This window comes from Henckelia pumila, chromosome 2 (assembly GCF_033568475.1).
Source record: "Henckelia pumila isolate YLH828 chromosome 2, ASM3356847v2, whole genome shotgun sequence".
In the NCBI taxonomy this organism is placed as follows: Eukaryota; Viridiplantae; Streptophyta; class Magnoliopsida; order Lamiales; family Gesneriaceae; genus Henckelia; species Henckelia pumila.
This window is the reverse complement of record NC_133121.1, coordinates 110271743-110343831: the sequence shown is the minus strand read 5'-3', so window position 1 is coordinate 110343831 and position 72089 is coordinate 110271743. Positions and strand designations below refer to the sequence as shown.

General features: G+C 37.4%; 3 protein-coding genes across 10 annotated transcripts; 2 read left to right on the top strand and 1 right to left on the bottom strand.

The window, feature by feature from the left end:
• The first annotated feature begins 898 nt into the window (after positions 1 to 898).
• LOC140878150 (serine/threonine-protein kinase RIPK-like) lies at positions 899 to 4261 on the top strand. The gene is made up of 4 exons (XM_073281761.1): positions 899 to 914; positions 3144 to 3289; positions 3693 to 3816; positions 3921 to 4261. The coding sequence occupies exons 1-4, from the start codon at positions 899 to 901 to the stop codon at positions 4259 to 4261; spliced, it is 627 nt and encodes a 208-aa protein (XP_073137862.1).
• A 30309-nt stretch (positions 4262 to 34570) lies between these two features.
• Positions 34571 to 42314, top strand: LOC140878319 (uncharacterized). Of its 8 annotated transcripts, none has more exons than XR_012149326.1 (6): positions 34571 to 39396; positions 39496 to 39679; positions 40240 to 40394; positions 40992 to 41137; positions 41373 to 41462; positions 41861 to 42314. XR_012149326.1 is itself a non-coding variant. In XM_073281922.1 (5 exons), the coding sequence occupies exons 2-5, from the start codon at positions 39521 to 39523 to the stop codon at positions 41917 to 41919; spliced, it is 519 nt and encodes a 172-aa protein (XP_073138023.1). In that variant the 5' UTR covers positions 34571 to 39396; positions 39496 to 39520; the 3' UTR covers positions 41920 to 42314. The 8 variants fall into 8 exon arrangements, 2 of the variants coding, with proteins under 2 accessions (XP_073138023.1, XP_073138024.1); XR_012149325.1 differs by having other exon boundaries at positions 41848 to 42314; XM_073281922.1 differs by lacking the exon at positions 41373 to 41462.
• An 11546-nt stretch (positions 42315 to 53860) lies between these two features.
• On the bottom strand, positions 53861 to 54819 carry LOC140878233 (uncharacterized). Its single transcript, XM_073281839.1, has 2 exons — positions 54262 to 54819; positions 53861 to 54169 (listed from the first exon to the last, which is right to left on the bottom strand). The coding sequence occupies exons 1-2, from the start codon at positions 54740 to 54742 to the stop codon at positions 54144 to 54146; spliced, it is 507 nt and encodes a 168-aa protein (XP_073137940.1). The 5' UTR covers positions 54743 to 54819; the 3' UTR covers positions 53861 to 54143.
• Positions 54820 to 72089: the final 17270 nt, after the last annotated feature.

Genomic DNA, 72089 nt, shown 5'->3' with positions numbered 1-72089 from the left:
CCAATCAATTGCTTAGTAATAGCAATAGGTCAGGAAAGGATCATGTTGTTGTTTCATGTGAGAGTTTTCCATTGAACAACAATAGTGAAGATTGTTGATCGGACCTTTTGGTTAAGTGAGGGCATCTATGTATACCGTTGTGGTTGGATCCGACGAGTAGTTAGAAATGCTAATGGACATTAGCAAGGAACGTTAGTTGTCTAATCGTGAGGTATGACATTAGCTGGGGTCTAATTCTCGAGATCTAGCAGGATGTGTCACTAATCATCCAGCGAGTGATGTGCGATATGTGACTGAGATAGTCAAGGATCGACTTAGTAGCCAACGAGGTTTGCCTTTGGGGTCGAAGATTTCGCAAGATCGTGACGGATCGAGTTTGTTCTATCGAGTCAGTGAGTCACATCTATGCAGACTGTTTGTCAAAGAATATTGCGTTGTAGCAATAAACAACAATCAGAGACGCATTGTGTGGCAAGTTACTTTGAGCACAAGTATTTCCCAGGATCGACTAGGGAATCGACGAATTAGATCGTTCAGTGCTGAGACTGATGCCTTCGGCAAGGGAGCGAATTGACTATTGAGAATCCGTTGGGATTTAGTTTCAGGATCAGTATGTTCAAACTTGGGAGATTGGTATGAGCTGATGGTATTATCAGAGACTCTGAGTTGAGTTATGCCAGGTGCAATGACTGTCGAGTTTCGAGACGGAATAGGAAGCGTTTCCATATGTCTGTGCAATGTGGAATGTCCCAGTCGAGCATATTGGTGGGAGCTTGCCTTAGTCTTGATGAGCGTACAGTGATTGCGAGTATGTATAACTATCAAGAGGATGTCCAACGATTGGAATTCATGAGGTGAAGAACCTATGATCGAGATGATGTAGATCATCAGAGGCGTAATGACTTCTATTACAAGTATGCGTGATTTCGCAGGCCAATGGCTAAGATATGACTTAGTGTCATTATTAGTGATCGATGATAGTTTTCATCAGAGCACAGTGTTGAGTTATACTAAGAAACGTGGACAGCAGAATGTACTAGACATGATGGTTTAAGTTTCCAGTATTCCTTGGGAAGCCGGTTATGCTTCAGGGAGAGTGGGGAGGGTAACCAGTCTAGGGAACATTGTGAGCAGTTACGTTGAAGTATAGACTTGAGTCCACTGGATTATCTTAAAGCGAGATTCAAGTTAGAATGTGTCAACACAATGTTGGGATTATTGTTTTCCTGACTAGAGGTGTTGAGCACCGAGAACTTTTGGAACCATTAGATGGTTAATTTGATTAGTGATTCGACGATTGTCGTAAGCCAGTCAAGTTATGACTTGGTCTTCGTCAGTATAAGATTTCTTTTGGGATGATGATATTGATCAAGCGGGTATTGTATCCTTCGTGGTCAGGAAGATCGTGGTCCGAGTGAAAGATGTATCATTGTTACGATACGCTAGCGCTAAGGAAGTTAGATTGTCGACCAGTAGCGCAGTAATTTTCAGCTGGGAAAATGTTAATGCGGTTCAGCATTAATGAAGCTTGCAAAGAATTCGACGGGAGTCTGAGTATGTCGGAGAATATTTCGACCAGACACTCGAACAAGAGTTTCTTGTACGTTCTCGAGGTTTTACCCTAGATTTCGAGGACGAAATCTTTTAAGGGGGGGAGAATGTAGTAACCCGTATCCAGAATTGATGATTAATGAGTAATTAATCGTGTAATCATGTTTAGATCAAGTAAAACATGATTAAGGAAATTCCAAATGGGTTTATGGAGTCCAGAAATGGATTCAGGACACTCGAAAATGATCGGGAAGGTTCCGAGGGTTCGGATGGATCGGAGGATCCGAACTCGGACGGGAGGCTCCGATCGAGATCGGAAGCTCCGTCGGTGAGATCGGACGTTCCGATCGGGACCAGGGCACGTGTCATCGCTGACGTCAGCAAAGTGACATCATGGCTGACGTAATATTGGGCGATCGGATGCTCCGAAGATGGGATCGGAGGTTCCGATCGTGTTCGGACGTTCCGAACCGGGTTCGGAGGCTCCGAACTCCGTCTATAAATAGGGGGCCGAGATTTCATTTTCAAGTGCACCTTTCCCTCTCTTCTCTCTGATTCCTAAGCCTTCTAACTCAGATCTAGGGAGTTCTAGGCATCCTATTGGGAATTCGGAAGTGGCATAGCGATCCCAACGTCGAGGCGAAGATGTGCCTAAGTTTTGAGGCAATTGTCATAAGCGAGCTGACGACGGACGCAGGTATAGCTATGGTCTCCTTAAATTATTTAGGAGTATGCAATAGCTTAGTTAAGGCTTTTAGAGCTTAAATATTGATGCATGGGTATTTGAATTATAGAGCTGATATAGGCTTGGAACCTAGAGTGGGACTGCTAGGACTGCCTGTAGTAAGGTACGTAAGTACAGACTGAGATAGCCAGCGGGTTTTGCATGCTTATATGTTGCATTTATGTGTCATATTATTATGCAGCATGTGCATATCATATTGTGCATGTCCATATTTTGAGATGAGCCATGTAGGGCCGCTCAGCCCTGTCTGGACGGGTGATGTCTAGTGCCCAGTGACTGACGGGTCATGGGTGATTAGCATCTAGGGACACAGTCCACGTCCTATAGAAATGAGCAGTTTACACAGGGTTTGCTCCCCGGGTTGTACCACTCATGTCCTAGGCGCCATTACTGAGCAGTTGTATACAGTTATCCTAGATATGGATACCCTATCATTTGCATGCATCATATTTGTATGTTTTACCCAGTGCTTTCGTATTGAGCTTAGAGCTCACGTCCAGTCTTTTCTGTGTATCTGGACACCCCATTCGACGGGGAAGGTGTAGGTGCAGGATTGAGCACCAGGAGCTTGGAGTAGCCAATGACCAGTGAAGACAACAGGATCAGTTGTAGGTTTTTCCTTTAGGCTATTTATTCGATTTGGTTGTATAAATCAAATTGGTTTAACCGGTTGTATTCTGCCGGTCTGTTTTTATTTAAGTCTTTCGCAGCGATTTATTTAATGCATATTTAATTATGCTCTTAACTCTGATTAGCTAGTGGATTCGGGTAGGGTCACTACATTAAATGTCTCAATGCATGTAATAATGTACCCTCGAACCTAATTAATTTTGAGGTCGATGTGCAGGTTATCATAAATATAAGTGGCCTGAGCTAGTGGGCACAGACAAGAGTCGTGCAAAGGCTGTAATAGAAAAAGAATATCCTAGGGTGACGGTTATAGCTTGCACCGATTGTGTAACAACTATGGATTTTTGCTGCAATAGGGTGATGGTATATTTTGAACATCAAAATCGAGTTGTTAACTTACGAATGATCGGCTAAAATTTGGGTAATGCTACATGTACACAGATGGTTACACGTTAGGTTACACAATTCACTTGAAATTACATGATTATTCCTGCACTTTATTTGGAAAAATATTTCAAAAATGCATGTAAGATAATCATGTAATTTCAAGTGCATTGTGTAAACCCAACGTGTAACCCTTCGTATACATGTAGCATTACCCCTAAAATAATATATATTGATTGTAATGGGCTTTATATAGCTTTAATTTATATAGACTCGGTATGTCGATTTCCTGCTTTATATATATTTCTACGTCAAAAATACGATGCTCGTTATAATATATATGTATATAGAATGTCTATTAATGTTCCAAACTTTGTTCCAGGATCACACTGCAAAGCTCTCGGATTTCGGGCTTGCGACCGATGGTCCGGAAGGCGATCACTCGCACGTTTCCACCCGTGTTATGGGCACACAAGGTTACGCTGCACCCGAATACATCATGACTGGTAATTTACACTTGATGACTTGAAATATCCAAGAAAAATATATATACTCGTTTTGTAGCATGGACAAATAATAATTAAGTTGATATGGTGTTTTGTACGTGTAGGTCATTTGACATCAGCAAATGACGTGTACAGCTTGGTAGTAGTGTTGTTGGAGCTTCTCCTGGGTCGAAAATCACTCGACAAAATTCGCCCTTCTAGAGAACAGAACCTGGCGGACTGGGCACGACCGATGCTCAAGAACCCTCGAAGGCTAAGCTGCATAATGGATCCGAGACTCAAAGGGAAGTACTCCAAAATCGGAGCACAAAAGGCCGCGGCATTGGCTTACGAATGCCTGAGACATCGGCCTAAACTCAGGCACACCATGAGCGAGGTGATCAAGGTATTGGAGCCATTGAGGATGTCGATGACTGTAGAGACCCGCACCGTGATCACCTATTAATCAGAACTTAAGCATGCAATTTATTAATAAAATAATCTTAATCTGAGTAACTGCAGAATTAAAATAAGTCAAATACCAGGTAAGCAAAACCTAGTGGTCAACTCCGCTATCCAGCCTTGGTTACCACCTAACCTCCCTGTTTCCGGGAGAACTACCTGCATCTGCCCCATGGAATAGGGCATCCAGCCAACAGAAAATAACCGGAAGTGAGTCTAACATGCTCAGTACTAGAGTATGAATATACACTATTATATGTGCATGAATGCAAATGTAGTGGGTATCAAGACACAAGGTCAAGAATATCTGATAGAGAATAACTTGGGCCTTGGTATGTACCTCGCTGAGTCATCGCTACAGGAGGTGACAGACATACCTGGATGCCCTGATGGTGACCTAACACAAGTATACGTGCCCAACCAAATATTAGTGACATGACACGAGCTCATGTGTCCAACTAATATTGGTGACCTGACATGTGCCTATGTGTCCAACCATCTACTGACAAGGTAAATATCCCAATACCGGATATCACAAGGATACATGCTCAATATGCTCATGTATGCAACATACAGTCATGACATGCTGTATATAAAGGCATATAAAACATGCAATCACATAATCCATGCAAACACATAATACATGCATACTCAATCTGGATATCTCGAATAATACTTTCGTACCTTTCTAAGGCAGATCCTAGAAGCTTCCATCTAGGTCCAAGCCTACCATGCAACACTACAACATAAATAACCATGCATTACCTAGCATGCCAAACATCACCTACTAGGCTCTAAAAGCCTTAATTAAACTATAGCCTACTCCCTATTTACTATAGGGAACCAAAGTCATACCTTCGTCCGTCGTCAGCCCGCTGATGTCGCATGCCCCAGAGCCTGGGCATAGCCTAGCTACGACCCCTGGACACCTCGCCAGAGCTCCGTCGCCTGGCTGCTACTGCGGACACTGTCGCTATAAAAATATTATTTCCTACTCAAACTCTTAAAGAAAGAGTCCCGAAGCCCTTAAAATAGAGCCATTACCGGGAGAGGAGAGGAAAATTGCACTTAAAAATGAGGGATTCGGACCCCTATTTATAGGCCACGATCGGAAGCTCCGATCGGTGCATGTTTGCCACGTTTTGGACGGCCGAGATCGGAAGCTCCGATCGCAGGATCGGAAGCTCCGATCTCCTGCATCTGGCCATGTGTTTCAATCTCCTTGACACCTATTTCTGGTTGAGATCGGAAGCTCCGATCTCGGATCGGAAGCTCCGATCTGCCCGAAAGCTCCGAACTATTTCTCATGCTTCCGAACTGGTTTTGGTCCTCCAGGACCCCCGGGACCTACCCCACCAATTTCGGACGTTTCAGATCTGATTTTCCACTTATTTTAACCAAATAAGGACTCCTTAAACATGTTTTGACACTTTTAAAATTATATATCATTTTCTAACATGTTTAAAAATCACTTAATCTTTTAAAATGGAACCGGGCTACTACATTCTCCCCCTACTTAAGATATTTCGTCCTTGAACAATCTTAAGTACTGAATGCAGTAAAACACTGAATAAAAATCTTTTATTCAAACTGATTCATTTTACAAGTTACAATCTGAGAATACAACAATTCAAAATAGCTCTGGATAATCTGTACGCATTCAACTCTCAAGTTCCCAAGTGGCCTCCTCAGTGCCTCGACGCTGCCACTGAATTAGAACTAGAGGAATGGTCTTATTGCATAACACCTTATCCCTATGACCTATGATACGTAAAGGTCTCTCCACGTATGTCAAATCCGAGTCCAACTGTACCTCAGACGACTGTAAGATATGAGACTCATTTGCCACATACCATCGTAACAGTGAAACATGGAACACGTCGTGGATACTAGACAAATACGGTGGTAAGGCCAACCTGTAAGCCAGATCTCCAACACTTTCCAGTATTTCAAATGGACCAATGAACCTAGGAGATAGCTTACCTTTGAGACCGAATCTCAAAATCCTGCGAAATGGGGAGATTTTCAGGAACACTTTCTCCCCCACTTCTTCCCAAAACAGTGGAGTACGACATCGTCGCCCGTACAACGCCTTAAACGGAGCCATCCCAATACTGCGATGGTAACTGTTGTTGTACGCGAATTCATTCAATGGCAACTGATCTTGCCATGCTGGACCAAAATCCATAGAGCATGCTCACAACATGTCTTCAAGAGTACGAATCGTGCGCTCTGACTGCTCGTCAGTCTCTGGGTGATATGCTGTACTCAAACCAAGAGTAGTACCCATAGCGCGCTGAAAACTCCCCCAAAATTTGGAAGTAAACCTGAGATCTCGATTGCTGACTATGCTCACAAGCACTCCGTGCAATCGAACAATCTCCTGGATGTACAATCATGTCATCCTATCAAAACTGTAGTCCTGATTATAAGGAATGAAATGTGCTGACTTGGTGAGTCGGTCCACCACAACCCAGATAGCATCACAATTCATCGAGCTCACCGGTAAATGGGTCACGAAGTCCATCATGATCAACCCCCATTTCCACTCAGGAATGGATAAACTGTGAAGCAATCCTCCAAGTTGTCGGTGTTTTGCCTTGACCTACTGATACACCAAACATATAGAAGCATAATAATACACATTTTTCTTCATTTCTTTCCACCAGAAAGAACCTCAGACGCAAATCTTTCTATACCGAAAGGATTCACATACTTTATGACTAACACTTGTCATAACACCTGTGACAACGTCGTTGTCCACAATTCTTGATTTCTTGAACCTCTCATATTATCTTCTTGGAAAACATCAATACAATTATTCTGTTGATTAATAAATCGATTAGTACAATCTTTAGTGCCAATTTATATTGACATCCATCTCATAACTTCATATAACACCTGAAAATGAGAATATTGCTTATCCTCTCACGGATAATCATTTCTTGTTGAATCCTGACTTGCACTACTGGATGAACAAAACCGTTTCATCCCTCTTAGGCAAAGTCCTAAAAACAATACAACCTAGAAAAAACCCCTGAATCGATCTCATCGAATCAGACTTTTCAATGCATCCATTAGACATCCTGAAAAATCAGTGACAACAATCTCGTTGGATCTGATAACCTTAGATCTCAGCTGCTGTCCTTTTTCCATGTCTAAACACTTGATGTTATCCTGTTAGTATTTATTAAAATTCAAACACTTCCTAGATAAATTTCTGACATTGAAGTCCCAGAATTACTGTAAATCTGTAGTAACCCAGATTCCATTTTAAGATAATAATATGATAATCATGATTTAGGGTCCAGTCTAAACTGCTGAACTATTGAGCTGCTGAACTGCAGCTAGGGAATATGAACAGCTAGGGAAACATGAGCAGCTAGAGAATCTGCTATTAAGGAATCCCGACCTGCTGCTAGGGAATCCCGACCTGTTGCTAGGGAATCCCGAACTACTAATAGGGAAGCCCAAACCCTCCAGGACAGGCAGGCAGGTGTGTGGACGCTTGCATGAATGACAGTTGGCGCCTAAGCATGAGCTGTCAATAATGGTAGTGACTCAGCTCAAGCATCTAATACGTGGCATGCTTATAGGAGCTCGGACATCTCGACGTCAGCTCAAGAATCCCGATCACCCCAAATATTTGTCTATAAATAGGAGCTGGGGATTCAGTTATTTTTCACATCACTTTCATCTCACTTCATATCTTTACCCGGAAAAGAGTAGCTCGGGAGCTCGGGAAAGAGTAGCTCGGGAATTCGGGAAGGAATAGCTCGGGAAGGAAGAGCTCGGGGTCGGACCAAGAGGCCAGGACGGGTCGGGTCGGGCTTGAGACCAGGTCGGGTCAGGAGTTGACCTAGCACAGCTAAGGGTTGTCTTTTTCCAGCTTAGTTCAGACTTCGGTGTTAGGTACATACACATTGACTGAGATTGCCAACGAGTATACATGTTTATATGTTGCATTTATTTGGCATTATTATGTGGCATGATGTATGTTTTAACGTTTTCTATAATCATATATCATGTGCACATACACGTTGAGCCTATACCTTGTTATACCTGATTATAGAGCCGCTCAGCTCTATACTCGATAGTCTGTCACTGAGAGTACCGCAACGGCAGGGACATGTATGTCTGACTACTCTGGTGTATTAGACGAGTGTGGTTGCACCCAGAGGTTGATCCGTGCGGTGGCAGCACTCATGTGGCGCCGGTACTGAGCATGATTTTTCAGATGACCATTTACCAGTCATCATGTTGCATGCATCATATACATATTTTTACTCATGTCTATGTACTGGGCGTTAGCGCTCACGTTCTAGTTGTTATCTTGGACACCCTATTCCACGGGCAGGTCGTAGGATGGACGAAGCCGGTAGTTCGAGGCAGGACTAGGAAGCCGGAGCTTTTCAGGGGATTTTATACAGCAGGATTTGCCTAGCTGTATAATGGTTACTTTTAAGTTCTTCGATATGGTTGTATCACTACAGATTTAAGCATGGATATGTTTTACTAAGCTATTATGTAAAGTATGAATTATATTTCCGCACGTTTTTACTCTGTTTAAGAATTTTGCTGTATTAAGTTTAATGCATGCTATTAGTTGCCAGTTAGTAGGTGATTCCATGTAGGGTCAATACATTTTTGGTATCAGAGCATGCATGGATTTTGGGATTAGTATTTGGGATTTACTCTCATCTTAAGTAATTATTGCGCATTTGGAATTTTAATGTGCAATTATTTTCAGGATATGGCTGACGAGAGTCACGGTAGTGTTGGCCAGGAAGGTGGTCATCATCATCGTCACCATCGCCATCAGGATGATCGACATCGTCCTCATGAGGGTAGAAGTTGTTACTCTATTAATAATTTCATGCAAGTAGGACCGAAACCCTTGTTGGGAGGTGAGAATCCTGAACAGGCAAGAGGTTGGATGTCTAAACTCGAGAGTGCGTTTCGAGCTTTCGATTGCACTGAGGAGCAGAAACTGAAAGTTCTAGAATTCGTTCTAGAGGATCGAGCACGTTTATGGTGGGATGCCAAAGCTACTCAGGCATGTACTGAGAGAGGACAGGTGACTTGGGAGGATTTCTGTCACAGTTTCAGAAACTGTATTTTTCTCCAGCTGTTCGACAGGCATGATCTATGGAGTTACTGACTCTGAGGCAAGGATCAATGACTATTGATCAATATCAGCAACGATTTCTTGATCTGCTACCTTTTAGTCCTCATATCAATGACAGTGATGCGTCCAAGTATGATATCTTTCTGCAAGGCCTGAATCAAGATATCTACTCACAAGTTGTCGTATGTGATAATCCGACATCTTATGAGACTTTGGTGAACCGTTGCCGTCAAGTGGAGAACAGCAATAGGCGGGCACTATTGATGATGCCAGGACAACCTAGTGGATCTCTTGGGCCTAGGGCTCAATCTGTTGTGCAATCTGTACCTATGTCTTCTTTTACTACTACTACTACTACTACTTCGTCTGGTTCTCGTGGTTCATGAGGTACTTTCCGTTTCGGGAAGAAGAAGAAGAAGAAGAAGGAGGAATTTTGCAGCCACTGTGGTGGGAAGCATCCTGCGGCTTTGTGTCGGAAGGCTACTAGTGCTTGTTATATTTGTGGTGAGCAGGGACATCTGCGGAGAGATTGTCCTCAGCGTATGGGTTCTGCTAGTGGATCGGGATCATAGGTTGGATCTCAGGCTTCTACTTTTCCACGTCAGCAGACAGCACCACAGAGTTCTTCTGGTTACCGTCCACAGACTCAAGGGCAGGTATTTGCTCTGTCTCAGGAGCAGGCTACGGAGGGAAGCGATCGCATGTTGGCAGGTACCTTTCTGTTATGTGGTATTCTTGCACTTGTCTTAATTGATACTGGAGCATCGCATTCCTTTATTTCTAGTCGTTTTGTTAAGAGACATAGATTACCTTATGTATCATTAGATATGGATTTAGTTGTATCTAATCCGCTGGAGCAGGAGATAGTAACTAAGCATCTAGTTATGGGTTGCCTTCTAGAGTTTGAGGGTAATGTGTTATCGGCTAATTTGATGATATTAGCGATGGCAGATTTTGATTGTATTTTGGGAATAGATATGCTGACTTTGCATCACACTACTATGGATTGTTATCAGCATGTGGTACAGTTTCATCCGGATGAGGGTGATAGCTGGTACTTTTATGGTGAGGGTGCGCGACCTCCAATGCCACTTGTATCGGCTCTGAAGGCATGTCATGTCTTGGAGTCAGGTGGGGAGGGCTACCTCATTTATGCAGTTGATATGTCCACGAGTAGTCCGGGTATCGATCAGCTACCGGTTGTCAGCGAGTTTTCTGATGTATTCCCTGATGATATTCCTGGTTTTCTTCCGGTTCGAGAGGTTGAATTTGGTATTGATCTAGTACCAGGAACTACGCCTATATCCCAAGCACCTTATCGTATAGCACCATCAGAGATGAGGGAATTGAAACAGCAGTTGCAGGATCTGCTTGATAAGGGATATATTCGTCCGAGTGTTTCTCCGTGGGGAGCACCTATTTTGTTTGTCAAGAAGAATGATGGATCGATGCGATTATGTATTGATTACAGGCAGCTGAATCGTGTCACCATCAAGAATAAGTATCCTTTACCACGAATTGATTATTTGTTCGATCAATTACAGGGTACTTCTGTTTACTCCAAGATAGATCTGAGATCGGGATACCACCAGATGCGGGTACGAGACTCAGATATTTCTACGACTGCTTTCAGAACTAGATACGGGCATTATGAATTTTTGGTGATGGCATTCGGTTTGACGAATGCACCGGCAGTCTTTATGAATCTGATGAATCAGGTATTTCGAGAATATCTGGATAGATTTGTCATTTTTTTCATTGATGATATTTTTGTCTATTCTCATGACAAGGATGAGCATGCACAGCATCTGAGGATTGTGTTGCAGACGTTACGAGATAAGCAGCTGTATGCAAAATTGAGCAAGTGTGAATTCTGGCTTGATCAGGTAGTGTTTCTCGGTCATGTGATTTCTAGTGAAGGAATATTTGTTGATCCTAGTAAGATAGAGGCAGTGCTGAACTGGTCTCGTCCGACGACGGTTGCTGAGATTCGTAGTTTCTTGGGTCTAGCGGGTTATTACCATCGGTTCATCGAGAATTTTGCACAGTTGGTCAGGCCTTTGACTCAGCTTACTCGGAAAGATGTTTCCTTCATATGGTCCTCGGAATGTGAGGAGTCATTTCACGAGCTGCGTAGACGTCTTACTACTGCACCTGTGCTAGCTCTACCTTCTGGATCAGGAGGTTATGTTGTCTATACTGATGCCTCTGGTCAGGGGTTAGGATGTGTTCTGACACAGCATGGATATGTTATTGCCTATGCTTCTCGACAGTTGAAGACACATGAGAATAATTATCTAGTACATGATCTCGAGTTAGCCGCCATTGTATTTGCTCTCAAGATTTGGAGACATTATCTTTATGGCGATAAATTTGAGATATTCACGGATCACAAGAGTTTGAAGTATTTATTCACTCAGATAGAGTTGAATATGCGACAGAGACGCTGGATGGATCTTCTGAAGGATTATGATTGCGAAATCAAATATCATCCAGGTTTTGCTAATCTTACTGCTGATGCCTTGAGTCGGCAAGTGAGATTTTCTGCACTTCAGACTAGTGAAGTATCTCATATGATTCAAGAGTGTTGTTCATTGAGTTTTACGCTCAAGCATAAGAAAGGGAGGAATGGGATTCGATTGTATACTATTCTATCTGAGCCAACATTGTATTCTCGGATTAGAGATGCTCAGATATCTGATGATAAGACTCAGCATTTGGCACGTCTAGCCAATGGAGTTAATACATCTAGATTCCATTATCAGGAAGATGGTTTATTATGCTTATCGAATCGAGTGGTTGTACCTGATGTTGCGGAGCTCAGAAACGATATTCTTTCTCAAGCTCACAGGAGTCGATTGTCTATTCATCCTGGAAGCATGAAAATGTATAAGGACTTGCGAACTAGATTTTGGTGGAAAGGGATGAAGCGGAGTGTATATCAATTTGTTTCAAGATGTTTGGTTTGTTAACAGGTCAAGGCTGAACACCGACGATCAGGTGGATTACTGCAGAATCTTGAGATTCCCGAATGGAAGTGGGAGCACGTGACTATGGATTTTGTTACCCACTTGCCTATGACGTCACATCAGTGTGATGCTATATGGGTCGTTGTTGACCGTCTGACAAAATCAGCACATTTTATTCCTTACAACCGGGAGTATTCTTATGATCGCATGACACGCTTATATGTCCAGGAGATAGTGCGATTGCATCGAATTCCAGTGAGCATAGTCAGTGATAGAGACCCGCGATTTACCTCACGTTTTTGGGGTAGTTTTCAGCAGGCATTGGGTACCACTCTGAGTTTAAGTACTGCATATCATCCGGAGACTGACAGGCAGTCAGAACGGACGATTCGTACGTTGGAGGATATGCTACGTTCTTCTGTCATGGACTTTGGTTTATCTTGGCAGGATCAGTTACCTTTGATCGAATTTGCTTACAATAACAGTTATCATCGTAGTATTGATATGGCACCTTTCGAGGCATTGTATGGTCGACGGTGTCGTACTCCGTTATTCTGGAATGAAGTAGAAGAACGACAAGTCGAGGGTCCTGAGTTGGTGCAGCAGATTGTAGACAAGGTAGATTTGATCAAGCGGAGAATCAAAACTGCTCAAGATAGACAAACCAGTTATGCTAATATTCATCGCAGGCCATTGCAGTTTGAGCCTGGTGAATATGTGTTCTTGCGAGTATCACCTTTCAGGAAGGTGATGAGATTCGGTGTGAAAGGCAAGTTGTCACCTCGTTTCATTGGACCTTTCCAGATACTGGAGAAGATCGGAGATGTTGCTTATCGTTTGGCGTTACCTCCATCTCTTTCCAGTATACATAATGTTTTTCATGTGTCGTTACTTCGACAGTACATAGCTGATAAATCACATGTGATTCAGTCTTCTGAAGTTCATCTAGAGCCATATCTGTCGTATGTTGAACGACCACTCCGTATTCTAGACAGAAAGGAAAAAGTTCTTCGAAACAAGACTATACCACTTGTGATGGTACAGTGGCAGCGCCGAGGCGTTGAGGAAGCAACTTGGGAAACCGAGAGCCATATGCGAGCAGAATATCCTGAGTTGTTTGCTTTGTACTTTTAATTACCATGTAAAGATGTAATTACCGTTGTTGTAATAAGACATGGTTTTCTGTTTCATATTGTTATCTTAATTTGTCTTTAGATTTTATTTCGCGGACGAAATATCTAAAGGTGGGAAGAATATAGTAACCCAGATTCTATTTTAAGATAAAAATATGATAATCATGATTAAGGGTCCAGTCTAAACTGCTGAACTGTTGAGCTGCTGAACTGCAGCTAGGGAATATGAGCAGCTAGGGAAACATGAGCAGCTAGGGAATCTGCTATTAAGGAATCCTGACCTGCTGCTAGGGAATCCTGACCTGTTGCTAGGGAATCCCGAACTGCTAATAGGAAAGCCCGAACCCTCCAGGACAGGCAGGCAGGTGTGTGGACGCTTGCATGAATGACAGTTGGCGCCTAAGCATGAGCTGTCAATAATGGTAGTGACTCAGCTCAAGCATCTGATACGTGGCGTGCTTATAGGAGCTCGGACGTCTCGACGTCATCTTAAGAATCCCGATCACCCCAAATATTTGTCTATAAATAGGATCTGGGGATTCAGTTATTTTTCACATCACTTCCATCTCACTTCATATCTTTACCCGGAAAAGAGTAGCTCGGGAGCTCGGGAAAGAGTAGCTCGGGAATTCGGGAAGGAATAGCTCGGGAAGGAAGAGCTCGGGGTCGGACCAAGAGGCCAGGTTGGGTCGGGAGTTGACCTAGGACAGCTAGGGGTTGTCTTTTTCCAGCTTAGTTCAGACTTCGGTGTTAGGTACATACACATTGACTGAGATTGCCAGCGAGTATACATGTTTATATGTTGCATTTATTTGGCATTATTATGTGGCATGATGTATGTTTTACCATTTTCTATATTCATATATCATGTGCACATACACGTTGAGCCTATACCTTGTTATACCTGATTATAGAGCCGCTCAGCTCTATACTCGATAGTCTGTCACTGAGAGTACCGCGACGGCGGGGACATGTATGTCTGACTACTCTGGTGTATTAGACGAGTGTGGTTGCACCCAGATGTTGATCCGTGCGGTGGCAGCACTCATGTGGCGCCGGTACTGAGCATGACTTTTCAGATGACCATTTACCAGTCATCATGTTGCATGCATCATATACATATGTTTACTCATGTCTATGTACTGGGCGTTAGCGCTCACGTCTTAGTTGTTATCTTGGACACCCTATTCCATGGGCAGGTCGCAGGATGGATGGAGCCGGTAGTTCGAGGCAGGACTAGGAAGCCGTAGCTTTTCAGGGGATTTTATACAGCATGATTTGCCTAGCTGTATAATGGTTACTTTTAAGTTCTTCGATATGGTTGTATCACTACAGATTTAAGCATGGATATGTTTTACTAAGCTGTTATGTAAAGTATGGATTATATTTCCGCACGTTTTTACTCTGTTTAAGAATTTTGCTGTATTAAGTTTAATGCATGCTATTAGTTGCCAGTTAGTAGGTGATTCCATGCAGGGTCACTACAAAATCATTCCTGAGAATTGAATATCTGAGTACTCTACTCATCTTTTCAGTCTATCAAAAAGTGAATAATTCTAATCATTCTTTATGCAAAAGAATATTTAGCTCCCCCATCACGGGGTTATAACATTTGTATCTACCTCAGACAAATACTTGTAAATAGTCACTGGACACAAAACTTGCACCAATTTAATTGACCATTTCAAAACATACATGAACACCTAAGTGTTCATATTTCCACTATCCAAGTGAATTCTTATATTGTCGCATCCACGCTGTAACTTAGCAGGCTTATGACATCTGTCAATAGAATCGAGTATCCTTTCAAAGTTATCAAACTGACACCAAATTATACTTTAACGTAACTATCGCAATGATCATAGTTCACGTCTCTCATTATAAGTCATCCCAGTTGTTACGCCTTAAACGCATACAAATCTCGTGTAATGAGATTAATATTTTTAATGCATTAACAAGTCTCATAATATTATGTTTTGATGATTACAAAACTCGGTTAATTGTTACTAACTATTTAAAGTGAGATTTTGCAGATTAGATTTATTGAAAAATAAATTCTTGAAAGCTATTTTGAAGCTATAAATGTATTTATGAAGTCTCATATTGCTCATATAATGGACACAATGTTATGTGGATGATATGGAACATTGTTATGAGGATATGAAGAAAAGGACAAGAAGAAGCCAAAGTATGGAGCAGCAATTTCCGAAAATTACTGGGAATTTTCTAGGCTTTGAAATTCGATCTTCCCCAGTCATAATCTAGATGAGGAAGTTTTACATGTACTGTCTAAATTTCAGAGCAATCCAACGGCTATAATGAGAGATATGATTTTTTCAAATATGCTGCACAGTGCCCACTTCTGCAAGGAACGAAACCATGAAGATTCGACTTCAGAAAATAACTGGGAATGTTTGAGAAATCTAAATCAAATCTCCACCAATAAAATTCAATATTAGGATGTTTTAAAGCTTCTGTCCAAATTTCAAGTCAATCCAATGGATGGATTGTGAGATATGAATTTTCAAATTTGTTGCACAGAACAAGTTCGAAAACATGATGAAGCGACTTCCGAAAAATACTGGGCATGATTTATTCGTTCAAATCAAATCTTCACCGTTCAGAATGCAGATCCAGATGTTTTAAAGCTTCAGTCAAAATTTTAGATCAATCCAACGGTTAGATTGAAAGATATGATTTTTCCACAAAATCCGCTCAGTGCTGGGAAAAAGTAGGCAGCGGTGCCGAACACTTTATGTCTACTCCTTGACTTCTTAACACACGCTCCATGCACTCAAATCAGATTCAAATATTTTCCAACTATAAATAGAGGCCATCCAAGGTCATTTGGAGACATACCAACTCATTTCTTCTCTCATTTGCAAGTTTCTTCTCTCATTCAAGTGATATATTTTGAGTGTTTGTAAAAATAAATTATGAGTTGGTTGTGATATTGTTGTAAGCACTTGAGTGTGAAGCCAAGTGTGTTATGCTATTGTTGAAAGCACTTGAGTGTGAAGCCAAGTGTGTTGTGTTGAGGCTATCTTTGGAGCCCTTAAGGCCAAGTGTTCGAGTTGTATCGGCGCGGTGATCGTGTTGAGTTGTACGGCTATCCTTGGAGCCATCAAGGCCAAGAGTTGAAGTGCTAGTGGATCCTTGGTTAATCGATGATTTATCGTCGAACTTCCATAAACATATCATATCTCATTTATCGCTTTATTTCTTTTACGCATTTATTTACCGTATTTATTTTTTATTGCTTTAAGTCTTCCGCTTGCGTATTTGCATAATCGCTTTAAATTGCTAAAGTTGCCAATAGAACCTAATCCCCCCCCCCCCCCCAATTAGGTTCTAACACCAGTGTCCTCATCTTTGCTTGATAATCCATCAATAAAATTCCAATTCTCACAGGGAAACTTACCAAAGTAGATTCATCACTTAGAATTTCCTGTTCATCTTGTAATCAAGATCCTGATCACTAATTATACCTCTGATAGAATCAGACAATACTGGTAAAACCTCCTGGTTCTCCCCGAGTATCACATGCGAGAACTATCCGTTCAGAATTTTCACTTGTTAAGGAATCCTTTGCAAGACTACTCTGTCCACGGAAACCAAAGTCTGTATCTCTGATAAAGTCAGACAATAACTCACCACAATCCCTTTGGCACTAATCCAGCACCAAATGCAATTCCACAAGACTCAAATAAATCCTGAATATTTTCATTGCTATGACTGTACATACAACGAGAATGAGGTAAGTCTTCCTATAATGCCAAACTGGAACAAAAGAATCCTTCCAGAGTATGCCGGCATAAGGTCGCACTTACTATACCATCTCGGAACCCGACAGTCAAGAGCATCCTGGCATAACTCATCCCCGAGTCTCCGATATTATGAAATATTCCTATCTGGACCAAAATCACTGGTCAAGAAAAATTCTTTGTAGAGGCACAACTCAAATCCCGAGTTTTCAAACATCTGATAATTAAATCCTGTTGAATATCAATTTAACTAATCTCTTGGATTAAATCCCAAAATCACAAATCAAGATCAAAACTTATTTACTCAGAACAATTACTTGTCAAGGAAAATCTATTCCAAGACTGTTATGACAACGGAACATCTGTATCTCAAACAGAGGATAACTAAACCTTGATACCATACCTGGTATCTGTCCTATCCAAAGTAATACCCTGCTGTGACAGTGCCAAATTTCCAGACTGAGTAGTCTTTCCTATATAGTCTATGGAGCACAAAGGCCTCCAAAACAACCTCTGAAGTAAGAAAACTTCCAGAGTAATACCGACTAAGGGTCGCGCTTCCTCACGTCTAGTACTGGTGACAATCCACAACTCTTGGTATTACTTAGCCTGTCATCCTGATGAAAATCCATCACAACTAGGTAACAACCTAAAAAAAAAAAATCAAAACAGCCAACTGTTCTAAATAAATCCGTCTAGAACAGACATTCATGTATCCTAATGAATCACATCATCTCTGAAAACACTTGGTTTACTAGAATATTCTAGGTAAAACATCTAGAACTATTCATTGAAAACATGCAAAATCCCAAGTACTCATTTAAAAAATGATCAATATTTTATTCAAAATAATCAAGTAAACCTCAAAGATTACAACACTTGAACCACAAATCCAGGTTCTAATACAATCTTAATTACAATCCCATGTAATACATAACCTAATTCAAAAGATTACACTGAAAGATGTACAATACAACAATAAATGAGTACATCAAATACTGAAATCTTTAATACATCTGATTACATCTGAAATACTGTTTACAACAAAATACAGTATTTAAATTCCTGCGGAAGTCTTTCATTCCGTCTACTGATTTTGAACATGAAGTTTTCCTCATGTCAGCAGAACTTCTACCTCGCAAGATCTCAAAGATATAATCTTGCTAATCTACCGGATCCTTCCAATATTGTTGGGTTTCTTATCTGGTAGATGAGACAAGATTTTCCTGTCAATCTCTCCAACTACTAGTGAAGAGTCTTCCGGGGTGGCTTCCTTGGTCGACTCATAATGGATGACTACATGTCACACATTCCTTTCAACCTGGAGAAGCACCTGGCGTTGAAAACTGGATCTTCTCTTCCAGCTCCATCCTGTTGGGATCCACATAATATGAACTTCTGCTGCCAGCCTTGGCAATGACGATCTTGGAAAAGCCTAGACATCCTGCTATTCCAATTTCTGATATTGCTATCGTTATTGAATCCAACTTGTAATCCTACAAAGGATAACCCGATATCAATACTAAGTCCCAAAGAATCTTATTGCATGCTCTGATACCATAAATGTAGTGACCCGCACTGTGATCACCTACTAATCAGAACTTAAGCATGAAATTAATTAATAAAATAACCTTAATCAGAGTAACTGCGGAATTAAAGTAAGTCAAATACCAGGTAAGCAAAACCTAGTGGTCAACTCCGCTATCCAGCCTTGGTTACCACCTACCTCCCTGTCTCCAGGAGAACTACCTGCATCTGCCCCATGGAATAGGGCATCCAGCCAACAGAAAATAACCGGAAGTGAGCCTAACATGCTCAGTACGAGAGTATGAGTATACACTATTATATGCGCATGAATGCAAATGTAGTGGGTATCAAGACACAAGGTCAAGAATATCTGATAGAGAACAACTTGGGCCTTGGTATGTACCTCACTGAGTCATCGCTACAAGAGGTGACAGACATACCTAGATGCCCTGATGGTGACCTAACACAAGTCCACGTGTCCACCCAAATATTAGTGACCTGACACGAGCTCATGTGTCCAACTAATATTGGTAACCTGACACGTGCCTATGTGTCCAACCATCTACTGACAAGGTAAATATCCCAATACCGGATATCACAAGGATGCAGGCTCAATATGCTCATGTATGCAACATAAAGTCATGACATGCTGTATATAAAGGCATATAGAACATGCAATCACATAATCCATGCAAACACATAATACATGCATACTCAATCTGGATATCTCGAATAATACTTCCGTACCTTTCTAAGGCAGATCCTAGAAGCTTCCATCTAGGTCCAAGCCTACCATGCAACACTACAACATAAATAACCATGCATTACCCAGCATGCCAATCATCACCTACTAGGCTCTAAAAGTTTTAATTAAACTATAGCCTACTCCCTATTTACTATAGGGAACCAAAGTCATACCTTCGTCCGTCGTCAGCCCGCTGATGTCGCATGCCCCAGAGCCTAGGCATAGCCTAGCTACGACCCCTGGACGCCTCGCCAGAGCTCCGCCGCCTGGCTGCTACTGCGGACACTGTCCGCTATAAAAATACTATTTTCTACTCCAACTCTTAAAAAAAGAGTCCCGAAACCCTTAAAATAGAGCCATTACCGGGAGAGGAGAGGAAAATTGCCCTTAAAAATGAGGGATTCGGACCTTTATTTATAGGCCACGATCGAAAGTTTCGATCGGTGCATGTTTTCCACGTTTTGGACGGCCGAGATCGGAAGCTCCGATCGCAGGATCGGAAGCTCCGATATCCTGCATCTGGCCACGTGTTTCAATCTCCTTGACACCTGTTTCTGGTTGAGATCGGAAGCTCCGATCTCGGATCGAAAGCTTCGATCTGCCCGGAAGCTTCGAACTGTTTCTCATGCTTTCGAATTGGTTTTGGTCCTCCGGGACCCCCGGGACCTACCCACCATTTTCGGACGTTTCGGATCTGATTTTTCATTTATTTTAACCAAATAAGGACTCCTTAAACATGTTTCGACACTTTTAAAATTATATGTCATTTTTTAACATGTTTAAAAATCACTTAATCTTGTAAAATGGAATCGGGCTACTACAATGACGTTCTAATGGGAACATTTGTTTTTGTGGTTCGACTGACAGCGATTCGCAGAATTGTTCGAACGAGAGTGACCCGGAGGTGGAGACGAAGAAAAGGGAGAATGTCCAGTATCGGAGTAGGCACAAACTACATCAAGAATATGAGATCAAAAGGATCAGATCTCCTAAATCTCCCCTTGTCTTCGCATGAAGATCATATATATTCAAGTTTATATATAGAAAAAATTACATTTTTTGTCTTGTAGTTTTGTCACTTTGCGATTTTGGTCATCTATGTTTTTATATTTTACTATTTTAGTTTATTTCAGTTTTAGTCCTGCATGTTCTGATTTTTGGCAATTTCAGTTCTTTTTATTCGAAAATGTTTACGTGGCACTGTACACGTCAGCTCCAAATCAGCACTGAATTGGTGTCACGTCAGCGCCACGTTGAAAAAATAACTAAAATTGCCAAAAAAAAAAATAAAAATAGTGGACTAAAACTGAAATATGAAAATATGAAGGACTGAAATCGCAAAGTGACAAACATACATGACCAAAAAAGTAAATTTTCCAATCCCCATATATTATAATTCATTATATAGGTAAACGGTTGTGATTAGACTTAGGCTTATTAGGAGGATAAACAATGAATATTAGTGGTTCATGGTGAGTTACTGATAATTCGTGAAAGAGTAAAATTGTTATATGATCAAAATTTAAAAATGTAGTGGTGGCAACAGATTCCGTCTTGGCAGTGCAAGCAGTTACGGCTGAACAAGAAAACTTGGGTTACGAAGGTCTATGCGCAAAAGATATAAAGAATATTTTGAAGAAACCAGTAGTAGATAACATCATCCATGTTTCTAGGTCTTCTAATATCGTTGCCCACAACATTGCTTGTTTTGTATCTTTATCTCATTCTCCGTTTGTTTGGATGAATGATGATTTTCCTTTTTGGTTGGTCAACCTTGTAATGAACGATATTAATTAATAATATTACAGGTTTTCCTCTCAAAAAACAATGAATATTAATTTATTATGATTTACATATGGGTGACAGCATGAGATATATAGTTCAACACAAGATTTATATATCAAATGAAAAGTAGTATTATTGATATAAAAATATAGTTTTTTATGGATTAAATAAAATATGAGATTAATTTCATAACAATAATAATATTATTGATATAAAAAATGTGTATAAATTAAATAGAGTACAAAATCCGTTTCATAAAATTAAATCTCATACGTCATAAGAATTTTATATAACGACCTTACATACGTGGTCCAACTAGTCCGTGCCTAAAAGTTATTTTGATATTAAAAAGTAAAATTTATTCCAAATGGATAGTGTGAATATATATTATAAAAGTTAGCGTACCCACGCGGTTCCACACAGCTTGGTGGATCAATGATTTTGTATTGTCAATTTCTAACTCGGTCCTTCAAAAATAAAATGCTAGAAAATCATTTCCTTACTTTAAGGCCAGCACCAATCCATATACATTTAGGATGTGTTCGGAGTTTTTGGACACGCAGTTATAAAATATTTTTATAAAAGTATTGTTTTTAAAAATTTATAAAATGTTTTTAAAGTTGTAGAATAAATAATGCATTTGAAAAATTATATATTCTATAAAAATATTTTAACATTTCAAAAGTATTGTTCATTTTTTTCTTCTATAGTTCCAATATAAAACATATCTCAAGTGTTTTTTTAAAAATATACTCGGAAAATATTTTTAAAATTTTTTTTCGAAAACATTTTACTAAAAATTTGAAAACAATTTAAGCATTTTTTTTACTTATAAAACATAAAAAATAAAATTTGAATTACATGGCCAAACAAACCTTAAAATTTGTAATGAATTATAATCATTAAATTAAACACCAGTTGCTGAAGGCTTTTGGGTACTGACAGCGAGATGAAATACATGATTAAACCAAATATAATTCACATTTGGCAGCTTAATTAATTAGCCAATAGTTATACAAAAACCTATTTTTGGAGTGTATCCATTTTGTCTATCAATAAAGTAATATTTATTTCAAATGCTTAACCACGGATTTATGGACTTTGTTGACAACATCGTAACATAATATTTTTGACGCTGAAAAGTACTTGCAATATTATTTAAAATCTTGACAACATCGTAACATAATTAATTTTAACAGTTCAATTAAATTGTCATTAATTAATATATATATATATATATATATATATATATATATATATGTAGTTTTAGCGACGATCAATCCCTTCCAAGATTCCAAAACGAATTATGTAACACCCGGTATTTTTAATTACATAAATCCGCCTGCATAATTAGGATATTTAATTATTTAAATTTATGATTTATGGGTTAAATAATTATGTGAATTATTTGTGCATGATTTAATTTATTTTTTTAAGCATTTAACCCATAATTAGTGATTTTTATGATTTTTAGTATTTTTATTATTTGATCGCGTAGACGGGACCGTGGACGGACGAGATGACAACTTTCGAGCCAAATTATTTTATGAGCCTTTTTGGAGCCTTAAAATATTATTTTGAGTTTTATTATCTCAAAATTTTAAGTATTTAATTTTATATAATTTTAGGAGTCCATTTTATTCAAAATTAGCCATAATATTGACTTTTTAGTATTTTTAAAATTCCCTTAAATTGTTATTTCGAGATTTTTATTTTGTTATCAGATTTTTTTAAAAGTTTTAATTAGGAGTTTAAGTTGTATATTTAATATTTAAAACTTTTTATCCTTATTTATTTAACCTATATTTTAATTAACACAAAAATTAAACCTATTCTACCCAAACCCTATTGCCGATCGTTCCACCATCAGCCGCCCACCTCCACTATCCATTCTCCATCTTCTTCAACAGATAGCTTTCTCCAAGAACACCATAGCCACCCTTTTGAAGGTCCAAGCTCGTTTTCGTCGCCCCGTCGTTCCGGAACCGTCCCACGTTCGTGTTTCTCGTCATCTACGGTGAAAGGCATGATCTTTTCTCTATATTTTTGCGTCGTATCAGTGTATATGCGGGTGTGTGAGTGTGCATCAGAATTGTTTTAGAAAAATTTTTCAAAAAATGGTTGAAGCTTGTTGTTGCATTCATGTTCATGTTTCACGTTGTTTTGATAGCATGGTTTGGTTCAGGGCTGAGGGTTCGGTCAGGAGGGGTCCCTGGGTGCCTAAGGATCGAACCATGGTCAGGCTGTTGGCTGGGTGAAGGCTAGCCGATCGGGTTATGCTTGGAAGGAGTTGTGAGTGCAGTTTAGGGTTAAGTGGAAGAGGGGTTCGGGTTCGAGCTAGGGGCCATGGCTGGGGCTGAGCCATGGCAGGTTGGGACCGCCCAGATGTGGGCTACATCTGGGCGGCGGTGCTCCGGCCAGGGGCGGCCGGAGCCGGCCGGCAGCAGGCCAAGAAGGCCTGCTGCTCTCGGCCGAGAGGAAACTAGGAGGGGGGGGGGTCGGGTTTAGGGTCCTGCAGGGTTCCGGGTCGGGTTGTGGAACTTGGGTCGGGTCAGTAGGTTAGTGGGTCGGGTTAAGTGAGTCCGGGTCCGGGTTTGGTGGGCCGGGCTCGAGTCTTTTTATTTTTAAAACATTTTAAGAATTTTTGGGTTTTTGAGTCAATTAAATTAAAATAAAATTATTTGGACTCCCAAATAATTTTATTTGGATTTTTAAAATTTTAATTAAGTTAGTCCATAATTTTTATGGGCTTTTGGGCCCATAAAAGTTAATGGGCCAGTCTTTGGGTTTTTGGGCCCAATGGGCCAGTTTAAGTGTTATTGGGCTTAGTGTAATTTTAATGGGCTTATTTAATTTTAATTGGGCTTAGACTAATTATTTGGGCTTAAAGTTAAGTTAATGGGCTTAAGTATGTTAATGGGCCAGTTTTAAGTTAATGGGCTTGAGTGTAGGGCCAGCAGTCCAGGACCATCCATGAGAAAATTTGCATGTGTCCTGAATATATATTTAATTATTTATATGCATTTAAGTTATTTTAATATTTATATGTTAGTAAGAAATTAAATTAAATATATATGATGGACACACATTTTATTCAAGTACATGCATTCATGAAATAATATTTTATGCATGATTTAATGTTTAAGTTGAGCAATAAAAATATTTTATGTTGGAAGTTGAAGTAGTGTGACAATTTAAGGGGGATTCGTCCCCATATGATTGAAGGGCAGTTTACTGCCAATTTAAGAGGTGATTCGTCACCGGCCACGTACGTAGGTTTCCACGCTGATCAGTATTTAATGTATGATTTAAGGTTACACTACGGATACAACCATGCTATGTTAGAAAATAAATTGCTCAATAATGTTATGTATTATGTTATGTATTATGTTTATTTAATTAAGTTATGTTATGTAATTTTTAAGCATGCTCATTCATGTATATGTATGTATTAGTATTAAATTGGTTTAAATTATTTTAAACCCTTGTTATGTTAGCATGTTGGGCCTCTAGGCTCACTACACTGGTATGGTGCAGGTGAGTACGTTGAGGATGACATTGTACCCACCGGAGGCGAGGACGTATGAGCATGCATGCAGTGGCCCCGTGACCGTGAAATATTCTGAGTCGCTATGCATGTGATTGTTCTTGTCAGCATGATACATTTTTATTATTTTCAGTGATTGAGGGTCTAGAATATTTATTTAATTTTTTTTCAGTGCATGCAAACTTTTATTTACTTATGCAGTATATTTTTAATTAATGTTTGACTCAGATATTTATTATATTTTTAAGAATGCATTTTTATTTAAGTATTTAATTGTTTATTCATTTTAAATATTTTTATTCTGTGCATATATGTATGGGCATATATGTACATATTTTATTTAGTAAGTAAATAAAAAAAAAAAAAAAAATTCCGCATATTTATTTATTATAGAGTTAGGGTCGTTTCAGTTGGTATCAGAGCACGGTCCTCGGAGGGGTCCTCACTGCTTTGCGAGCTCAGAAATCCACGCTACCGGTCTGTAAGTTTTAATGTTTATAGTATGATTTAAATTTCTAGAATTTAAGTTAGCATTAATTTTTAAAACACTTAGTTATGCATGGCGATTTACGTAAATAAATATGTGGTGGTGCAGAATGCCTCCCAGACAGGTGAATCGACGTGGGAGACCTCCACATCCACCTCCACCTCCACCGCCACCTCAGCAGCACCCCATGACGGCACTGGAGCAGGCCAGTGCCACGATGATGGCGGGTATTACTGCCTTGCTGGAGCAGCAGGCAGCCCGTCCCAGACTGTCCCACGAGGAGGACGTCGCCGAGAGGTTCCAGAAGAAGGGGCCTAAGGAGTTCTTGGGGACCACCGATCCGTTGGTGGCTGAGGGATGGATTCGCTCACTTGAGTCCATCTTTGACTATATGGGGATCACAGACGCCGACAGGGTGAGCTGTGCTACATACATGATGCGAGGCGATGCAGCCTCATGGTGGGAGGGTGCAGTACGAGGAGTCCATCTACCTACTCTGACATGGGCTGAGTTCAGGCGTATCTTCTACGCCAAATATTTCACTGAGGATGTGCGCAGTCGCATGATCCGAGAGTTCATGAGTCTCCGTCAGGGGGACAGATCTGTGGTGGAGTACATAAGCCAGTTTGAGAGGGGCTGTCGTTTTGTGCCCATGATTGCTGATAGTCCGCAGGAGAAGCTGCGACAGTTTGTTGAGGGCCTGAAGGCTGAGATCAGGCATGACGTGCGCATGGCAGACGTGTTTACATATGAGTCTGCAGTCAGCAGGGCTTTGCGTTCTGAGGAGGGTCGGAGAGCGATCCAAGAGAGCAGCAGGGTAAGAGGCAGTTTGTGCAGACAGGGTATCAGCGACCATCTTCGCAGCCACCTGCGAAGAAGCAGTATACAGGGCCGGCTAAGGGCCCGAATCAGCAGCAGAGGCCACAGCAGCAGAGGCCGCAGCAGCAGCAGAGGGGCGGGGCCCCTAATGCCATAGCTCATCCCACTTGCCCGAAGTGCCAGAAGATGCATTCGGGACCTTGCCTATTGGGAGCAGGAGTTTGCTTCCACTGCAGAGAGCCGGGGCATCAGATTGCTAACTGCCCCAGGAAGAAGAACACCGCTGGTAGGGTGTTCGTGATGCAGGCTGAGGAGGTCGATCCAGACACCTCCTTGATCACCGGTACATCCTATCCCTAGTATTTTCATAAATTCTCCTTTGGTTAAAGATTTAGTATTTAATTTGAAATTCTTGTTATTTGGGTCATTTAACTGCATGTTAGAATAGGAAGCATGTTTTACTTGTGATTAGAATTAAGAACTTGTAGTGACTCATTTGGGAAAAAATTAGAAGTGGTATGAAACTGTTGGGAATTTTCTGCGTGCAGGGAGAATTCTAGTTGGGGGCAACTCCACGTTTGCGTTGCTAGATTCAGGGGCTACGCATTCGTTTATCTCCCTGGAGTTTATCAGACGGGTAGGCATCACACCTGAGAGTAGTGACAGCGGGTATGATGTTACTATGCCGTCAGGGCAGATTATGTCTACCTCGAAGGTTATTCGAGGACTGGAGTTAGAGCTGCAGGGACACTCCATTCGAGCAGATGTAGTAGTCTTGCCTTTGAGTGGTTTTGATCTTATTTTGGGTATGGACTGGTTGACAGTCAATGGAGCTTCGATTGATTTTCGTCGGAGATCAGTGTCAGTGAGACCTACAGGGGGCGACCCGTTCACTTTTTATGCATCTCAGAGCAGTGATATTCCTCAGGTGATATCCTATATTCAGGCGAGGAAGTTGTTGAGACGGGGTTGCCAGGGGTTTCTAGCGAGTATTGTCACGACTTCAGAGCCATCTAGCAGATCATTATCAGAGTTAGAGGTGGTTCGTGACTTTCCGGATGTCTTTCCGGAGGATGTGGCAGGAATTCCACCAGTGAGAGAGGTGGAGTTCAGTATTGACTTAGTGCCAGACACCGTGCCTATCTCTAAGGCACCGTACAGGCTTGCTCCTACCGAGATGAAAGAGTTGAAGGAGCAGATACAGGAGTTGTTAGAGAAAGGCTTCGTTCGACCTAGCTTTTCTCCTTGGGGAGCTCCGGTGTTGTTTGTGAAAAAGAAGGATGGCAGTATGAGACTGTGCATCGATTACCGAGAGCTTAACAGAGTCACAGTGAAGAACAAGTATCCACTGCCGAGGATAGAGGACTTGTTTGACCAGTTGCAGGGAGCTTCAGTGTTCTCCAAGATCGATCTGCGATCTGGTTACCATCAGTTGCGTGTTAGGGATGCAGATGTGTCCAAGACTGCTTTCCGGACACGATATGGGCATTACGAGTTCTTGGTGATGCCATTTGGGTTGACCAATGCTCCAGCGGTTTTCATGGATCTCATGAACCGAGTCTTTCAGCCATATCTGGATCAGTTCATCATAGTCTTTATTGATGATATTTTGATCTATTCTAGGAGCATCGAGGAGCATAGACAGCACCTTCAGACCGCATTGCAGACTTTGAGGGAGCATCGGTTGTATGCCAAGTTCAGCAAGTGCGAGTTTTGGCTTGAGCAGGTGGCATTTCTTGGCCACATTATTTCGAGAGACGGAGTTGCAGTCGATCAGTCTAAGGTGGAGGCAGTGCAGAATTGGGGCATTCCGAAGAATGCTTCAGATTCGCAGTTTCTTGGGTTTGGCCGGATACTACAGGAAGTTCATCAAGGGTTTTTCCTCTATTGCAGTGCCCGTGACTTCCTTGACCAAGAAGAATGCGAAGTTTATCTGGAGTTCAGACTGTCAGAGGAGCTTCGATCAGCTGAAGGAAGCACTCACTACAGCACCAGTGTTAGCGATGACAGTACCACATGAGGAGTTAGTGGTTTACACCGACGCGTCTAAACTTGGTTTAGGCGCAGTGCTTATGCAGCGTGGTAAGGTTATTGCGTATGCGTCGAGGCAGCTAAAGATTCACGAGCAGAATTACCCGACGCATGACTTGGAGTTAGCAGCAGTGGTTTTCGCTTTGAAAATCTGGAGGCACTATCTTTACGGCGAGAAGTGCAAGATTTTCACCGACCACAAGAGCCTCAAGTACTTCTTCACCCAGAAGGAGTTGAACATGAGGCAGCGCAGATGGCTTGAGCTTGTTAAGGATTATGATTGTGACATTAGCTACCATCCGGGTAAGGCTAATGTAGTGGCAGATGCTTTGAGTCGGAAGTCGTCAGTGGTATCATGTTTGACTGTGCAGTTACCACTACAGACCGAGATTCAGAGATTTGGGTTGGAGTGCTATCCGAGCGGCCATGCACCGAGCTTGTCAGTGTTGACGGTGCAGCCAGTTTTGAGAGATCGGATTAGAGAGGGACAGTCCACTGATGAGGAGCTACAGCGATGGAGACAGAGAGATGAGGCCAGAGGTAGTCTCTTGTATACAGTGGAGGATGGCATCGTTCAGTACCGTGGGAGGATGTGGGTACCGAACGTTGATCAGTTGAGAGCCGAGATTCTAGCAGAGGCTCATGCATCTCCGTACTCCATTCACCCCGGAAGTACGAAGATGTACCGAGACTTACAGTTAACGTATTGGTGGCCCGGGATGAAGAGTGACATCGGGAGAGTGGTGTCAGAGTGCTTGACTTGTCAGCAAGTCAAAGCAGAGCATCAGCGTCCAGCAGGACTTCTTAGACCTCTCCCTATTCCGAAATGGAAATGGGAGAATATTACGATGGACTTTGTAGTTGGCTTACCGAGGAGTGCCAGAGGGTGTACAGCGATTTGGGTGATTGTGGATAGACTCACCAAGTCAGCTCATTTCTTGCCGGTGAGGACTAACTATACTTTGACACAGTATGCAGAGCTTTACATTAGAGAGATTGTTAGACTGCATGGCATACCAGTGTCTATTGTGTCAGACAGAGATCCGAGATTCACATCTGCGTTTTGGAAGAGTCTGCACACGGCTATGGGGACTAGGCTTCTGTTCAGTACAACATTTCATCCCCAGACAGATGGTCAGTCTGAGAGAGTGATCCAGGTTCTCGAGGATCTTCTGAGAGCTTGTGTCATTGATTTTCGGGGCTCCTGGGAGACTAGACTGCCATTGGTGGAGTTTACCTATAACAACAGTTTTCAGTCGTCTATAGGTATGGCTCCATATGCAGCACTTTATGGGAGGAGATGCAGATCTCCGGTGCATTGGGATGAGGTTGGTGAGCGGATTTTGTTGGGTCCGGAGATTGTGCAGCAGACAGCTGACATCGTGACGCAGATTCGAGACAGGATGAGGACAGCGCAGAGTCGGCAGAAGAGTTATGCGGATGCCAGACGACGCGATTTGGAGTTCGCGGTAGGTGATCACGTATTCTTGAAGGTGTCACCTATGAAGGGAGTAGCGCGTTTTGGGCGGAGAGGCAAGCTTAATCCGAGATACATAGGGCCATTCGAGATCTTGGAGCGAGTTGGCACGTTGTCCTATCGTTTAGCTCTACCTCCAGGGCTAGCGGCAGTGCACAACGTTTTCCATGTATCCATGCTTCGGAGATATGTCTCCAATCCGTCGCATGTGTTGGATTTTGAGCCCTTACAGTTGCCACCAGATCTTGTTTACGAGGAGAGACCAGTGCGGATTTTGGCTAGAGAGGAGCGGAGGCTTAGGACGCGGGTCATACCGATGGTCAGAGTCCAGTGGCTGAATCACTCGGAGGTGGAAGCTACTTGGGAGACCGAGGCTGACATGAGGACTCGCTACCCGGAGTTGTTCGGGTAAGTACTTTAATTTCGAGGACGAAATTCAATTTAAGGGGGGGAGAATTGTAACACCCGGTATTTTTAATTACATAAATCCGCCTGCATAATTAGGATATTTAATTATTTAAATTTATGATTTATGGGTTAAATAATTATGTGAATTATTTGTGCATGATTTAATTTATTTTTTTAAGCATTTAACCCATAATTAGTGATTTTTATGATTTTTAGTATTTTTATTTGATCGCGTAGACGGGACCGTGGACGGACGAGATGACAACTTTCGAGCCAAATTATTTTATGAGCCTTTTTGGAGCCTTAAAATATTATTTTGAGTTTTATTATCTCAAAATTTTAAGTATTTAATTTTATATAATTTTAGGAGTCCATTTTATTCAAAATTAGCCATAATATTGACTTTTTAGTATTTTTAAAATTCCCTTAAATTGTTATTTCGAGATTTTTATTTTGTTATCAGATTTTTTTAAAAGTTTTAATTAGGAGTTTAAGTTGTATATTTAATATTTAAAACTTTTTATCCTTATTTATTTAACCTATATTTTAATTAACACAAAAATTAAACCTATTCTACCCAAACCCTATTGCCGATCGTTCCACCATCAGCCGCCCACCTCCACTATCCATTCTCCATCTTCTTCAACAGATAGCTTTCTCCAAGAACACCATAGCCACCCTTTTGAAGGTCCAAGCTCGTTTTCGTCGCCCCGTCGTCCCGGAACTGTCCCACGTTCGTGTTTCTCGTCATCTACGGTGAAAGGCATGATCTTTTCTCTATATTTTTGCGTCGTATCAGTGTATATGCGGGTGTGTGAGTGTGCATCAGAATTGTTTTAGAAAAATTTTTCAGAAAATGGTTGAAGCTTGTTGTTGCATTCATGTTCATGTTTCACGTTGTTTTGATAGCATGGTTTGGTTCAGGGCTGAGGGTTCGGTCAGGAGGGGTCCCTGGGTGCCTAAGGATCGAACCATGGTCAGGCTGTTGGCTGGGTGAAGGCTAGCCGATCGGGTTATGCTTGGAAGGAGTTGTGAGTGCAGTTTAGGGTTAAGTGGAAGAGGGGTTCGGGTTCGAGCTAGGGGCCATGGCTGGGGCTGAGCCATGGCAGGTTGGGACCGCCCAGATGTGGGCTACATCTGGGCGGCGGTGCTCCGGCCAGGGGCGGCCGGAGCCGGCCGGCAGCAGGCCAAGAAGGCCTGCTGCTCTCGGCCGAGAGGAAACTAGGAGGGGGGGGTCGGGTTTAGGGTCCTGCAGGGTTCCGGGTCGGGTTGTGGAACTTGGGTCGGGTCAGTAGGTTAGTGGGTCGGGTTAAGTGAGTCCGGGTCCGGGTTTGGTGGGCCGGGCTCGAGTCTTTTTATTTTTAAAACATTTTAAGAATTTTTGGGTTTTTGAGTCAATTAAATTAAAATAAAATTATTTGGACTCCCAAATAATTTTATTTGGATTTTTAAAATTTTAATTAAGTTAGTCCATAATTTTTATGGGCTTTTGGCCCATAAAAGTTAATGGGCCAGTCTTTGGGTTTTTGGGCCCAATGGGCCAGTTTAAGTGTTATTGGGCTTAGTGTAATTTTAATGGGCTTATTTAATTTTAATTGGGCTTAGACTAATTATTTGGGCTTAAAGTTAAGTTAATGGGCTTAAGTATGTTAATGGGCCAGTTTTAAGTTAATGGGCTTGAGTGTAGGGCCAGCAGTCCAGGACCATCCATGAGAAAATTTGCATGTGTCCTGAATATATATTTAATTATTTATATGCATTTAAGTTATTTTAATATTTATATGTTAGTAAGAAATTAAATTAAATATATATGATGGACACACATTTTATTCAAGTACATGCATTCATGAAATAATATTTTATGCATGATTTAATGTTTAAGTTGAGCAATAAAAATATTTTATGTTGGAAGTTGAAGTAGTGTGACAATTTAAGGGGGATTCGTCCCCATATGATTGAAGGGCAGTTTACTGCCAATTTAAGAGGTGATTCGTCACCGGCCACGTACGTAGGTTTCCACGCTGATCAGTATTTAATGTATGATTTAAGGTTACACTACGGATACAACCATGCTATGTTAGAAAATAAATTGCTCAATAATGTTATGTATTATGTTATGTATTATGTTTATTTAATTAAGTTATGTTATGTAATTTTTAAGCATGCTCATTCATGTATATGTATGTATTAGTATTAAATTGGTTTAAATTATTTTAAACCCTTGTTATGTTAGCATGTTGGGCCTCTAGGCTCACTACACTGGTATGGTGCAGGTGAGTACGTTGAGGATGACATTGTACCCACCGGAGGCGAGGACGTATGAGCATGCATGCAGTGGCCCCGTGACCGTGAAATATTCTGAGTCGCTATGCATGTGATTGTTCTTGTCAGCATGATACATTTTTATTATTTTCAGTGATTGAGGGTCTAGAATATTTATTTAATTTTTTTCAGTGCATGCAAACTTTTATTTACTTATGCAGTATATTTTTAATTAATGTTTGACTCAGATATTTATTATATTTTTAAGAATGCATTTTTATTTAAGTATTTAATTGTTTATTCATTTTAAATATTTTTATTCTGTGCATATATGTATGGGCATATATGTACATATTTTATTTAGTAAGTAAATAAAAAAAAAAAAAAAATTCCGCATATTTATTTATTATAGAGTTAGGGTCGTTTCAAATTATATATATGGGTAGAATGAAAATAATTCATTATTAATTAATGTTTCACTGAATCTGGTAAATATATAGATGTTGTGGCTGTAGGCTGCGCCTTAAATTAGCAGGCAAAAATAAATTTGCTAGTTTGACTTATACGGACAATTAACCTATTTAGAATGCTACTTCAACAACTTTATATGAAAATAAATTATAGATTAAGCCTTATGAAGGAATCTTTTAGACACAAAGAATTGACGCATGAACTTAATTCCCCACGCATAAAATAATAACACAATACAAAAAAATCATTATTTTAACCACGGTTTTAAAAAAACAGTGGATAAATTTTGCCATTGTTTTTTTTCAAAACCATGACTAAATTCACATAGCTTTAAATAATCTTAGTTAAATAGACACGGTTTAACAAACCGTGGTTAATGTTAATTACGATTTAAAAAACAAAAATCGTGATTAAATTAGCCACAATTTTAAAAAAAATCGTAATTAAATAGCCACATTTCTTTTGAATGTACCAGAGGGATGAGACTTGACGTTTCTTTTGATTTCCTAATTTAAATAAATTATGGATTGAAAATTTTTCATAAATTTCAAATATGAGCATTGTTTACATCGTTAGTCATTTTTCCATCGATCGGACTGTTGACTTGTGATTGTGGAATTGATATATGTACTGATCCTAAATATTAGGTATTTTTTGGTAGTGAAAACTAAGGAGGCAAGTGTAATTAAGGAAGTTGAATTTAATTATTATTATTAATTTTCTCTTATACTTTAGTATTGAACTTATTTAGCATAATTACAATTAACGATCTAATTTTATCATCATCATCATTATCATTATTAAGAAATATCATCATTGTTATTATTAAGAAAATAATTTGTGTACGATAAAGATAAGTTTCTTATAATTATTTTGAAATGTGATTCTAAATTTATTAAATTATAGTAATTTATTAAGATGAAATAATAGAAAGAAACAATATTTTAGGATATTTAAATTACTTAAGACTATATTATAAAATGTTTAATAAATAAGGCTATTTTGAAAAATAGTCAATTAAGATGGACTTGTTTAAGTAAAATTATCATTAAATAACTCGTGGAAGTGTGTACAATATTTGCACATAATTTAGGATATCGATATCTTTTTTTTTCTTTTATTAATTTGATAATATTAAAATTTCAGAGGTTTTATAATGTTCGTATGTTGATTACAGTTATGTCTAATTAATGAACGTGTATTTCTTTTCGTAAAATTATTTAAATATTAATATAGATAAATATGGATCACACATACAGATCGAGGTGGATTTATCATAGGTTGATTAATAAACCGTGGCTAATTAACCACTATTTTTCTAAAAACCATGGTTAGGTTAGCAAATTATAATTTAATTATTTTCCTTCTTTTCTCTCGCCTGTTCTTTATTTTTCTTCTTTCCATGTGATAATCATCTTTACTATTAAAATAATTATATCAATACAAATAGGATGATGTCATGGGATATATCTAGAGATATCGTCTGATATCTCGGGATACATTTATTTTTTCACATGAATTTAGATCGAGATTTGTGATAACAAGCAAGTTATTGGTGGTAAGTGATGTCTTGTAATTGTTATTGGATATGGGCCTTGCAAATATTCACTATATACACTCGGACCGGGATTTATCGGAATTATGAGAGTATGGACCACATATCTCATCAAATCATGGGCCTTGTCCTTTCATGTGTGGGCTGACACGGATATATACTGGTTTTTCATGATTATATAGTACAATTTGGAAAATGAGTTTCTACACTTTCTTCTCCTTTCCCATGATGTTTTCCATGTTTTCCACTGTTTTTTTTCCCCATGTTTTTCTGCCTGACTTAGGCAGGAAGAAATCATGCTAACGAGTTTATTTATGATTTTCAGACAAAGACAGTCGAAAAATTCACAAAGAATTTTTTGGATGTCATTTTTTATTTCTTTCTTTTTCTTTCTCCCACTGAAAAAGAAAAAGCATAATACACAGTTTTCTTCAGCCCCTTCCATCGATTTTCGTTGCTTTCTCAAGCACATCTGATTGGGTGAAGAACTGGGCTCTGGTTTTTGATTTTTCGAATGGCTGCTTTTTTCAAATACCTTGGATCGATTTTGCTGCCTAAATCTCGAGTTCATCAGCTTCATCACTCTCGTTCTTCCTGCTGCCTGCTCAATGGGATTGCAAATCTGAGCAGATTTAAGGTTCTTGCATTTTCATTTGGTCGTTCGGTTTGCTGCTGTGTTTGGAGTTGCTTGAGGTTCGGCTTTGGAGTGTCTGTGGACGTGTTTGAAGGGTATTGAAGCTAGTTTGTTGTATCCCCTGCTGCTGCACTTCGAGTTTGGGCAGTCCACTTCCTGCGGAGATTTGAGTGCTTCAATTGGGCCTTTTCTGATTTACTTTGAGTTGCTGGTGTGTAAGGGCTCTTGTTGTAGTGTTGTAGCATTGTTTGGAGGTATTTGGAGGCTGGTTTGGTTGTCGTCTTGCTTCTGGAACGTGGCTTACCTTTCTGTACACTAAGTGTTTGATGTTTTGCTTCTCCTGAGTCCAGTTTTTTATGTGAGTTTGTATGTGTTCTTGACTTCCTCTACTACACTCGAGACTACATCCTACATTTTGTTGGCTCTCGGTGTTGGGACCTATGCTTGGGTTCAGCCGCCATAGTCGCAAATGGAACTAATCCAATCAGAATTCGAGCTGTATTTGGAGGAAGAAAGTGGAATCTGGAACATCTCAACCAACATGGTTACCGACTTGAATAGATAAGTTCATTCATTATCTTTCTCTTAGCATGAAACAACGAATCTCAGCTTGATACTTTGATTATGTTTTCTGTGATATTGGGTAGCTATGTTGGAATTATAATTAGCCGAATTAATTATTTCTATTGGAGCTCATGTTACTCGTGGTTGTGTTATGAGTTCATTTTGGTTGGGTTTGGGAGATGAAGGCTGCATATTGATTTTTAATGGGACAATACTATTTTGTGCAAGATATTTTGTTTGCGCGATGATCGAAAGACCCCACTAACGAGGATAGCTTCTAATATTTAATTTCATAAATCAATGATATATTAGTGGAGGTAAAATGCGAAAATCCTTGGGGTTTATTGTAGTACGTACAGTGGCTTTAATATGTGAAGTGAATTTGCATAAGACTTTTAGAAGTCATGGCTAGAATTGCATATCTTGACTTTTGGATGTTTTTTGCCATTATATGCTGTCACGGGAGCAAAACATGTTGGAACTTCACTTGTTATATTTTATAGAGCCTTAGCGACTATGTGCTTGGTGTCTCTTTTTCGAGCTCATGCTATGTCATCTTTATCGGTGGGATAACTTGGTATTAGCCCCACGTCTTGCTGGCCAGGTGTTCTCGGTTCATTAATAGGTGACTTGGCATAGCTTCGCAAAGATAGCATAAGCTTGGGATTTTATTTGTATGAAGGACAGAACGTTTGATGATGGATTTTTGATGATGAGCTGAGCATTTAAATTTCCAGATATTATATTGGATTTTTATTCCTTTGTATTTTGGCTTGGATATCTTTTGCAGTCTCGAGCGTGCGATCTAGCAGTAAGCCCCTCCAGGATTTATTTCTCGGGCGTGCGATCTAGCAGTAAGCCCCGCCAGGATTTATTTTTCGGGCGTGCGATCTAGCAGTAAGCCCTACCAGGATTTATTTCTCGGGCATGCGATCTAGCAGTAAGCCTCGACAGGATTTATTTCTTGGGCATGCAATCTAGCAGTAAGCCCCGCCAGATTTATTTCTCGGGCGTGCAATCTAGCAGTAAGGCCCTGACATCTGTATTTTAAAGTCCCGAAGTTTCAAGGCCCGGACATTCATTTAAAAGCCCATGACAATATCTCCGCCATGGCAGTCCAGAAAAGCCCATGGCGCTGTCTAAACCATGGCATCCAAAGCCCGGGAGGTTCCATGCCCCGACACTTATTAAAGCCCAAGGCATCCTAAGCCCTTGGCACCTCCAGTCGTTTTGGTAGACGGCGATGGAATTGTTAGAGCCGGAGGTTCCATGCCCCGGCACCCTATAAGCCCTTGGTACCCTATAAGCCCGGGAGGTTCCACGCCCCGGCACCCTATAAGCCCAAGATATTTATAAGCCATTGGCACTCTATAAGTCCGGGAGGTTCCACGCCCCGGCACCCTATAAGCCCAAGGCATTTATAAGCTCTTGGCACTCTATAAGCCCGGGAGGTTCCACGCCCCGGCACCCTATAAGCCCAAGGCATTTATAAGTCCTTGGCACCCTATAAGCCCGGGAGGTTCCACGCCCCGACACCCTATAAGCCCAAGGCATTTATAAGCCCTTGGCACCCTATAAGCCCGGGAAGTTCCACGCCCCGACACCCTATAAGCCCAAGGCATTTATAAGCCCTTTGTACTCTATAAGCCCGGGAGGTTCCACGCCCCGGCACCCTATAAGCCCAAGGCATTTATAAGCTCTTGGCACTCTATAAGCCCGGGAGGTTCCATGCCTCGGCACCCTATAAGCCCAAGACATTTATAAGCCCTTGGCATCTTATAAGCCCGGGAGGTTTCGCCCCGGCACCCTATAAGCCCAAGGCATTTATAAGGCCTGGGCACTCTATAAGCCCGGGAGGTTCCACGCCCCGGCGCCCTATAAGCCGAAGGCATTTATAAGCCCTTGGCACTCTATAAGCCCGGGAGGTTCCACGCCCCAGCACCCTATAAGCCCAAGACATTTATAAACCCTTAGCACCCTATAAGCCCAGGAGGTTCCACGCCCCGGCACCCTATAAGCCCAAGACATTTATAAGCCTTTGGCACCCTATAAGCTCGGGAGGTTCCACGCCCCGGCACATATTAAAGCCCAAGGCATCCTAAGCCCTTGGCACATACAAAGCCCGGGAGGTTCCATGTCTCGGCACCTACCAAAGCCCGATTCATTCGGCACTAAAAGTCTATTGACTTGGCATGGGAGATTATTTGATCATTTACTCACCAACGACTATATCGATCCAACCTCGAGGATTTTATGTTCTTCAACAATTATTATATTAATTCAACCCCTCCTCAAACACAAGTCCATGGTCATTCTCTCGGCCTTGCATGCATGGAATCTTCTCACTTGACTGATCGATTCGACTTCAGGAGGGTGATTGGTGCATTCCTGTCTAAGTTCATGGATGGAGTGAACAAATCGGGACAGCGAGTGGTGACTCTAGCCCGACTTCTTAAGGGGGGTGTAGTGATGTCATGGGATATATCCCGAGATATCGTCTGATATCTCGGGATACATTTATTTTTTTACATGAACTTAAATCGGGATTTGTGATAACAAGCAGGTTATTGGTGGTAAGTGATATCTTGTAATTATTATTGGATATGGGCCTCGCAAATATTCACTATCTACACTCGGGCCGGGACTTATCGGAATTATCAGAGTATGGGCCACACATCTCATCAGATCATGGGCCTTGTCCTCTAATGTGTGGGCTGACACCGGTACACGTCTTTCACGATCTACATCACAGGGAAGTTTTTACGATATATATTGGTTTTTCCTGATTACACAGGACAACGTGGGAAGTGAGTTTCTGCACTTTCTTCCCCATGATGTTTCCCATGTTTTCCTCTGTCTTTTTTCTCACATGTTTCTCTGCCTGACTTAGGCATCGGAGGGGTCACGCCGGGAAAAATCCTGGCGCCCCTAACCGGTTTATTCATGATTTTCAGGCAAGGACAGTCGGAAGATTCACAAAGATGACGAAGGAATTTTTGGGATGTCATCATAGGATATTGATATTTACAATCCAGTTATTTGTTTACAAAGTTATATATATATAAATTTTCAGCTGCCCAACCAATGATGTCCAACTCATCCCCGACAACTAAAACCCGATAGTGGGTTTTAGTAATACGAATTTTTTTTTAAAAAAACAACTAAAACCCAATAGCGGGTTTTAGTGGTCGGGAACGAGTTGGGCATGAATGATTGGACAGCTGAAAATTACTCTATATATATATATATATATATATTAATATGTAACTTTGTAAATGAAATTAAAAATTAAGTATAATTATTCACTTTGTCAATATCACTCGAGCGCGAACGAACTTATTTAATAATGATATTTTTATACTACATGGCGGACGATTGTTTGATTCTTCTCCACTAATATTAAATATCTGATAATTTGACATAATTAGAATAATTTTTGAAATGTTAGATTAAATTTTATATTTATGCCAAATAAATTACAAAAGTTTGATAAAAATATATATTGTAGGATATCGCGATTTGAAAAAATATAAAATACATATTACATGAAAATAATATGTACATAGATGGTTTTCAGAGCCATGTCACTATTTTTTAAAATAAAAAAAATTAATTTTGCCCAGCTTCTCCAACACGTGTGTTCTCCTTTCCAGATCGACCGTTCTCTAATTTCCAAATCTACTAGCTTTCATTTAACTTCAATTTTTAAATACGGAGAGCAAATTCAGCTTCCATAGATTATCGAGCATTTGCATTGGTATTGGGACTCTGGAAGAAGACAATATCTGGAATTGCTTCGGTTACGACTTACGAGAAGGGGGATTATTGTCCAGGTGTTGTTTTTACTACTATTATTTTGTTTTCGAGAAGTTTTTTTGTTTGTTGTTTAGAGCCAGGATTTAAATGCCCGTTTTTTGTTGGCAAATTTGAAGGATTTATTGAGGTTCTCAAGACGGGATGAACCTGAGAAGCGATATGTATTCAAGAGATTTTGCAAATGAAATATCGTGCAGAACTTGGGGTGCCACAAATTGTGTCATTTTACCCATTTTGTTACTCTTAGTCTCTAGTATGAACTTTTTGGTGCCGGAAATCTGTCGATTGAAGCTAGAAAAGGTAAGAGATCGTTCCTGGCTTCAAATTAGTACCAAAAATTGAGGAATCTCGGCCCAAAGCGTGACTGTCAATTAATTTCGCGACATGAAACCGCATGCCCTTTTTTCTTTGCTATCCTGGGTGATATCTAGTTGTTTCTTCGTTTTTCATCTTGGGTTTGAAATTTTAAGCGGTATTTGAGCCAAGCTCAAAAAATCGCATGTAACACACTGTGTGGCAAGATTTGTTTTGTGAGATTCTTTCATCAGTTGCTATTACTCTAATACAAATGGAAATTGAAGTGCATGTAAATTTCATTTTTAAAATCGAAAGGAAACCTTTTAAATGGCTGCGTTAAAGGGATAATTAAACGTGGTTCAATACTCTAATTGGTTGCTGTTGATTAAAAAAATTCATTACTTTAATTCGAATCCTTGAGGTATATGTTGGGTGATAGTGTTTCGAATTTTTGTATTTTTTTCATACAGATGTTGAATCTTTACCTTGAATCTCTGCTCATGTGTGATGTAAATCTGGTTTTGGATTTCAATATGATGACACATTTTTGGGTTTGGTTGCAGCGAAAGAATTTCAAATTCGAGAATATTTGCAAGATGAGGAAAATAAATTTGTTTTACTGCATGACATTGAGGGCACTTGATGCTGAAACCGATGAGTGTCGTCTTTTTCGATGTGTTGTCTATGCATTGTGTGATCGTGTAATGCTTTGTGAGATGTTGGTACCATCTCATTTTTCCCTAGCCAATTCTTGTTACTGTTTTAGCTGATTTCCATGCCATCGTGCTTCTTGGTACAACGCCATGTACTGGTTCTTTTCATATTTCAAACTAGGGATGCCAACTTGTTTTAATGGAATGCTATGTGTTTATATCTCTAATTCAGTTTCTGTCTTGAAGTAATTAGCCATAAGATATGGAATGGAGATAGGTAAAATTCAGCTTGTTTTCATGGATAGTGATATGTTTTAATGTGAATCACAAAAAATAAAAGTTTTAAAGGTCAAATGTCGAAAAATAGCTGAAAACTTGACAGAAAATAAATTGGTGTTTCATGTTCTTGACATATCGGCTCAGCGCTCTCCTCGGAAGCTCGCTGGTCACCGCCGCACGAGGTCCAAAAAATAGGCAACATAGTGTAGAAATTAGAGAGCAAATCCATATTTGATAAATCTTTGTTATGTATTATTGTTGTGTACCTTCATCTTGTTCAGACTTAAGTGTGGATTCAAAACCCTTTAGCCATTGCTTTGAAGTCTGATTAGAATTGTGTTTGTGGTATTAGAATATTCTGAAACAGTCCCTGCTTTTTTTAGCCCATTTCAGCCATGTTTGGAAATATTCCGGCGAGCTGCCACCGCCAACGGTCATGAACAGCTACCAGTTCAGATCCAGCTTGTTCTAGTTTCGTTCTTGAATGATTTTAGGCTTGTTCCAGCTTGGTTGCTGCCCATTTTCGTAGGTACTATAGGCTACCCGGAAATGGTATCAAACGCTTTGAATTTAATTCATTTTCAACTCGTTTATGACACTATATTGATGTATTAATTTATTTTATGTTGTTGGTTATATCGTCGGTCAAATTCGAGGTATATTTCGACGAAATTATAATTTCAAGTTTTCGCTACATCCTTACATTCAAGTTTTGTCTTAAGCTTTACATTTCTGAAAGCTTAACCTCTACATTTCTTTTTTAGACTGACTCTGGTCTTCAGCACTCTATCGAAATTCCATGACCATTTGCATCCATCTGAATTATGATAGAGCATCAACAACTCTATTTTTCGGTAGGTGATAAGGTTTCCGTGTTCTATTTCATTCGACTTGAAGCACATTGCATGTTGTCTGCATTATGTATTTTTGGATACCACGGTTGGCTGCAAGTTAATTCTCTTGTATTCTAATTGAAGCTAGAATGTAATAGTTTTTTTCTTCTTAATTTTGTCGCGTTTTGGATTTTTTAGGATGAGTTTTTTTTAATACATTTTAGTGGATGATACTGGAGCTTATTTTGTCTTGTTTTGTTTGTCTATTTATTATGATAATTTTTCTTTCATATTGAGATTAATTGTGGTGGATTTGTTTTATTTAGTGGTGAATATATTCAGTATGGTTTCATGTTCTAAGTTAAGAATCAATTTCTTTTTTTACTCTCGCTGATATTTATTTTAGTGCATTGGATTAGGATTGGGAAACCGGGAATCGATGTTCGTAGCAAATCAAGAGTACAAGAAACTGGTTTGATTTATATTTATGCTATGTGACAACATTGCCGTTTAATTATATCAACTTTTCTATATTCTGTATTATATTCAGACTATATCGAAGCCGACTGAGCACCCTTCCTATCTTCAAAAAGTGGAATTGTGATGTATGTACTTCATTTGGCTTTGAACTCGGTTTGTTTATGTGCATGTCATGAATTTTAGGAATTGCTCGTATCATTTTATCTGGAAAGATAATGCTGCTTTCTCGTTCACGCAATTTTGAATGGAAATAAACTAATGGTTATGATATATAGGAATTGCTCATATCATTTTATCTATAAAGGTATCGCTGTTTCATCTCATTCACGCAATATTGTTATGTGCATCAGTGCATGTTGTTTTAGCTATGTATTTGGATTTTTATATGTTAAACTATATAATACTTTTGTTGTGGGATTAGTTTATTTTTCCTTTTATGTTTTTTGATTTTTTGTGTTTTGTAAGATATTTTTTCTGTTGATACACGTTGTCATTGGTTTTTAAGTTTTTTTTATCTTCCGTGGCTAAATTTTTTTTAATTCCGTGGCTAATTTAGCCACGGTTTTATGCCAAACCGTGGTTAATTTAGTCACAATTTTATTCCAAATCATGGCTAAATTAACCAGGGGTTTATTTTAAATCGTGGCTAAATTAACCACGTTTTTTAAAAAACTGTGGCTAACCTTAGCCCCCAGTTTCAAAAACCATGGTTAACAAAATTAGCCACGGCCAATCAACATAATTTTTGTAGTGAGAATTTATTCAATCAATTATTAGTGTAACATATATATATATATATATATATATAAATATAAACAGAACGTTACATCAATATCATGATACGTAATCTACCAAAAAAATGAAACCAGGGTATCTACTATAGTTTCTGCATTGTCCCAAATATTGGATCCGAACCCGCTTCGAAATTGCCTTGAATCCGTATTCTTTTCCAACACAAATGTAGCTGTATAACGTCTCTTATCGCCAACTTTCGGGAAAACAAGTCTGCTTGGTTCAACATCCACCTAAACGGTAGGCTGCGACGTCATTATCGCCTGATAAACCAAACCTTCCGGCCCTAAATTTGTTAGCTCCTGGGTATAACTTACGGCCCGAGACTTATTGAAAGCGACGACGATAGTCGAGTTGTTAGGTATCAGCTGTCCAGGTGACCTAAGACTTCTCCTTTTACTCGTTGAACGTTCCTTCCTGCAAAATAACAAAGAAAACCAGCAGCAAGAAGAAAGAGCAGAAAAGAACAGGAAAAAGAACGGCAGTTCAATAAAAAGGAAGAAATCGGCAAGCACCGGGGCTCAGACGCGTTGACTCTCCAACAATACAGCAATCCATGGTGAAGACACAAAAGGATTTCCCAATCCCAGAAAACCCACGCTCGCTACGCTCACTGCCCTCTCCAAAGGATCGTTCGCCTCACACAGAGGATATCTTCACCCTCATCTCATAATCGTGTGAGCTATACCATATATAAGAGGATAGGGCTGATCATAAAGGCAGCCGCCCACAAAGAAGGGCTGCTCCATGTTTTACGCAGAGAAGGAACACACAATTCAAAGGAGGAGGCGCACATTTAATTCCTCGCGACTGATAAGAGAAGAAGGGGAATTATATGATGGTTTGGACTGGGCTGTGAAAGTATAAGATAGTAATTGGGCCAAAGCCCAACAAATCTCCACCTTTTTGGCCCAACACCGGTTCACTGATTACGAGAGTCACTTACAGTCATCATCATTGCCCCACAACAAACACAAAGTCAGTACAAATCAGTCGGAAGTATCAAAGTTTAAAATTTTCAAACACGATCTAAACTTTTCAACAGATAAGCACTTAGTTCCCATATCAGCAGGATTAAATTCAGAAGGAATCTTTTCAAGATAGACAATACCTTTTGCCACCACATCACGAATGTAGTGGAACCTAACATCAATATGTTTAGTTCTATCATGAAAAACAGGATTCTTACACAGTTGGATGCCGGATTGACTATCAGAAAATACAACAACTTCACCTTCAAGAAAACCAATTTCAGAAATGATTCCTTTCAACCAAATAGCTTCTTTTAACGCTTCAGTTACAGCTACATACTCAGATTCGATGGTTGAAAGGGCAACAATGTGTTGTAATTGAGATTTCCAGCTAATACAAGTACCACACAATGTAAACACATAAGAAGTTGTAGATTTTCTATTGTCCCTATCATTGGCATAATTAGAATCCACATATCCTATCAATTTAACACAAGTTTCAGATCTGGAAAATTTTAAATCATATTTCACAGAACCATTCAAATATCTCAACAGAAATTTGAGAGCTTCCCAATGGTAAACTCCGGGATCAGACATATAACGACTCAAACAACTCACAGAATAAGCAATATCAGGCCTTGTGCTAACCATTAAATACATGACAGAACCAATAGCATTTGAATAAGGCACATTCTTCATGCATTTAACATCATATTCAGTTTTAGGAGATTGCTCTTTACTTAGAACAAAATGACCAGCTAGAGGCACATTGACAGGTTTGGCATTTGACATGGAAAATTTACTCAAAACCTTCTTAACATAAGTATCCTGATTCAATAAAATGATAGACTGTTTTCTATCCCTATAAATATTCATGCCAAGAATTCGTTTAGCATCTCCTAGGAATTTCATATCAAATTTAGCACTCAAGTAATTTTTGACATGCTCAACAGTTTTCACACAATAACTAATCAATAGCATATCATCCACATAGATAAGCAAGAAAACTGGAACTTTAGCATTTTGTTTGAAATACAAGCAATGGTCATAATTACTTCTAGTAAAGCCCAAAGAAAGCATGCATTCATCAAACTTTTTATTCCATTGCCTAGGAGATTGCTTCAAGCCATACAGAGATTTCTTGAGCAAACAAACATGATCAGGATACTTATTATTAACAAAACCTTCAGGTTGCCTCATAAAAATTTTCTCATTTAGTTCACCATGTAAAAAAGCAGTTTTAACATCTAACTGTTTCAACTCCCAATCAAACTGAGCAACAAGGGCAAGCATAATTCTAACAGTAGTAAATTTCACAACAGGAGCAAATATTTCGGTATAATCTATCCCTTCTTTTTGAGTAAAGCCCTTGGCTACCAACCTAGCTTTAAATCTAACAGATTCAGATTCATTTTTGACCTTAAACAACCACTTACAGTCCACAACAGAACAATTTTCAAGTTTAGGCACAAGAATCCAAGTATTGTTAACATGCAAAGAATTAATTTCTTCTTTCATTGCATTTAACCATTTCCCAGAATTTTCAGATTTTAAAGCTTCGTCATACGACTTAGGTTCAACATTATCAATAGATTCAAATACACTGAATGCATAAGAAGTCATGTGAAAGTTATCAAAGTGTTGTGGAGGCCTAATATTCCTTCTAGACCTATCTCTAGCTAATTGATAATCATTCAAGTCATTTTCATGCACATTTTCAACAGTTTCCTCATGCACATCAGATTCATCAATAGTATTTTCAGATAGATTATCAGATACTTCATCCACAACAGGCACATTCTGCACATTTTCAGAAACAAGACTTGGACCTGACAAATGCTCCACCTTGTTTGGAGCAGTGGCAGGTTGGGGAATGGGTAAGGGAGCAGATAAACATGGAAAATCAGATTCATTGAAAACAACATCCCTACTGATTACCACTTTAAAACCAGTTTGATCCCTTAACCACAATCTATAATCCTTAACCCCATCAGGATAGCCAAAAAAAATACATTTTACTGATCTAGGTTCAAGTTTATCTTGTTTTTGATGCACAAATGCAGAACAACCAAAAACTTTCAAGTTTGACAAATTAATTTGCGTACCAGACCATACAAATTCTGGACACTTACCATTCAAAGGCACGGAAGGGGACCTATTTATCAAATAAGCTGCTGTACAAACAGCTTCACCCCAGAACTTTTTTGAAAGACCAGAACATGCAAGCATACACCTCACCCTTTCAAGTAAAGTTCTATTCATACGTTCAGCAACACCATTTTGCTGAGGTGTATAAGGGACAGTCTTGTGTCTTTGAATACCAGATTCAGCACATAGGTTGTCAAACAGTTTGTTACAAAATTCAAGACCATTATCGGTTCTTAGAATTTTAATTTTCTTACCAGTTTGATTTTCAATCAAGTTTTTCCAGTTTTTAAACTTTTCAAATACATCAGATTTGTTTTTCAATAAAAACACCCAAACTTTCCTTGAAAAATCATCAATCACAGATAAGAAATATTGATTTCCACCATGCGTGGGCATACTAGCAGGACCCCAAACATCAGCATGCAAATATTCAAGAATTTCAGAAGTGACATATTGTTTGGGACTTGGGGAATGTGGAAACTTGACCCTAGATTGTTTGCCAAGAACACATGCATCACAAAATGGCACACAAGACAATTTTTCAGTACCAAAGTAACCATCTTTATGCAAAATTTCTAAACCTTTAGAACTCATGTCACCTAGTCTTTTGTGCCACAAATCAGTTTTATCACTCAAGACAGCATTCACAAAGTTTTGCATACAAGATTCAGGTTCAGCATGACAAACATACAAGTTTCTCAATTTTTCAGCTTTGAAAATCACCAAAGAACCTTTCAAAATTTTCATTATCCCGTTACCCCATCTACCCTGTAATCCATCATCTTCCAAAGCAGCACAGGAAATCAAATTATGACATAAATCAGGAACATGTCTAACATTTTTCAAAGTCAGCACATAAACTGAATCAAATTTCAAACATACATCACCAAGACCAGCAACTTGGCACATCTTTTCATTAGCCATAGAAACAGACCCATGCTTCACTTCTTTATAATTAGAAAACAGTTTTTTGAATGGAGACATGTGAAAAGTGCACGCAGAATCTACAAGCCATTCATTTTCACACAAAGCACTTGAATGCACAGAATTCACAGTAGGCACATCACATACTTCAGTCACCATAAAAACATCACCCATGTTTTCACTAGAAGAAGCCATATTAGCAATATCATCATGCTGATTTTTGTAATTCTGGTTTTGTTTTTGTTTAGGCCTTGAACAATCTTTAATGTAATGACCTGTTTCACCACAATTAAAACACTTTCTATTTTTAGGCCTCGACTGAGATCTTTGCTTACTTTTACCTCTGTTTTTAGCAAAAGATTGGTTATGATTGTTTGAATGTCTTTGAAAACGATTTTTAGACCTTCCCCTAACAAACATAACCTCACCAGAATTATTACCACCCCTATTGCTTTTCAAATCGATCTCTTTGCTTTTCAGACCATTCACAACAGTTTCTAATGTTATATTGTCTCTACCATACTTAATAGCAGATTTAACATCACTGTAAGAATCAGGAATAGCATTCAAGAGAACAATAGGTGTGTAATCATCAATGTGTTTATCTCCTGTTTGCTTAATATCTTGAATTAGTTTGGTAAACACATCAATATTTTCATCAATGTCCTTGTTCAAATCTAGTTTGAAACGGAAAAATTTTTCAAGTAAAAACAATTTACTCGGTAGTGAAGTCTCTGTATAGAGCTCTTCTAATTTTTCCCAAAGTTCTTTGGCCGATTTCAGTTTACCCACTTTTCTTAGCACATAATCAGATAAATTCAAGATAATAGAGGAGTAAGCAAATTCATCCATTTCAGCTTTTTTCTCAGCCGTTTCGGCAGCAGGATACGACAAATCTATTGCTTTGAAAACCTTTTGTTGTATTAAAATTCCTTTCATTTTCTGCTGCCAAATTGAGAAATCAGTTTTTCCATTAAAAGGTTCAAGATTAAAACCAGTGAACGACATTTTTTCACACAGAAAAATCACTGAAACTTTTTCACACACAAAAAAGGCAGTAAACTCACAAATAAGAGCAGTCACAACGGAAGCCACTTAAAATCACAAAAGTAACACAGTCAACGCAAATAAGCACATAAGTCCTAGAAATCTACCAGCACGTAATCCCATAACCTAAACCGCGGCCAGCGGCTACTACAAATGCGATAAAAGAGGTTCAAGCCAATTTACCAGAGCGAAACTCTAAGTAAGAGTTTCGATCCCACGGACCAGAACGACACCCAAAGGCGACGAAGGAAGGCACGCTGTCCAGGAGGCTCGGCTGCAGTTGCTGTCCAGGCGGCTCGGCTGACTTGACGACTAACCAGTGACTCGATGGACGGCGGGCAGAGGCAGCGACGGGCAGAGACAGCGACGGGCAGAGGCTGGCGGCGATGGCACCCAGAAACGACGGCGAACGGCTGCTGTCCTGGAGGTGGCTCGGCTAACCAGTGGCTCTGATACCACTGTTAGGTATCAGCTGTCCAGGTGACCTAAGACTTCTCCTTTTACTCGTTGAACGTTCCTTCCTGCAAAATAACAAAGAAAACCAGCAGCAAGAAGAAAGAGCAGAAAAGAACAGGAAAAAGAACGGCAGTTCAATAAAAAGGAAGAAATCGGCAAGCACCGGGGCTCAGACGCGTTGACTCTCCAACAATACAGCAATCCATGGTGAAGACACAAAAGGATTTCCCAATCCCAGAAAACCCACGCTCGCTACGCTCACTGCCCTCTCCAAAGGATCGTTCGCCTCACACAGAGGATATCTTCACCCTCATCTCATAATCGTGTGAGCTATACCATATATAAGAGGATAGGGCTGATCATAAAGGCAGCCGCCCACAAAGAAGGGCTGCTCCATGTTTTACGCAGAGAAGGAACACACAATTCAAAGGAGGAGGCGCACATTTAATTCCTCACGACTGATAAGAGAAGAAGGGGAATTATATGATGGTTTGGACTGGGCTGTGAAAGTATAAGATAGTAATTGGGCCAAAGCCCAACACGAGTAATTGAGTTGGCCCGAGTCACGGAATCTACTTCCATTGCACGTGACATTAGGACGTCGTGTGATTGTCTCGATTGCATGCATGGAGAGGTTCAAAGAGCAAAGGAAAGCGACGTAATTTTCGGCGGTGGCGTCGTACACGAGGGGCGGTGGCGTCGTACACGAGGTTGGGGCAGAGGGCCCCTTTTGGGTTGACGTGGCCGGCTCCCAGCTTTTGCTACCTTAGGAAATGGACACAAGTACAAAGGGTGTCACTGTACAGCGGAAAAGGGAGGGGAAGAATAAAGTTGAACTCGTTTACTTTAGAGATACGAATAGCTCGAGCAATTTTTGTGATGCCCAGTCGTTGGAATCCAAAGATGTACATGGGAAAGTGGTGCTATGCGATAGCTACGGTGGCGGAGGGGTAAAGTTTGTGTGGCAGTGAAGGCTGCCGGTCGAGTGGGGGTGATTTTTGCAAACGTAAAGGGAATGCGCTGTGAAACCGATTCCGAAAAGTTACATATTGCCGACGGTAGCAGTTGGATTGAAAGCTGGCGAGAAGATAATACATTACGTGAAAACTGTTGGATCTCGGATCTTTATCGTGCCCAAAACGCAGCGGAAGTTTAAATTTAATTTTGACGTTCAAAATTTTTTTGGACACTCATATGGTTTAAATTAATGTACGTAGGGAGTTAAGAGATTTATACCTATCAATCTTAAAAGATTGACGATGGCTCCAACTATTTCGAAAATAGCTCTTGTTGTAAATCCCTACGAACAATCAACTGGATTTTTCCTCCTTTCTTCAATTCAGGTCCACGACCGGATTTCCTGTTCCTCTTCTAATTTGCACTTAAAAGAAGAAAAAAAATTTCGAGGAGAAAACAAAAGGAAGACTGGACAGAAGAGCTTGCAGAGAGAGTTTCGAACAATTCGAGCCGAAGAAAGAAAGCTGAATGCTTTCAATTATTACAATCCCAATTGCAATTGATGTGGTTTAATGAGTTGTCTCCCGACAACTCATTAATTCCCTTTTTTATATATATATATATTATATAATAATATAATATAAACATAAGGTCCCACAATAATATAATATATAAATATATTATATTATATATCTATATATATATATATAGATCCTTATCTCCAAGTTCTACTTGGAAAAATTAATTAAACCCTTTTAATTAATTTTGCTCTCAAAAATTTCTATAAGCCTTTATAAGCCATTTATAAAGCTTATCTATCGATCCAGTCAAATTTGTTTATCATAAATTCAACTCTTTGAATTTATTATCTCAACGGGAACAGGAAAAACAGTACTTGTGTAACCCTCAATGGTTCAGAGATACTACTAGCTGTGGGTCCAGGCTTACCCTTATTAGCCTCATTCTATGCATCAACTCCTTGATCATAAAATGTCAGAACTCATTTCTGATTTAACCCATCGAATCATGGTAAGAGCGTTAAGTAGCACCGCCCCATGATTTCCTAGGTATCACTGATAGTGTCTGCAAGAACCAGTCGATTATGGTTAACGTACATCACAGTCCCTTCATCTTATATATCCCGATCGAAACTGCAACCACTGGTTCATCGAGGGTCGCATGTGAATTTCGATAACGATGTGATGTCTTTGAGAATACATAGTGGCATCGCATGCGTAACTTGGTAAACACTTTACTCTACTAAACATCTTACACTCTGATCAGAGATTCCATGCACTATTAACTCATTTTATCACATAGGATATCCACACCCATAGGTGAGCGGTGAATCCCCGAATACAATGCACTGGCTCCTACATGTGTCGCAACTGTACCCAACTCGCCACCTGATGACCCTCATGGAGTCGGTAAACGAGTCAAAGTAAAGTCCTAGCATGTAGAGCCTCAGTGTTGTCCCGGGTCGTAAGGACTAATGGTGTACAACCATAACCACGGACTTATCCACTCGATGAATGATAACCACTTGGGAAGTCCAAGGGAGGGTAGTTCAGTGAACTCATCGTATGAGCACCAATCTGTATGATTGAACATATTTATGTCCATACCAATGAAACGTGGTACACATCATCACAGATTCTAGTCTCGAGCTCAAGCGATCCTTATCCTTATTTTGGACGGCCCAATCGACTAGGAACTTTATTTAGAATATACAGTAATTAATAATATGTGTTTCATGATTGTCATCATATGTACAATCTCATATCTTACTATAGTATATTCAAGGTCTTTATCTATGCAATTTGCATGGGTATACAGATAAAAAAAATGCCAGATAAAAGATTAATTATATTAAAATAAAGATTGTTATTACACTTGAGTCAATAAAATCCCTGACCAACATTTGGCTTGCAGGGCATCTACTCTAACAATCTCCCACTTGCCCTAAAGCCAACTACTCATTAGTTTTAATCCCATTGTTTCGCGATGTTTCTCAAACAATGGTCCTGGCAAGGGCTTTGTTAGTGGATCAGCAACATTATCTGTAGAGGCAACTCTCTCGATTGATATGTCTCCTCTTCCCACAATCTCCCGAATGATGTGGAATTTCCTCAGTATTTGTTTGGATCGCTGATGAGACCTTGGTTCCTTTGCCTGAGCAATGGCACCAGTGTTGTCATAGTACACCGGAACTGGATCAACTCCATTTGGAATAATGCCCAACTCTTGGACAAAATTCCTCATCCAAACTGCCTCTTTGGCTGCAGCAGATGCTGCTATGTATTCGGCCTCAGTGGTGGAATCCGCAACTGTGTCTTGCTTAAAACTCTTCCAAGAGACAGCAGCACCATTAAGCATGAATACAAAACCAGAAGTCGATTTCGAATCATCCACGTCACATTGGAAGCTAGAATCAGTATAGCCTTCCAATTTTAATTCTCCACCCCCATAAATCATGAACAAATTCTTAGTCCTTCTCAAGTACTTAAGAATATTTTTCACGGCTTTCCAATGCAATGGACCAGGGTTAGCCTGATATCTGCTTGCAACACTCAAAGCATATGCTATATCAGGATGCGTTGATATCATACCATACATGATACTACCAATTGCTGATGCATAGGGAACACGTGTCTTCATCTCTATCTTTTCATCAGTCTTAGGGCACATTGATTTAGATAGAGTAATACCATGACACATTGGTAAGTATCCTCTCTTGGACTATCCATAGAGAATCTTTTAAGTATGGTATCAATATACGTGACTTGGGTGAGCCCCAACATCCTTTTCGATCTATCTCTATAGATTTGTATTCCCAATACATAGGATGCTTCACCCATGTCTTTCATGGAGAATTTACTTGCTAACAATAATTTAGTTGATTGCAATAATCCTATATCATTCCCAATGAGGAGGATATCATCAACATAAAGTACTAGGAATGTCACTGCATTCCCACTAACTTTCTTGTACACACATGGTTCCTCAGGATTTTTAACAAAACCAAACTCTTTAATAGTGTTATCAAATCTGAGATTCCAACTCCTAGATGCCTGCTTGAGACTGTAGATCGATCTCTGAAGTTTGCATACCTTATGCTCACTTTCCACTGATGTGAAACCCTCAGGTTGAGACATATAGATTTCTTCTTTAATGTCTCCATTGAGGAAGCTGTTTTCACATCCATCTGCCATATTTCATAGTCATAACATGCAGCTATGGCTAGCAATATTCTAATTGACTTGAACATAGCGACTGGTGAAAAGGTTTCCTCATAGTCAACTCCTTGTCTTTGAGTATAGCCTTTTGCCACTAGTCTTGCTTTGAAGGTCAATACCTTCCCATCCGCCTCAAGTTTTCTCTTGTAAATCCATTTGCATCTTATGGAAACAATTCCCTCAGGTGGATCTACTAAAGTCCATACTTGGTTCGAATACATGGAGTCCATTTCGGACTGCATAGCTTCAAGCCATTTAGATGATTCAGCATCAGATATTGCTTCTTTGAAGTTTCGTGGATCACATCCATCACTAGGCTCATCATGGCCTTGTTCATGAAGAAGCGTATATCTTGCAGGCGGTCTGATTATTCTTTCAGACCTTCTAGGTATGTGTGATTCAACTACTGGCTGTTGGAGATTGGGTTCAACTTCTACAGTCGTGGGTGTATCTCGAATTTCCTCGAGTTCTATCATTTTGCCTTTTTTATCTAATAGAAACTCCTTCTCCAAGAAGGTGGCATTTCTAGAAACAAACACATTTGTTTCTTTTGGATGATAGAAATAATATCCAACAGAGTTCTTTGGATATCCCACGAAGTAGCACAAAATGGATCTACTATCCAATTTGTCTCCCACTGTCTGCTTCACGTAAGCAGGACATCCCCATATTCTTATATAAGAATATTTGGGAACCTTTCCCATCCATATCTCATATGGTGTTTTATCCACTGCCTTTGTATGGACATTATTCAATAACATTGTCGCAGTTTCAAGCGCAAAGCCCCAAAACGATCTAGGCAATTCAGTGAATCCCATCATAGATCGAACCATGTCCATCAAAGTTCTATTTCGACGTTCAGAAACACCATTCAATTGTGGTGTTCCTGGTGGAGTCCACTGTGAGAGAATCTCATTCTCTTTAAGATAGTCCAAACATTCAGTACTCAATTATTCTCCACCTCGATCAGATCGGAGTGTTTTAATACTTTTACCCAATTGTTTCTCTACTTCAGATCTGAATTCTTTGAACTTTTCAAATGCTTCAGACTTGTATTTCATCAAATACACATACCCATACCTCGAAAAATCATCAGTAAAGGTAATGAAGTAGGACTGCCCATATTTAGTGCTAACATTTAGCGGGCCACATACGTCTGTGTGGATCAAATCCAAAAGACATGTGCACGTTCTACATTCCCATTAAAGGGAGTCTTGGTCATTTTTCCTTTCAGACAAGATTCACAAGTAGGTAGAGAGTTTATATCTGACATGTCGAACATGCCCTCTCCCACTAACTTGTGCATCCTTCTTTGAGAAATATGACCTAGTCTAGCGTGCCATATATGTGCAGGGTTTTTACTATCTTGTCTTCTTTTGTTTGTTGTTATTGTTTGGACATTGTTTAATGGAATATCTTTTAATTTTAAGTTATAGAGATCGTTTTGTAATTCACCAGTTCCAATCAAACATTCATTCTTATATATAGTGCAAACACCTTTTGCAAAAATACAAGAATAACCATCTCTATCAAGCATAGAAATAGAAATAATGTTTTTAACCAAATCAGGAACATACAAAACATCCCTCAAAAGCAACTTAAAATCATTGTTTAATATTAAAATAATATCTCCTTTGGCCTTGGCAGCAACCCTTGCTCCATTTCCAAGTCTTAGAAAGGTCTCACCTTCTCTAAGTTTCTTGCTTCTTGTCATCACCTGCAAATCATTGCATAGATGAGAATCACATCCGGTATCCAATACTCAAGAAGAAGAATTCATTGAGATATTAATTTCAATATAAAACATACCATGGCCAGAACGCTTCTGGGCAAGATATTCAGTGCAATTACGCCTCCAATGTCCAGGCTTGTTGCAGTGGAAACAGACTTGTTCTGATTTATTTTGCCTTTTGGGCCCTTGAGCAGGTTTCTTGTATGGCTTCTTATTAGGCTTGTTCTTAACTGCAGGGGCAGAACGCTTCTTTCCCTTGTTTTGGGCTCCCTTTTTCGTCCCAGACGACGAGCCCAAAAGCAGAACAGTCTTTTCTTTCTTGATTGTGGCCTCATAATTAACAAGCATATTGACCAACTCTTCAAGGGTGGCCTCTATCTTGTTCATATTAAAATTAACCACAAATCCGTCGAACGAGGAAGATAAAGACAACAAGAGAATATCAGTCGAGAGCTCATGAGGCATAACCATATTGAGTCCCACTAATTTCTCAACTAACCCAATTATCCTAACACCATGCTCATGGACCGAAGCCCCTTCTCGCAAGCGTGTAGTCATGAGTTCTTTCACAGTCGTGTTTTTCTGATCGAGTTTGAACACCGTATAACTCTTTCAGATGAAAGTGAATGTCAGCAGCATTCGCAGCATCCTCGAACCGCCTTTGCAGTTCATTCGACATAGAAGCCATGATGTAGCTCTTAGCTTGGAGATCATGGTCCCACCATTTCTCAAGCTTGGCTAACTCAGTCTCACTGATGTTAGGAGCTGCTTCCTTCGGTGGCTTCTTTTCAAGCACATACGCAATCCTCTCAGAGTTTAGAACAATCTTTAGATTTCTTAGCCAGTCTTGATAATTAGGTCCGGTTAGCTTGTTTTGTTCGAGAATAGCAGAAAGTGGATTGCGTATCGACATCTTAAACATACTGAAATTGAAAAACAGATAATCGTTACTAATTATTTTAAAATAATTATAAGATATAAAATATAATCTTTAATTTTATAAATTTCCTCCCACTATTTTTTGACATTTTCACTACCCTCTGATGAAAACGGGAAATCGTATTTCCTTAGTGAGCATGTAGAGTCCAATCTAGATAACTATGATCCCGAATAATATCAGCCAATCATAATTTCTAAAAGGTAGAGCCCAATTGCATCCCCATGCAACCTCTACGTGTTTCGTCTCACTCTTGATAAGGACCCAATAATATGACGTCGTTTATCTTCGAGTATCAAGCCGACCCATCAATGTTGAATCGTAGTGGACGGTCGCCATGAGTTCCCTCAATAATATGAGCCGAAGTCATGGAAGTTCCACCCAATTCACATCACCTATGTCAGTGGAAGTCACAGCTTTCCGGCGTCCAGGTCTCCCCAATAATATGAGCCAGATACTGACCGCGGGTAGCGTTCATCATGCAACCACCGTTGATGGAAGACAAGAATAAATTAAACTCTTCTAATTTTTACTTTTATGGCTTGATATAAATTTTGAATCATATTCAAAATGAGAGATTTTAATTTTGAAATTGTCTCATCATTTTATTTAAAATCGTGTGCCATGATTTTGTATGTTTGCCGGATTCATGCAACTATATTATCGAATAATATGCATACATGCATATTACTATATATCGCATATATCATAATATGACAATTAAATAAGGATGATCGATTGCCAATACTATTTGATCCATGCGAGCCAAGCATGGATCAAGGTCCAAATCCTAGGTAAATGCAGGGATGCAAATGCAACTTATTACATAAGCTTCCAATATTTTACATGTCGTCATCTTGATCATCGGGTCCACCATCTTCCAATCTTGATCTCCCACTATTACAAATATTTACATTTGAATAGCCATGGCACATAAGGGATACATATCAAGGGGTGGGAACGAGCCATAAACCAGGCTCACTTTAATTTTATCAAATAAAATTATACAAGTTGAGACATGAAAAATATCTTAGCATACACCTAGCACATTGGTTATGGCTCTCGATCATACTTCATGCATATAATATCACATATTATATAACTCATCAATTTCATGTATCTTGTAATTTTATCACTAACCGCCATAATTATTAAATGAATTAACAAATTAAATAAACTCCTTTATTTAATTTCTAATTAATTCAATAATAATTGATTTTCTTGTAAAATTCATTTTACTATAAATAATTAAAATCACATTCTAATTATTTATTTCATAAGAAAATATTTTATAAAATCACATCGGATCCGAAACTCTTTTCGAAAAATATGTATATGTGTAAGGCTGCCTGAAACATTTTCAAAATCACCCCTACACCTACTGACCTAACACTGCCCGAATTAAATTCGAACAGTCAGCAATTGAGCACTGTTTCGGCAATCATAGCATGATTACTATTATTATATTATATATATATATATGTTTATATATACATGTCGTAATGCATATATATACACATATCTATATATATAATAATATATATAATAACAATAATGCATATATATATATCTATATATGTATATATATATCGTAATAAATATATACATATATATGATAATAATAATATATATCCTTATATATATTATTATAATATATATCTATATACGTACATATATATACCGTAATATATATATACATACATATATCTATATATTTTATAATATATATCTATATACGTACATATATATATATATATATATCGTAATATATATATACATACAAATATCTATATATATATTTTTTAAATTCTATAAAATAAATTTTATGGTGTAGCGATTATGAAATATTTTCTTATGCGGTTAGAAATTAAAAATATTCAACATGAAATAAACCATACGATATAGAGAACTTGGCTTTGATATCACTGTTGGATATCGGATCTCTATCGTGCCCAAAACGCAGCGGAAGTTTAAATTTAATTTTGACGTTCAAAATTTTCTTGGACACTCATATGGTTTAAATTAATGTACGTAGGGAGTTAAGATATTTATACCTATCAATCTTAAAAGATTGACGATGACTCCAACTATTTCGAAAATAGCTCTTGTTGTAAATCCCTACGAACAATCAACTGGATAAAATTTTTCCTCCTTTCTTCAAATCAGGTCCACAACCGGATTTCCTGTTCCTCTTCTAATTTGCACTTAAAAGAAGAAAAAAATTTTCGAGGAGAAAACAAAAGGAAGACTGGACAGAAGAGCTTGCAGAGAGAGCTTCGAACAATTCGAGCCGAAGAAAGAAAGCTGAATGCTTTCAATTATTACAATCTCAATTGCAATTGATGTGGTTTAATGAGTTGTCTCCCGACAACTCATTAATTTCCTTTGTTTTAATATATATATATATATTATATAATAATATAATATAAACATAATGTCCCACAATAATATAATATATAAATATATTATATTATTTATCTATATATATATATATATATAGATCCTTATCTCCAAGTCCTACTTGGAAAAATTAATTAAATCCTTTTAATTAATTTTGCTCTCAAAAATTTCTATAAGCCTTTATAAGCCATTTATAAAGCTTATCTATCGATCCAGTCAAATTTGTTTATCATAAATTCAACTTTTTGAATTTATTATCTCAACGGGAACAGGAAAAACAATACTTGTGTAACCCTCAATGGTTCAGGGATACTACTAGCTGTGGGTCCAGGCTTACCCTTATTAGCCTTATTCTATGCATCAACTCCTTGATCATAAAATGTTAGAACTCATTTCTGATTTAACCCATCGAATCATGGTAAGAGCGTTAAGTAGCACCGCCCCATGATTCTCTAGGTATCACTGATAGTGTCTGCAAGAACCAGTCGATTATGGTTAACGTACAGTACAGTCCCTTCATCTCATATATCTCGATCGAAACTGCAACCATTGGTTCATCGAGGGTCGCATGTGAATTTCGATAACGATGTGATGTTTTTGAGAATACATAGTGGCATCGCATGTGTAACTTGGTAAACACTTTACTCTACTACACATCTTACACTCTGATCAGAGATTCCATGCACTATTATCTCATTTTATCACATAGGATATCCACACCCATAGGTGAGCGGTGAATCCCCGACTACAATGCACTGGCTCCTACATGTGTCGCAACTGTACCCAACCTCGCTACCTGATGACCCTCATGGAGTCGGTAAACGAGTCAAAGTAAAGTCCTAGCATGTAGAGCCTCAGTGTTGTCCCGGGTCGTAAGGACTAATGGTGTACAACCATAACCACGGACTTATCCACTCGATGAATGATAACCACTTGGGAAGTCCAAGGGAGGGTAGTTCAGTGAACTCATCGTATGAGCACCAATCTGTATGATTGAACATCTCTATGTCCATACCAATGAAACGCGGTACACATCATCACAGATTCTAGTCTCGAGCTCGAGCGATCCTTATCCTTATTTTGGACGGCCCAATCGACTAGGAACTTTATTTAGAATATACAGTAATTAATAATATGTGTTTCATGATTGTCATTATATGTACAACCTCATATCTTACTATAGTATATTCAAGGTCTTTATCTATGCAACTTGCATGAGTATACAGATAAAGAAAATGCCAGATAAAAGATTATTTATATTAAAATAAAGATTGTTATTACACTTGAGTCAATAAAATCTCTGACCAACATTTGGCTTGCAGGGCATCTACTTGGCTTGCAGGGCATCTACTCTAACAAAAACACACCACAACCCCACGACGGTGCTGAGTTTTGGCGACACGGTGGTGAACGTTAAGTCGTCGCCAAAGGTGGCATGGTTCAGTTCTAAGGGGCCCAATTTGTTCTCAGCGCAAATATTGAAGCCCGGTGTGATTGCGCAGGAGTTAGTATCTTGGCGGCCTGGTCCGAGGATTCACCTCCCAGCTCTGACTTGGAGACAGACACTTGAAGGACTTCATTCAACATCATATCTTGTACGTATACACTATATAGTACTTCTACTGTTCTATTCGTACCAATTGATTAATTCTCCGCTGTACAGTGACACCCCTTTGTACTTGGGTTCATTTCCTAAGGTAGCAAAAGTTGGGAGCCGGCCACGTTGACCCGAAAAGGGACCTCTACCCCGGCCTCGTGTACGGCGCCACCGTCGAAGATTACGTCGGTTTCCTTTGCTCTTCGAACGTCTCTATGCATGCAAGCGAGACAATCCCACGTCATCCTAATGTCACGTGCAGTGAAGCAGATTCCGTGACCCGGGCCAGCTCAATTACTCGACTATCGTCGTCGCTTCGATAAGTCTCGGGTCGTACGTTATACCTGGGAGCTGACGAATATAGGGCCGGAAGGTTCGATTTATCAAGCCATATGACGTCGCCGTCGGTCGTTTGGGTGGATCTTGAACCGAACATACTTGTTTTCCCGAAAGTTGGCGATAAAAGACGTCATACAACTACATTTGTGTTGGAAAAGGATGTGGATTCAGGGCAATTTCGAAGCGGGTTCGGATCCATTGTTTGGGGCAATGCAGAAACTATAGTAGACACCCTGGTTTCATTTTCTTGGCATAGAGTATGGGAAATATTATCCTATCATAAATTAACTGGTGTAACGTTCTATTGTTACACTGATAATGATATGTGTGATAAAAAATAAAGATTTCAAATAAATTCTACCCTTGGAAATAGGAGATGGGACAAAAAAGGGCGGTACACTGAAATCGGGATATCATTTGGAGATGGGGATGTTTGATCCCTGTCCTAGGTGTTCTTCGAATTTTCTAATGGGTTGGTGGAATATGATTTGGAATTTAAAAATTCCTCCTAAAGTGAAGATATTTAACTGGAGGACTATTTTCAATCACATCCCATCGAAGTTTAATTTAGCTTGACATCATGTTCCTATTTTGGGAGTGTGTTTTATGTGTAAATCAGATGTAGCTACAACCTCCCATGTTTTATTGTTTTGCTCGGCTATTAAAGCTTGCTGGAAAGAGGGTTCATTATGGCCTTTACTTCGTCGCAGTCGTGGTTCTTCCTATTTCGATATTATTTATGGTTTGTCATGTAACTGTTTTGATGAGGACCTTGGTCTGTTTTGTTTACGGTCGTGGGCAATTTGGAAGGAGATATGTCGTCGTAAACATGATAGTTTATTATGTGAGCAGTATGTATATTCATGTCAGTGGGGTGGTGAATTCACTTTTAAGTGAGTTCTCTAAGGCTAATGATGTTCGAATCAGTTGAGGATTACTTCGCGAGAGCAGATTCAGTTTAGGTGGATAAAACCAAGTGCCGGACAGTTTCGATTGGATGTAGATACGGGATTTGATGAGTGGTTGGGAAGATTTTCGGTTGGGGCTATCATTCGTGACCATTCCGGGGTTATTATTGTGGCTGTGGCTGAACTTATTCGTAACCTATGTTCTGTATTTGGAGCTGAGCCGATGGCAATTCTCAAGGGTTTGTGGCTGTGTCAATGCAGTGACGGAGCCAACGGAGTGCTTTGATATTGAAGGTTCTCTAGTTGATCAAATCAAAACTCTGCTTCTTGATTGCTCTTTTGTAGGCATCCGACATGTACGACGCCAAGCTATTTTGGTGGCCCATTCGCTTGCTTCCTTTGGAAGTTTGGTTATTCTACTTCTAATGCTGTAATTTGAGATCACATTACTTGGTTCCCTGCTTGGCTACAAGAAGGGATTTGCTCAGATTTATGGGAGGAATGAATTTTTTTTTTTTTTTTAAAAAAAAAAAGTTAAGTGTGCCCACGCACGGAGTTGGTGGATCAATGATTTTGTGTTGTTAATTTATAACTCGGTCCTTCAAAAATAAAAAGGAAAAATAAGTTTTTTGGTCCAGTAACTTTATTCAATGTGGGTTTTGGTTCATTAATTTTTTCGATGTGGATTTTGGTAAAATAACTTTGCATTTTCAGTGTTTTTTTGTTTGAGTGCATGTGCAAGTTTCTGATTGGTTCACGTCATCATTTGGATCAATTAGAAATTGACACGTATGCAATTAGACCAAAAAACACTGAAAATGCAACGTTAGTGTACCAAAATCCACATGAAAAAAGTTAATGGATCAAAACCAAAATATGTACAAGTTATTAGATCAAAAAACTTATTTTTCCAAAATAAAATGCTAGAAAATCATTTCATTACTTTAAAGCTAGCACCAATCCATACCCATTTAGGTTGTATTTGGACGTGCTGACGAAATTTATCTAAACACAAATTTAAATTTTTTCAACTTGTAAAACATTAAAAAATTTTGTACATATCGAAAGGAAACTTTAAAATTTATAATGAATTATAATCATTAAATTAAACAACAGTTGCTGAAGGCTTTTGGGTTCTGACAGCGAGAAGAAATACATGATTAAACCAAATATAATTCACATTCGGCAGGTTATAGTTAACCATTAGTTATATAAAACCTATTTTTGGAGTGTAGTAAAGAAAATCCATTTTGGCTATCAATAAATTAAAATTTATTTCAAATACTAAACACGGAGTCGTGGACTTTGACATCATCGTAACATAATTTATTTGACGCTAAAAAACTGCAATATTATTAAAAACTTGACAACATCGTAATTAATATTAACAGTTCAAATTAAATTGTCATTAACTAATATATATATATATATATAAAAGAGTGTAGTTTTAGCGACGATCAATCCCTTTCAAGATTCCAAAACGAATTATATATATGGATAGAAAGAAAATAATTCATTGTTAATTAATGTTTCACTGAATCTGGTAAATATATAGATATTGTGGCCGTAGGGCTGCGCCTTAAATTAGGCAAAAATACATTTGCTAGTTTGACTTGTACGGACAATTAGCATCCCCACAAAAAGATTAATCCTACTTCTAAAACTTTGTATGAAAATAAGTTATAGATTAATTAAGTCTTAGGAAGGATTCTTTTAGGCACAAAGAATTGACGCATGAACTTAATTCCCGACGTATAAAATAATAACAATTAAGTAGTTAAATTAGGGATATATGATTTATTATCTTCACATGAATCACATAATTGGATAATTTCATATATATATTATTTTTGTTTGAAATAAATCGATTGTTTTGTACATACAAAAATTTTGCGTTGGTTCTAATGGGTTTAAAATTCCGTTTGATGATCCAATATAGATTTAGGTTTCTTATCTTTCAACATTTGCAAATTATGATTCTTAATTTTAACCGAGGAGAGTAAGGGTTAATGAGATCTTATCATATTGATAATACCCAAATCATTGATTCAAGGGTTTATATTTCAACACATATGCATAATTAATACTAGCGATAATGTCACACACAATGTGTATGCGTAAAAAACCGCTGCTCGTGAAAAAAAAGAGAATGAAACTTTTTTTCTTGATAAAATAAAAATCAAGTTTATCAATTTAGGAACATGAAATCGGTTACTGCATAAAACTTATAAGCAAAGTGATGATCGGTTAAAAAAGTTGAAAGTGGAGAGATAAGGATATTTTTGGAACAAAAAAAAGTTTCACCAAAAACAATTTTTAAAGGGACTCTCCCTTTATTAATAGTATAGATTATAAGATTTACGTGATAAATCATGAATTGTTAGATCTGCTATTAGGGTATTATGTCCCTTAAGGTGGTTGAATTAAATCGATGGGTAAGTAAATGCATTATTGACGAGAAAATGGGAAATTGGATGAATTTAATGGGACAATCAAAAAAATGTTTCCATAAACAAGGAAATTATTTGTCCATTTATTCAATTGGATGAAATTTGATTGTTTGTCTCTCTCTATATATACAAAAGATTAATTGATCACATCGAATGTCTCACCTTTTTGGCAAGAGATTTGAATGTACCAGAGGGATGAGACTTGACGTTTCTTTTGATTTCCTAATTTAAATTGAATTATGGATTGAAAATTTTGCTTGAGTTTCAAACATGATCATTGTTTACATCGTTATTCATTTTTTCGTCGTTCGGACTGTTGACTTGTGATCATGGAATTGATATATATATGTACTGATCCTAAATAATTGCTGATCTTAAATATTAGGGTTTTTTTTTTTTTTTTGCAGGGTTTTCTTTCTTTCTTTCTTTCTTTTTTTTTTTTTGGTAATGAACTCTAAGGAGGCAGTGTAATATTTTTTTATTTTTTTTGAATAATTTTTAAAAATGACCTTCTACAAATATCCACAATGAAATTTGACCTTATTTTAAATTAATTTTTTTAAACTAAATTTTAATTATGTTAAGTTACAAATTTATCCATTTTTTGGACCATTATTACATTAACATACAAATATATTACTATAATTATATATGGAAATATTACATATATATTTTATTAGAATTTTTTCCTCTTATTTATATATTTAATTTTTTATTTGTTTTTATATTTGAATTTGTTTTTCGATATTAAATTTATATTAATAATAAAACTTTAATGAAATTAAAACATCTTATTGAATTAGTTAAATTAGTACATAAAATTTACTGTTTGTTATTTTTACGATAAATAACATTCATATTAACTTATTTCCTATCATTTATTGTCATTATTTTTGTATACAAGATTATTTTATTAATAATTGAATTATATGCGTAAATAAAATAATTTGAAATCATGAATTTTTTTTTATAAAAAACAATTCTATATTACTATCGAAATTAAACTTGTTTTAGGGAGTGTTTGCAATAGATTGTGCTTTTGTAGAATTGATTAATTTATAGATTATAAAAAAGTTAGGAAAAATCAAAAGTTGGTAGTGTTTGGAAACAAATGTGAAAATCTAAAAATCAAAGTTGGGTAGTGTTTGATAAATAAGTGATTAGAGTATTTTAACAATGACTTTCTTATTAAAATCTCTTTTGGAGAATTATAATCACCACATGACTAGCTTTTGAATTTCAATTAATTTAAGCATAAGCTAACACATAATCTAGGTTTAAAAAACACACAAAAATGATTTTTTTAAGCCAAAAGCTAACAATCACTTTTTTTTAGTGATTGCAAACACTCCCTTAATAGATCAAAATATATATAATTTTATCATCATCATTATTAAGAAATATCATCATCATTATTATTAAGAAAATAAATTATGTACGATAAAGATTGGTTTCTTATAATTATTTTGGGATGTGATTCTAAATTTATTAAATTACAGTAATTTATTGAGATTAAATAATAGAAAGAAATGATAAAAATTAAGGAACTCAATGAGTAAATACATGAAAATGAAACTTCAATTCATCAAAAATGGAATTTCAAGTTAAACTTGCGAGAAATACGGAAAATGAAAAACAAGAAACATACTTCCTATGGAAACATTAAACCTGGAGGAACCGGCCAGTGCCACTAGGATTCGGACCTTGGGCTTTTCAATTACGGCATTGGCTGAGCCGTTCCCTGCGGTGATGGATGGCTGGAGATGCGAAACGACGGCCGCTAGGGTTGAAGAAGAAAAGGGATCGATGGTGATGGATTTTCTTTCACTGTACTTATGCGATAAAAGATATAAGAATTTAAAGGTGAATGATATTCATCTTTTTACTTCAGCAAATATCATTATAAATTTTATTTTTCAACTTTTTACTTCGTCAAATATAGAAGTAAATTGTGACAGAACATTATTAGTGAAGTTCGGGTTTTTAAAAATCTGAAGTAAAAAATACGTTTTTATTTCGACAGTTTAATTACTGAAGTGTATTGTTACATATTAATTCATAATTGATGTAGCAAAAAATTGATATTACCCGATTGGAGAAAATTTGGGTATTTGAGGAGATCTGGATAGCCGGATTAATACTCGAATTGTTTCAAAAACAGAACTTCGTGGGTTGTCACCTACATCACAAATAAAAGTGAGTGGTGCGAGGATTGCCCGACGAAGACACTTCGACTCTCAAGTCAGTATTTGCCCAATAAAAGTTCTAGAGAACTAGAACATGTGATTATAGATTGCGTACCTTAATAATGGGAGAAATTGAGTTATTTTTAGATAATCGAAGAGTTTTATGGGTTTATACTCCAAAAATAGGTTTTATATAACTATAAGTGAAAAAACTTAGATTTGTGTTTAGAGATATGAATAGTGAATGTATGCTTGTGATACTATATTTTTAATGCTAATGTAATGGATTTTAAGGAGATATATATGTTCGGATTTATTTTTGGTATTTTCTGAAATATATTTTAGAAAAACAATTCTTGAAAAAAATATATATAATGAACGCATACCGTGTAGCTAGAAATATATTATTGAGTTAGGGATATCATACGGGCATTTGTTAGCTCACGCGAATGTATAAGTTACGATGTTTATAAATGATATAAGTGACAATTAATATGGACTAATTTAAGTAAATTATCAATTTTTATTTCATTTTAGGAATATAAAATTGATGTAATTCCATGTAGTGTTTCTAAAAGATATCGTTTTCTAAGAAGTTATATCACTTGTATCATTTATGAACGTGGTAACCCATACATAGGCGTTAGCACTACAAGAAAACAAGGCTTCAAAGACAGAAAAATCCGTCTCTGAAAGATCTTTTTTGTGTCTCTAAAAAAAGTTTGAGACAGAAAATTTCGTCTCAAAAATCCGTTGTAAATATTGAATACAAAATCTCACGAGATAATAACAAAATATCACGACATAATTGTTGTAAATATGGTTGTACGAGATATATTGGTTGTACCTGTAGCATTATTCTAAAAATATATATAGTAGCACAAGCATACATTCACTATTCATATCTCTATATATCGATCGTCATTTTTCCTGATCGATCGATAATCATGTCTTTGAAGTCACTGATCTTTGATTTAGTCACTGTTTTTAGTCTCCAATTGTTTGTGCTCTCAGACGCAGCTAAGAAAACATACATTGTACGTGTGAAATACCACCAAAAGCCTGTGTCGTATTCCTCCCACGCTGAATGACACTTAATAAATGGTGGAGAGGAGAGAGGAAAGGCTATAAAAGAGTCTTTTTTAATCAATAAAATAACGAACTCGAGCGGTCAAATATAATCTCTTGCACGTAAAAGTTCACTGGAAAATTATTTATTTGCTCTCAATACGCGCTCGAGCGGCAAGATGTTTCCGCTCGAGCGCATGTGTTTCACCGGAAATATGTGCGTTTGATGATGAATAATGCGCTCAAGCTGTTAATTTGTCCGCTCGAGCGCCTTAATTTTTTTTAAATAACTTAACGTGCTTGAGCGCAATGGCTCACTGGAAATCTGTGTTTTTGAGTGTTTTTTGGAACATCTAATTATTTTCCTATGGATGTTAAGAAAATTTGTTAATGGAATAAAAAGAATTGAGAGAGAGGAGAAGAAAGTGTACAAAATGATAGAGAAGAAACCAATAATTAAATGATTAATATCATATTAATTAGTCACAATTTTAATAAAACCATGGCTAAATTTAACCACGGTTTTTAAAACCGTAACTAAATTTTGCAACGGTTTAAAAAATCGTGGTTAGAATACCAAGATTTTTAAAAACCATGTTTATTTAGCCACGGTTTTTAAAAAACCAAAACCGTGACTAAATATTCAATTTCAATTTTCTTGTAGTCGATATAATTATATAAATATATAATGGACATGATAATTTCCTTGTTTAAGGAAACATTTTCTTGATTGTCCGATAACAATTCATCCAGTTGGCCATTTTCTCGTCAATAATGCATTTACTTACTCTCCTTGGTTAAAATCAAGAATCATAATTTGAAAATGTTGAAAGATTAGAAACCTAAATCTAAATTGGATCATCAAACGATATATATTTTAAACTCATTAGAACCAACACAAAATTTTTGTATGTACAAAACAATCGATTTATTTTCAAACAAAAATAATATATGAAATTCTCCAATATTTATGTAATTCATGTGAAGATAATAAATTATATATTCCCTAATTTAAAATTTTAAACTACTTAATTGTTATTATTTTATGCGTGGGGAATTAAGTTCATGCGTCGATTCTGTGTCTAAAAGAATCCTCCCTGAGGCTTAATCTATAATTTATTTTCATTATAAAATTTTAGAAGTAGCATTCTTTTTGTGGGGAGGCTAATTATCTGTATTAATAGTCAAACTAGCAAATGTATTTTTGCCTAATTTAAGGCGCAACCTACAGCCACAACATCTATTTACCAGATTTAGTGAAACATTAATTAATAATGAAGTATTTTCATGCTACCCATATATATAATTCGTTTTGGAATCTCGAAAGATATTGATTGATTCGTCGCTACCACTACACGCTTTATATATACTAGCATAATCGCACACGCATTGCGTGTGTATAAAATCATATAATATATTTAATATTGTATGTTATATATAAATATTATTTTTTCAATAATATTTAAATTTATTTTTTAACATTTATAAAATAATATAAAAATAAATTTAAATTTTTTTTATCAATTTATCTTATCTACAATGTTTAGTTGAGAAAAATATGGAAATATGAAATTTCAAAATTTAAAAAAAAAACAAATAAAAATAAAATTGTAATTATATTACATAAGGGCAATTTCGACAATTTAAAAGATGGTGTCTAAGGGAGAGATTCTTTATATATATATATATATATATATATATATATATATATATATATATATATATATATAAATTGATGCCATTTTAATTATTTGAACTGTTAATATTAATTATGTTACGATATATGTTGTCAAGTTTTTAAGAAAATTGCAAGTTTTCACCGTCAAAAAAATTATGTTACAATATATGTTGTCAAAGTCCATGACTCCGTGGTTAGGTATTTGAAATAAATATTTTACTGGTGCCAAAATGGATTTTTTTTTTTTACTACACTCCAAAAATAGGTTTTATATAACTATAAGTGAAAAAACTTAAATTTGTGTTTAGAGATATGAATAGTGAATGTATGCTTGTGATACTATATTTTTAATGCTAATGTAATGGATTTTAAGGAGATATATATGTTCGGATTTATTTTTGGTATTTTCTGAAATATATTTTAGAAAAACAATTCTTGAAAAAAATATATATAATGAACGCATACCGTGTAGCTAGAAATATATTATTGAGTTAGGGATATCATACGGGCATTTGTTAGCTCACGCCAATGTATAAGTTACGACGTTTATAAATGATATAAGTGACAATTAATATGGACTAATTTAAGTAAATTATCAATTTTTATTTCATTTTAGGAATATAAAATTGATGTAATTCCATGTAGTGTTTCTAAAAGATATCGTTTTCTAAGAAGTTATATCACTTGTATCATTTATGAACGTGGTAACCCATACATAGGCGTTAGCACTACAAGAAAACAAGGCTTCAAAGACAGAAAAATCCGTCTCTGAAAGATCTTTTTTGTGTCTCTAAAAAAAGTTTGAGACAGAAAATTTCGTCTCAAAAATCCGTTGTAAATATTGAATACAAAATCTCACGAGATAATAACAAAATATCACGACATAATTGTTGTAAATATGGTTGTACGAGATATATTGGTTGTACCTGTAGCATTATTCTAAAAATATATATAGTAGCACAAGCATACATTCACTATTCATATCTCTATATATCGATCGTCATTTTCCCTGATCGATCGATAATCATGTCTTTGAAGTCACTGATCTTTGATTTAGTCACTGTTTTTAGTCTCCAATTGTTTGTGCTCTCAGACGCAGCTAAGAAAACATACATTATACGTGTGAAATACCACCAAAAGCCTGTGTCGTATTCCTCCCACGCTGAATGACACTTAATAAATGGTGGAGAGGAGAGAGGAAAGGCTATAAAAGAGTCTTTTTTAATCAATAAAATAACGAACTCGAGCGGTCAAATATAATCTCTTGCACGTAAAAGTTCACTGGAAAATTATTTATTTGCTCTCAATACGCGCTCGAGCGGCAAGATGTTTCCGCTCGAGCGCATGTGTTTCACCGGAAATATGTGCGTTTGATGATGAATAATGCGCTCAAGCTGTTAATTTGTCCGCTCGAGCGCCTTAATTTTTTTTAAATAACTTAACGCGCTTGAGCGCAATGGCTCACTGGAAATCTGTGTTTTTGAGTGTTTTTTGGAACATCTAATTATTTTCCTATGGATGTTAAGAAAATTTGTTAATGGAATAAAAAGAATTGAGAGAGAGGAGAAGAAAGTGTACAAAATGATAGAGAAGAAACCAATAATTAAATGATTAATATCATATTAATTAGTCACAATTTTAATAAAACCATGGCTAAATTTAACCATGGTTTTTAAAACCGTAACTAAATTTTGCAACGGTTTAAAAAATCGTGGTTAGAATACCAAGATTTTTAAAAACCATGTTTATTTAGCCACGGTTTTTAAAAAACCAAAACCGTGACTAAATATTCAATTTCAATTTTCTTGTAGTCGATATAATTATATAAATATATAATGGACATGATAATTTCCTTGTTTAAGGAAACATTTTCTTGATTGTCCGATAACAATTCATCCAGTTGGCCATTTTCTCGTCAATAATGCATTTACTTACTCTCCTTGGTTAAAATCAAGAATCATAATTTGAAAATGTTGAAAGATTAGAAACCTAAATCTAAATTGGATCATCAAACGATATATATTTTAAACTCATTAGAACCAACACAAAATTTTTGTATGTACAAAACAATCGATTTATTTTCAAACAAAAATAATATATGAAATTCTCCAATATTTATGTAATTCATGTGAAGATAATAAATTATATATTCCCTAATTTAAAATTTTAAACTACTTAATTGTTATTATTTTATGCGTGGGGAATTAAGTTCATGCGTCGATTCTGTGTCTAAAAGAATCCTCCCTGAGGCTTAATCTATAATTTATTTTCATTATAAAATTTTAGAAGTAGCATTCTTTTTGTGGGGAGGCTAATTATCTGTATTAATAGTCAAACTAGCAAATGTATTTTTGCCTAATTTAAGGCGCAACCTACAGCCACAACATCTATTTACCAGATTTAGTGAAACATTAATTAATAATGAAGTATTTTCATGCTACCCATATATAATTCGTTTTGGAATCTCGAAAGATATTGATTGATTCGTCGCTACCACTACACGCTTTATATATACTAGCATAATCGCACACGCATTGCGTGTGTATAAAATCATATAATATATTTAATATTGTATGTTATATATAAATATTATTTTTTCAATAATATTTAAATTTATTTTTTAACATTTATAAAATAATATAAAAATAAATTTAAATTTTTTTTATCAATTTATCTTATCTACAATGTTTAGTTGAGAAAAATATGGAAATATGAAATTTCAAAATTTAAAAAAAAAACAAATAAAAATAAAATTGTAATTATATTACATAAGGGCAATTTCGACAATTTAAAAGATGGTGTCTAAGGGAGAGATTCTTTATATATATATATATATATATATATATATAAATTGATGCCATTTTAATTATTTGAACTGTTAATATTAATTATGTTACGATATATGTTGTCAAGTTTTTAAGAAAATTGCAAGTTTTCACCGTCAAAAAAATTATGTTACAATATATGTTGTCAAAGTCCATGACTCCGTGGTTAGGTATTTGAAATAAATATTTTACTGGTGCCAAAATGGATTTTTTTTTTTTACTACACTCCAAAAATAGGTTTTATATAACTATAAGTGAAAAAACTTAAATTTGTGTTTAGAGATATGAATAGTGAATGTATGCTTGTGATACTATATTTTTAATGCTAATGTAATGGATTTTAAGGAGATATATATGTTCGGATTTATTTTTGGTATTTTCTGAAATATATTTTAGAAAAACAATTCTTGAAAAAAATATATATAATGAACGCATACCGTGTAGCTAGAAATATATTATTGAGTTAGGGATATCATACGGGCATTTGTTAGCTCACGCCAATGTATAAGTTACGACGTTTATAAATGATATAAGTGATATAACTTCTTAGAAAACAATATATTTTAGAAACACTACATGAAATTACATCAATTTTATATTTCTAAAATGAAATAAAAATTAATAATTTACTTAAACTAGTCCATTTTAATTGACTATTTTTAAAAATAGCCTTATATAATAAACATTTTATAATATAACCTTAAATAATTTAAATATATATCCTAAAATATAATTTCTTTCTATTATTTCATCTCAATAAATTACTGTAATTTAATAAATTTAGAATCACATTCCCAAATATAATTATAAGAAACTTATCTTTATTGTACATAATTTATTTTCTTAATAATAATGATGATGATATTTCTTAATAATGATGTTGATGATAAAATTAGATGGGTAATTGTAATTATGCTAAATAAGTATAATACTAAATTATAAGAGCAAATTAATAATAATGATAGTGATAATTAAATTTGTATTTAATAATATAGCCTTAAATAATTTAAATATCCTAAAATATAATGTCTTTCTATTATTTCATCTCAATAAATTACTGTAATTTAATAAATTTAGAATCGCATTCCCAAATAATTATAAGAAACTTATTTTTATTGTACATAATTTATTTTATTAATAATAATGATTATGATATTTCTTAATAATGATTATGATGATAAAATTAGATCGATAATTGTAATTATGCTATATAAGTATAATACTAAATTATAAGAGAAAATTAATGATAATGATAATTAAATTCGTAATCTGCTAAATAAATAAGTAAGGCTATTTTTAAAAATAGTCAATTAATATGGACTAATATAAGTAAATTATCAATTTTTATTTCATTTTAGGAATATAAAATTGATGTAATTCCATGTAGTGTTTCTAAAAGATATCGTTTTCTAAGAAGTTATATCACTTGTATCATTTATGAACGTGGTAACCCATACATAGGCGTTAGCACTACAAGAAAACAAGGCTTCAAAGACAGAAAAATCCGTCTCTGAAAG

Coding starts and splice junctions, on each gene's coding strand:
- LOC140878319 (XM_073281922.1), top strand. CDS start 39,521: ATGAACCTGAGAAGCGATATGTATTCAAGAGATTTTGCAAATGAAATA. Junction 40,395..40,991: donor CGTGTAATGCTTTGTGAGAT/GTTGGTACCATC, acceptor TGCTTTTTTTAG/CCCATTTCAGCCATGTTTGG. Junction 41,138..41,860: donor GTTGCTGCCCATTTTCGTAG/GTACTATAGGCT, acceptor GCATTGGATTAG/GATTGGGAAACCGGGAATCG.
- LOC140878233 (XM_073281839.1), bottom strand. CDS start 54,742: ATGACTACACGCTTGCGAGAAGGGGCTTCGGTCCATGAGCATGGTGTT. Junction 54,170..54,261: donor CCAGAAGCGTTCTGGCCATG/GTATGTTTTATA, acceptor AATGATTTGCAG/GTGATGACAAGAAGCAAGAA.
- LOC140878150 (XM_073281761.1), top strand. Junction 3,290..3,692: donor TTTGCTGCAATAGGGTGATG/GTATATTTTGAA, acceptor ACTTTGTTCCAG/GATCACACTGCAAAGCTCTC. Junction 3,817..3,920: donor ACCCGAATACATCATGACTG/GTAATTTACACT, acceptor TTGTACGTGTAG/GTCATTTGACATCAGCAAAT.